Source organism: Lagenorhynchus albirostris, chromosome 7 (assembly GCF_949774975.1).
Source record: "Lagenorhynchus albirostris chromosome 7, mLagAlb1.1, whole genome shotgun sequence".
NCBI lineage: Eukaryota > Metazoa > Chordata > Mammalia > Artiodactyla > Delphinidae > Lagenorhynchus > Lagenorhynchus albirostris.
This window is the reverse complement of record NC_083101.1, coordinates 95,748,159-95,820,247: the sequence shown is the minus strand read 5'-3', so window position 1 is coordinate 95,820,247 and position 72,089 is coordinate 95,748,159. Positions and strand designations below refer to the sequence as shown.

Sequence of the window (72,089 nt, the reverse complement as noted above, 5' to 3'; positions counted from 1 at the left end):
ATCTTACCTGAGATGCTTTTTCCAGCCCCTTCAGTCAGAGTAAGTGACCACGTCTTCCAGGGGCCCTCAGGACTCTATGGAGAGCTCAGCTTGAGTCCTCAGCACACCATCTGTTCCTGATACCCCGGTTTACTTTGTTATCACCTCTCATCTCCACAGCAAATAACATGGGTTAGGCATATGGGAGACACTCATTAAATGCACTAAATGAATCAATGAAAGAAGAGATGAACACAAATGATATCATGGATCACTCCTAAAATCATACAGTATTTGTAGTCTATCAAAATATCTCATTCACATCTCTTCTATCACAGTGAAATAAGGTAGATTCCCTGCTCAGCACATCTGTGATCTTGCTTTTAATCTGCATCAAAGGCCCTGAGGATTGCTTTAAATCCTCCATTCAGAATAGTCATGTCTTTGTCATTCAGTAATAACTCTTTGATGGTCCTGAAAACTTACCTTTTCTTTTTTTTTTTTTTTAAGTTTACCTTTAAAGCACAACCTGAGCTGGAAATTTGCAAGAACATTGTAAAACTAAATTTTTTAAAGTGAGATAAACCTTAAAATAGGTTTGATTTTTCCTTTTAGAAGAATGTGGTATGCACAACAGAATCACTTTACATCATCCAGCATGAGCAAATCAAGAGGCAGGGAACTAAAGGCATGAAAAACTGGAGAAGCCATTTCAACCCAAAATGTCCAAAATGAAATGATATTGTGATGTGAAATATTATTTCACTATGTTTGAATATGCCTGAACTTTCTGAAGAAATAATGGTCTTTTGCAGTTTTAGGGAGAATGAACTACACCAAATACGATTGTGCAGTGCCTTAGTTCTGGTTTTGTTCTGTGAATAATGAACATAATATACCCCAAAATCATAACAAGTTAGAGAAAAAAATCCAGTTAACATGATTACTGTGTTTTACTTTTTAAAAATATATATGTATGAATTTGCTTTCATCAGATAAAAGAAAAGCAAAAGCACAAACTGCCTAAATACTATATGAGATAATATACAAGATGCATAAATAGCCCATGTTTGGGAATTGACAATTCACTCAAACGGCATTAATTCACTTAGGAATTGAATAAATATCATAGGTCTACTGTATTCATTTTCTATTGCCAAATACCACAAACTTAGTGGCTAAAACAACATTTATTTGTTCTCTCAGTTTTGTATGTCAGAGTTTCAGGAGGGCTTGACTGAACTCTACCTCCTAGGTCATGAACTGAAATCAAGGTTTTGATGGGTGGGCACTTCCAGGGAGATTCTGGGGAAGCAGTAGTCTTCCAGGCTTATTCAGATTGTTGCAGTTGTAGGTCCGAGTTCCCCAATACCTTGCTGGTTGTCACATGGAAATCATAATCTGCTCCTAGAGTCACTAACATTCCTTCTCATGGGGCTTCCTTCATGTGCAAGGCCAGAGATCGTGCGTCAAATCCTTCTAGAGCTTTGAATCGCTGACTTTTCCTTTTGTCTCTGTTTTCGGCAACCAGTTAGAGGAAGTTCTCTGCTTTTAAGGGCTCATGTGATTAGATTAGGACCACCCTGATAACCTCTCTATTTTAAGGATAACTGTACCACACAACGGCATGGTCATAGGGCTGCTATCCCATCATGCTCACAGTTTCCAGGGGTTAACATGGAATCTGGGAGTTTTCTCAGACTTCTGCCTACATGTGTAAGTCTTGGAATTAGACCAACAGCAGATCACAGAATGCCAGAACTGAAGGAAAACTTGGAAAATAGTAGCTTCACTTTTCAACTAAAGCATAAATCCTGCACGTGGAGCAAAGAGGTTTCATTTAAATACATCTAATGATAGGGAATTTCCTGGGTGTTCAGTGGTTAGGACTCTGTGCTTTCACTGCCGAGGGCCCAGGTTCAATCCCTGGTTGGGGAACTAAGATCCCACAAGCCACACGGTGTGTCAAAAAATAAATAAATAAACAAAATAAATACATCTAATGATATAAAACACATTTTCTCATTTTTTTGACCAATTTGATGATTGAAAAGCAAGAAATTCTGTGATGATATTTGCTCCCAATATTTTTTTGGAATTTATTTTTTTATTGAAGTATAGATGATTTAATAATTTTTAATTTTAAAAATTGAATTCAATTTTCTTTCTGACATATAGCAGGCTTTTTATTTGTTTCAATACTCCTGTGACTTTGTTTCAGCCTAGAAATACTCAATATCTCATAAAATGTAGGCTGACAAGGAATACAACCCTATATATATGGCCTCATTCTATATAACGTATAGACATTGCCTCATTCTATATAATGTATAGACATCTATCCACGTGGTTTTCTCTGCTACTATTCTTCCTTTTAAAATCGTGCTTACTTCAATTTCAGACTCGTGTTCTTATGAGAAACTTACTTTTATGAATAAGCTTCTAGAAATTTGGAAAGTCCACTAATAATAAAACAAAAAAAAGTATAATTTCTTTTAAAATGGCTGCCTGTGACTGAGTACCACCTTATTATATCATTATTTGAAGAATCATCAAATATTCCAAAAAGCATTCAAAGTCCCACAAGAGGCCCCTACATTTCAGCCTCCTTTGACACCCTTAAAAGGAAACATATATAAGTAAGCAAGTGAAAAGAAAAATGCCGCTTCAGAGAACCCTGTGAGTCCACACGTGCATTTATGGTTTAACCATCTGCTTATCCAAACATCCAGGAGGCCCTTTGTGAGCTCAATAACCCTGGTCCTGAGTGGATGATCCCATGGTGAGCAAAGTCGATTTCTGTGGGCTTGCTGATTTCCAAAACAAGAGAAAATAATCAAAAGAAAAGGACTGACTACCACTGAAGAACTAATAATTCAGAAAGCTTAAAAATTTTGAGCAGGGATTCCCTGGTGGCGCAGTGGTTGGGGGTCCGCCTGCACGCGGGTTCGTGCCCCGGTCCGGGGGGTTCCCGCATGCCGCGGAGCGGCTGGGCTTGTGAGCCATGGCTGCTGGGCCTGCACGTCCGGAGCCTGTGCTCTGCAACGGGAGAGGCCATGGCAGTGGGGGGCCCGCGTACCACAAAAAAAAAAAAAAAAAAAAAAATTTGAGCACGTTTTACCTTTTTTCCTTTGTTCATTCCAGTCCTGAGAAAATCTTAAAGTTCATTGGAAATATTTTTGATAGTTAAATTATGAGTTGAAATGTCACAGGTCAAAAGCAGCTTTCTGCTGAAGCCATGTTCCCCAGCCTGGCAGCCTGCTGGTCTGTGCTTGTTTTTGTTTTGGCTATTCAATCAAGTAATAGGTTAGAGTCGTTTTCATAAAAGTTTACTTTTTGTAAAATAATGATGATATAGCATTATCATCCGGGATATTATGACAAATAATTAGTGCCCTATGAACTTGAGTAACACAGTATGATCTTTCTTTTGGTGAAATCTGTGTAACACTTAAATAATATTCACCTGAAATGTCCAAACCTGTTTCTGAAATAAATAGATTTTTCTCTTCATCTAGAAGGAATTTCTGTGATGGAACTGGACAGGAAGTCCCTGCTTCCCCCAAGAATGTACTATGTTATATTATGTGAATATGATAAATATATTGTAATCTATAGTATTTCTAATTCTGAGTTTATTGGGTTATCAAGAAACCTATGTGGGAGACAAGCAGGTATAATTTACTGTCATGTTGGTGAACTTCCCAGAAATTATAAAAGTTTATGACTCTGGTGATTGGGTATTACACCCTCTCCAAAGTCACATTGCTCCCAGTTCTGTTATTTTAACCAAATGTCAGCTGATAGGTCATTGATTTTCAACATGGAAACTTGGAATGAATTAAAAATAATGGAGGGTCCTTGCCATAACAAAGCCCTCCTGCCTCCTCCGAGTTCTTTATGTGAGTCAGAATTCACCACACTTAAAGTAATTAGATTGAGAAATATGAAAAAAGTCAATCCTGAACCCTGTCTTATTCCAGCAGTGAGTGGTATTTATTTACAGGTACATTAACTAACTGAAAAATAAGCTCCAGCCCTTCCATCTTATCACGAGGTGCATTTTCAGTGAGTTTTGCTTTTGTTTCATGCTTTGCCTTGTATGCTTCACTACTGGATTAGTGGAGCTTGACATAAGTTTTTAAATAAAAACCTCTCAACCTGCAAGGAAGAGAGACAGACTGTACTTTAGGACAAGTTCCCCAAGGATTGAGCCCTGGGCTCCCTTCCCTACCAAAACTGCTGCACAGATACCAGGGAGAAGAAAGAAAAGATCACTATTAACATGACCACAAAGTACCACACTTTACATTCTAGTAGAGAGGCATCATTCACTCATCTTGGAAAGGGAATGTTTAATTGGGGTAGTAGGTTTACTCTGATGGCTTCTCTGCTAACCTCGTTAATGGGAGACTGGCTGTTAGTAAAGGACCACCACTCGCCTGAAGCAAGGTATGAAAACTTGGGGCAAAATATCTAAGTGGACACAAAAATATCTGCTGTCCTGAGCAGCTATAAGAAAATATCATAGACTGGTGGCTTTAATAACAAACTGTTTTTTGTCACATTTCTAGAGGCTGGGAAGTCCCAGATAAAGGCAGATCTGGTGTTTGGTGAAAGAGTCCACTTCCTTGTTCATAGACAGTCACTTTCTCATGGAGTCCTCACAAAGAGGGGAGAGAGACAAATACCATACGAAATCACTTACATGTGGAATCTAAACTATGACACAAATGAACCTATGTATGAAACAGAAACAGACTTCCAGACATAGAGAGCAGACTTGTGGCTGCCAAGGGAGAGAGGTTAGGGAAGGGATGGAGTGGGAGGTTGGGTTAGCAGATGTAATCTATTATATATAGAATGGATAAACAACAAGGTCCTACTGTATAGCACAGGGAACTATATTCAATATGTGATGATAAACCATAAAGGAAAAGAATAGAATAAAAAGAATGTGTATATATACGTATAACTGAAACACTTGGCTGTATAGCAGAAATTAACACAACATTATAAATCAACTATACTTAAAAAAAAGTGGGGGGAGAGAGAACTCCTGTCTATTTCCCTTTTTTTAGGGCACTAATCACTTCATGAGGGTCCCACCCTGATGACTTAATCTAACACTAACTACCTCCTAAAGAATATCATTGCATTGGGAGTTTAGGGCTTCAACATACAAATTTGGGGAGAGAGAGAAGCAAGTATTCAGTCCATAGCTCCTGCCAATATAAACCATAGAGAGATAAGCGTCGCAATCTCTGAGTTTCTGCAGCAGTGTCTCTTGGGGAAAGTGGAGCACATCCTTTCATCTTGGATGGCCCCTAGGTAGCTCCATGCTCTTTCCTTCCTCAAAGTCAGTCTGGGCTACAAGCTGATGAAGAATTTTTCTCCCGTAGGTTCCACATTCACAACTGAACACCCAAACATTTCAGCCACGTCGGGTTCTATGGATATTCTCCACACATGCCAATTTCCCACACTGATTCTTTCTTTGTAGCATGGAGGCTTAACAAGAACATGTGTTCTCCCTTCTGTGTTTACCAATTTTGTTATTTTCACAATGCAATTCACCCTCAGGCCTGTGGGATCCCTTTGCTAAACTCTGGGTCACTGGAGATGTGGAATGAGGGGGGATTAGTCTTTACTGCTTAAGGTGAAGAAGAGAATAAATATAGATGAAAATTACTTTTTAAAAATCTCTTAGGAAGTAAATCAGACTAATGCATGCAAGACACAAATACACTGTGGTCAGTTTGAGAAACAGGGAGAGTGGTGGAGAATTTCATCCACACTTTTTTCAATGTATCTACCAGGAGAGGACACCCTTCAAGTGCCAGCTGCTCGTGAGCTAGCACTCTGCCTTCCAGACAGCGTGGAGTCGTGTTTATTGTCAAGGTGTGCACAGTCCGTGAGCATTTAGCACACACACTAATCACAGCTTCGTGTCTCCAGTATTGCAAAACACTTCCAAGTCAACGTGGTTTCCAACTGAAAACAACTTACTGTGTCATTTGTTTCATTACTCCCTGTTGTCAGAGGGTCCTTTCCTAAACTCCAAAAAAGAGGCACTGGTGCTAGATAGAAATACCAAGATGAGAGAAGAGGAGAAAACTGAGGAAATGCAACTTTTAGGGAAAATGGGTTTATTTTAAGGTAGGATAAAGTCAGACAAAGGAAAGCAGCATTTCTAAGGTAAATTTCTACTACTTCCTTCCATGAGTGTTACAAATACACCAGGAATTACAACATGGCACGTACTCAAGCACAGGTTGTTTCTGATTCTCTCCAAATAATGTGTGAACAATTTTGATCAGTAGGTTTAATTCAAGCAGCCAAACCAGTCACGAATATGGACAGAGCATCACACACAGGCACCGATCATCATCGCTGGCTTGAGAGAGATCAGTTTCAGGTGTGTTGGAGCTGGTAGGGAAGAAGTGTAAATGTGACTTAAGAAGACTCACTCCTTCATTCATTCATTTGATAAATACTGCTGTTTTTTTTTCACCCACCCATAGGCTCTACCAATGTGTGCCAAGTAGTAGCAGACAGACCAGGTTGGCACATAGGTGGTGCTCAGAAAACACTTGCTCCTGTTGACAAATTGAAATTATAAGGGAGTAGACATAGCCCAGGCATACTAAAGTGGAGTCAGGCAGCCATGGAGGATCTGGTCTCAGATACTTCCCTGCACTGTGTGAACTTAAATTTTCTCTGAAATGTATCAAAATGTATTAAACTCTATCAAACAAATACCAGGCATATTTGGAACAACATCTGCCAGCTGCAACTTTATGGTTTGAGGTTGTTCCCCTTGTAACTCTGCAACCGTTTGAGATCCCAACGAATCCTTTCTTAACAGACCCCCCTGCTTCTTGCCAGCTCCAAGTACAATTATCGACAAACAACTTATGGAACTATCTGTGATCTTGCAGTTTTTGCCTTCAGAAGCTTCCTCAATTTTGTAGTCCAGCTACAAAATGTTCTTGAATCCAAGTTTTCTGAGCTGAAGTCCTAACAAACCCCAAACCAACACCTCTTTATTTCCATCTAGTGTCTATTTCTGAAATCTGGGTGAACACTCCACATGAATGTAATATAGGTGCCCAATCCTGGGCTTGACTGTGCTGAGCAATGGGCATTTGTACTTTGAGTGCAAATCTTCTCACGTAAAGGGAGAAGACAGAGCCTCACTGGCCGGCAGGAGAAAGGCTGCTCTCAGAATCCGGAGACCCATGGTCCCCACAGTGAAGGAGACAAGGGCTGCCCAAGAGCAAGCATGTCTAACTGAGCTGTTAGAAGACCCCATCTCTGGCTTAGCTCCAGCCTGCAGGGCATCAGCCTCTTTGAGCCTTTAGTTAGAAGCTGCATCAGCAACCCTCAAAAAAGCTAGTGCAACACTTTCCAACAAAGGAACAAGAATCAACATACACTTGGGCTTTTTCTGAAAGTAGAGAAAAATTTAAAAGCCAAATTCAAGTAAGTTAAGACCTAAAACCCACTTTTCAAAGTAAGAGAATTCTTGGCATTAAAACAAAAGAAAGACATCACAGGGAAAAAAGATTGATCTATTTGGTTACATGAAATTTAATAAATTCTCTAAGTTAGGAAACAACTAAGTTTGGAAATTTAACACAAAGTTAAATTATAACATATGGGGGGAATATCTGTAATAGCTGAGAAAGGGGTGTATAAAAAGAGCATTCCAATCAATTAAAAATTATAATGATCCTAATATATAAATGAGCAAAAAAAAGACAAATCACAAAATCTGAACTAGAAAGGGCAAATGTATATAAAAAATATTGTCTCAAAAGAGTAAATATAATTAAAACTATAAAGCAAGTGTGTTTTTTCTTTCACCAATAAGAGTGAAAAGACACAAGACACCCACAGGATTCATACCAGCGATGAATGCTCGTGAACACTGTAGTAAAAAGGAGTAAACTGAACAGTTTATTTATATTCATTGAAAATAAAAGAAAAAATATTTATCCTGGTTAAAAAAAAAAGGGGAATAAACTGAAAAGTATAACTCCACTAAAAAGGAATTTGATAATGTACTTCAAGAGTTCTAAGAAGGTTTAGATACTTTGACCCTGTAGTTCTAATTCTAGGAGTGTGTAATAAAGGAATAGTGTGAACTTTGAATAATGCATAAGAGTTATTTATGCTAAAAAACTGGAAACAAACTTGTGTAAAATAGGAAAATATTAAGTAAATTATGAAACACTAATAAGATGGAATATTTAAGATGTTTAATGTTTGTGTGGAGTATTTTGATGACATGAGAAATTATTATGGCAGAGTGTTAAAAAGAAAGAATAAAATTGCAAATAGAGTAAATGTCAACTTTGAAAATAAAAAGGAAATAAAGCTTGAAGTAAATATTTTTAAATGGTATAATACACTGATGTTAATTTCCTAGTTATAACAAGTGTAACAGAGTTATGTAAGTTGTTAACGTCAGGGGAAACTGGGTGAAGGGTACACAGGAACTTTCAGTACCATCTTTGCTACATTTCTGTAAGTCTAAAATTATTCTAAAATAAAAAGTTCATTTAAAAAATGTTACAATGTATGGATGGCACTTGGGAAAGGAAAATTGCAGTGAATTATTTTCTTTATTTCATATTCCCATCCTTTTGAAATTTTAATGTATGACTAAGTATTCATAATAAGAAAAAAAAAAAGAATCTCTTTTTTAAAGCCTCAGATTTAAAATCCCCAAGGCATCATTTATTGGTGGTGGAGAGACAGAAAAGTGTATTGACTTACATACACTCTCACAAAATGCAAAAATGGAGTGAGGATGAGGAAATTCAGAATCCATAATGACAGGACACCTGAATGCCTCCTGTCCATGAGACTCTGAGGGAACACAGTGGTGATTTAGTTGTATCATTTCCCCAACATGGGGCAGAGATCACCAAGGCTTTATAAACACATGATAAGGGTGAACCCCACCATTACCTTGGGGGCTCATTGGGGAGAGGCCTCTGACCAGCCTCGCCTGCGGGAACATAATGTGAATGGATGGAGAGTCTGAATCCAGAAATGTCTCCAAAGAAATGGTTTATTTCAGATACTCACTGAGCAAACAAACTTCCCCAGGAAGTGCACTCTTTAAAAATAATTAAGAATGGGCCAGAATTAACATATCTATATGTGCTAAGTGCTTCTAAAGGGCAAAAATATTTGAATTCTAGTTCAATACACTATTTCTGTTGTGATATTGATTACACAGTTAATTTCCTTCACCATGTTCCTTGATGCAAAGTGTCACAGTTTCCAAGGAGTCAAGGTCAGAATTAATGAATGTTTATGGGCGACTACGGTGCTCCAACTTTACTTGTGAGGAGTGTTTGAGATCCTCCAAGATAGTCAGCTGTACACTCAATGACATTTTTCACTCATATTTTTACTAGTGCATTTTTGCCTCTCTAGGTTGTGCCTGTGGAATAGAATCATCAGCCATCATGACTTATTCCCACCCCACCCCCTTTTTTAGGTCTTTTTTTTTCTACCAGCTTTACTGAGATATAATTGACATACAGCAGTATATAAGTTTAAGGTGTACAGCATAATGATTTGACTTACATACATCACGAAGTGATTACCACACAGTAAGTTTAGTGAACACCTGTCCTCTCATATAGACACATAATTAAAGAAATAGAAAAAATTTTTCTTCCTTGTGATGAGAACTCTTAGGATTTACTCTCCTAACAACTTTTATGTATCACATAGAGCAGTGTTAATTATATTTGTCACGTGTACGTTACACATGCGGTGCTTATTTATCTTATAAATGGAAGTTTGTACCTTCTGACCGCCCTCATCGATTTTCCCCTCCCCCGACCCCCTCCTCTGGTAATCACAAATCTGATCTCTTTCTCTTTGAATTTGTTTTTGAAGGATAACTGACCTACAACACTACGTTAGTTCCTGTTGCACAGCATAAGGATTAGATATTTCTATACATTCCAAACTAATCACCACAATAAGTCAAGTTACGATATGTCACCAGTTATTGACTATATTCCCCACACTGCGCATTTCATACCCAAGACTTATTTGTTTTGCAACTGGAAAGTTGTAACTCTTCATTTCCTTCACTTACTTCTTTCCTTTTTAATTCCAAGTTGTAATACTTGCTTGTTTTATGATCAAAACTCATGGTGGTCCCCAACTCATCTTGAGATGGACATGTCTTCACTGGAGAGCATGTCAGGCACCATGGGTTTATGTTTCTGGGACTGTCCTGGTCTTGGCAAGGAAAACCCTACATCCCTCCCTGGGATATGAAAGTGCTGGGTTTTGGTGATGGGTGGTTGTAGAGCTTGGGAGGAAAGCTCAAAAAAGAAGGGTTGAAAGTAACACTGTGTTTGGTGTCAAATGGTTGTGGCAAAGATTATCCCCCGACCACCGGCCGATGTCGCCACCGTGATTTGCAGTTCAGGACGGTGGATGATGTATTCCTGATCTGACCTAAGTGTGCAGCCTGAGTGTTGTAATCCTGAGAGTTACAGTTCCTCTACTTTGCATGTGGGTTCATTACTGTGCTTTGATAGTGCTAGTTTAATTTTTAACCTTATGAATAGTGTAAATACGTTTGCTACTTCTATTGAAGGTCCCCTACTAGATGTTTATATTTTATTATTTATCATACAATGACTCTCCTCTCAACCTCTAATTGAATCCAGCCACTCTTGACCCTCAGTCCCAACCAAAAGAGCCCAAAAGTGGATTAAAGCTACAAATGAGTAAATAAGGGCATAATAGCTATACCAATAAGATAAAACATAAAATGAAAATGGCACAAATATTCTCTTGTTTAAGAATAAACCCTCCTTACCTCCTGAGAAGGAATATGAAGAGTCTCATGGGACTTAGCCCTTAACCTATGGGAGCTGACACTATCTCTGGGTTAACAGTGTCTGAATTGAATTGAATTGAATTAATTGAAGGACACCCAACTGGTGTCAATGAATTGCTTGGTGGTATGGAAAACACACACACACACACACACACACACACACACACATTGAGAGGCTGAGCTATAGGTGGAATTATTGACTTGAATACTCAACCCTCTTTATGGCCATGCCCTTTCCCATTTAATTTTCCAATTCCACTCATAAAATATGGAGTGCGTTTCCCCATTCATCAATGGTGGGTTCAGCCAGGTGACTGACTTGCTTTGGTTCCTTCTAGGTACGGACTCAAGTGGTCCCCCATTTTCCACTTGCCCTCCTGTGTCTCTGCAATTGCCAGGTGAAGAGCATGCCCAGATTAGCCCTTACTCTGAAGATGTCAGATTCTTGGAGGAGATCTTGATGCAACTTACAAGTTGTCAAGCAGAGCTAAGCCTGACCTAAATGTGCAGACCTCTGGCCAGTCTGCTGGCGTAGAGGACATGCACGCTTCTTAACTGCCTTGAGAGTTGATCCTCCAAAAGAATGATCTTCTGCATTATTTTGTCAGCAACAAACTGATGTAGGGTGGACTGTGCCAGTCTTCACCCAGATTTGCCCTCAGATTATTCCTCATCTTTCCTCTGCTCTTCCTCTGTATTGCAGGGGGCTGGCTCCTACAGGCTGCCTTTCCCAGGCACCCAGGTTTAGCTTCTAGATGGTTCTGACAGTAAAGGCACCGGTGGGATATTGAGAAGCATGAGGAAAGGAGAAGCTGGGGCCCTGTGGCTGCTCCTTCACTGCTCCAGGTCCTAGTGAAGAAGCCCACCTGTGGTGCCAGGTCCCAGCAGTGATCCTTGTCATCAGGAGCCCTCCCTCCTGCCTGGGCCCTGCGATCTGGGGCAGTAATCCTCAGTTACACATCTCTGGGTGGCCTCAAGTTTCCATCTGGTTTGTCACTTCCATGTGTACCCTATCCCTGCAATGACTCCTCCCTCTTTTCCTTGGCATGTTTACAAAATTTATTTTATTGGTGTCATGCTATATGTTGGGTTTTTGCTTTGTTTTTGTTTTTGTTCTGCTATTATATACAATACTGCTGTCTTCCCCATACAACTTAAAGTTCCCCTGTTTTAAAGCTGAGTTGGTTTCTGTTTCCCAGTTAGGCCCTCGTTAGGCAGGGTGTGGTGATCCCTGGAGAGAAAGAAAAAATAGGGTGCATTATGACAAGCCCAGGTAATTTAGAAAGATAACCTCACAATAGGAAAGGAATTGAATTGAGACACTGTCATCTCAGCCTGATACCCAGAATAGGAATTCCCTTGCAGCCTCTAAGAGGGCCATCAAATGTGACCTGGGTCTTCATGGGGACAGAACACTCAGTGCTTGTGGAAGCAGCGCATTTTCTGGTTTTGCTCTCTCAGCCCCTGGTGAGGTCTTCCTTATAACAGCCAAACCCTTCCCCCTCCTCGCTGCTCTTCACAGATTTACAGCAGGTAGTTTTGCACTTTCCCTTCTCCTCCCTGCCCCACTATCTTTTTTTCTTCCCCAACTTTTTATGCAAAGCTTACAGACCTCCAGCATCATGGTGCAAGGAGAATCTGGGAGCATTGCTTAAATGGTTCTTAAGGCCATCTTCCCCTGCTGATGGACTGGTGCAGATTTCAGGGGCCAAGACTTACCTTGACTGGAATACCTTCACTGGCCGGAGTCTGAGGTTGCATTAACCTTTGATGCAGCCACATTGGCCCACTGGTTTATATGTAAGTATTCAGTCCAGTAAAACACCTGGCAGCTTTGGGAAGCCATGAGAGCTTGTCACACGGAACACTCAGTGAAAAGTCTCCAGATTGTTGACTTGAAACAAATAGACTGCCAGATACTTCTCCAGCAAAGATGGGTTTATTTGGGATCCACAGAAAACCACAATTCAGGTTCTGTAACCATGGTAAACCATGTACAAGTCCCCATGCAGCAAAGGAAGGATAACAATTTTATAGAGAGGAAAAGGAATATAAGCAAAGAGTTCATGGCTTTTCATTGGCTGAGTCCTGCCAGGAAGGAAGAGGAGTCTTTCTTCTTCCTGTTAAGTTCTATTAGCCTCACTGGGCATGAGGACTTCCTCTTCTGGTCTCCCAATTCTGTTGTGCTTTTTTTGCGGTATGCGGGCCTCTCACTGCTGTGGCCTCTCCCGTTGCGGAGCACAGGCTCTGGACGCGCAGGCTCAGCGGCCATGGCTCACGGGCCCAGCCGCTCCACGGCATGTGGGATCTTCCCGGACAGGGGCACGAACCCGTGTCCCCTGCATCGGCAGGCGGACTCTCAACCACTGCGCCACCAGGGAAGCCCCGGAAATTCTATTTTTAGTGCTCTAGTTTCCCTATCTTTTATACAGATGATGATGATGATAATAATAATGTAGAGCTCTTATTTCCAAAACCACTTGGAGAAAATGATATTTGCAATTTTTAAGAAATATTATAGAGTTATAAATTATTTGGTTGCAACACAAAAATATGCAATGTCACCTCAAAAATCAATATTTTACTCAGTTTATGCAAAAAAAAAAACCCCAAAATTCTAATGCATTTCTATAATGCTCCCAGTTGAAAACAAAATCATTTTTAAAAGGACTGCCAATTCATTCATACCTAAAAACTTGACTCATCTTAGCACGTGATTTGGTTTCTCCCAGTTAGTTTTTGAGAAAGATTAGATGACAGGTGTTCAACCAGGACTTTCTGTACTACTTTTTGGATGATTAATGGGACTTGGCACAAGAATGGGGATTTAGAAAAGAAGTAGGAGATGCTTTGTTGAACAGACATGGAACTTCATTGTACCAGAATATAGGTATCATTTCAGAGAGGAATCTCTCCCTGAGAAAACATTTCCATGAAAAATAAAACCATTCAGGGCTTCCATGGTGGTGCAGTGGTTGAGAGTCCGCCTGCCGATGCAGGGGACACGGGTTCGTGCTCTGGTCCAGGAAGATCCCACATGCCGCGGAGCGGCTGGGCCCGTGAGCCATGGCCGCTGAGCCTGCACGTCCGGAGCCTGTGCTCTGCAGCGGGAGAGGCCACAACAGTGAGAGGCCCGCGTACAGCAAAAAAATAATAATAATAAAATAAAACCATTCAGGAAAACAAACTCCGAAGGCAGTAAAAGAAAGGGAAGTTGGCATACCTACCCGTGAAATCTTAGTTAAAATAATGTCAGCTGTAAAGCCAGGGTGAAGTGGGCTGACTGGAGATTGCTGAGACCAAATGGCAAAACAAAAGCTTAAACTGAAAAGACTCTAGTCAATATAAGAATGAATTAACCATTTTCTACATGCTAAAATTGTGCAGAAAGTCTTTTAAGCTTTTAGAAGATAATTTGTTCTGACCCTATTAGAGGCCATGGCAGTCCTGCCCAGACTAAGATTGAGTCATAGAGAATTCAGAGCAAAGAAAGATTAATATAAGCTCATTAGACTGTCAACCTAAATAAAGAGGTAAACTGAGGCAAGCTCATATGACCAGAAATTGAGTTTTTTCTACACTAGCAGAAGAATTACAATTCAGGAAATGCATGCATTAGTGCTACAGGCGACTCCATTGAGGGCTTGGGGTCAGCTGTATTTGTGGGCAAGAAGTGCAAAGAGGGGAAAGTCCCGTCAGAGTCCAAGCAGTAAGTGCATTGGCTTGAGGATGGGGAGAGATTCTTGACGAATGTTCAGTGGTCAAGAGATAAGTCTAGGTTTTCTGTAAATCAGGCCTTTATAGGAAATCAGTCTCTCCATTCTTAAGGTTCATTCTTCTGACAGTGTGTGCATGTGATTCTCCATTTCACATTCTCCAGTTCCATTTCAGATTGAAATCCTTTTCCATATCTAAAGGAGAGGTCTAACGTCTTGGACCCCTGGTTTTTCTACAGCTTTTGTTTGGGGGAATCAAGTCCATCCATCCTCTCAAATTCACTTGGCTCATGTCCCAACACCTGACCAGTCAGCCCCCCTTCCTGTGCCTTTAACAGAAGCTACCACTTCAGGGAACACTGACCCTACCACCCACTTTCCAGCAGTCTTTCCACTGCCTCGAGATCCTATTCCTTACAGGATGACCCGGGTCCCAGTTGACACTAGACTCATGGAGAAGCACCTGGACCAGGAAGTGTCACAGGCCAGTAGGACAGCACTCAACCCCTTCTTCAGAGGAGGTCCTGCCATCCAGTGCCCCAGGCACAGCTCAGGTGAATGAGGTGAGAGCAGGTCCACCTTGGCTCAGAAGCTCCAGCCCCACAGGAGCCCAGCTCTCTCCTACCATCCCCACAGACCTGGCTGCCTTGCTTCCTACCAGGGACAGTCCCAGTCACCTTAGTCAGGGAACCACAGCTTCCCACCAGACATGCCCATGCAGTCATGCAACCCCAAAGCCAGATGCAATTTACCAGTCAGGGTTATTTCACCATAATTGGTGCTGCCTGGTGGCACAGGTGGTAACCCCCTTTCTCAGGGTTCAGGGAAGCAAAACTAGAAAGTCAGCCTGAGGTCCAATGTGCCCTCCAAGGAGAGGATTTTGCCAACCCTCCACCCACAGGGTTACCTGGTATTTTGATCACAGTGGTCCTTCAGAAGAGGGTGGTTTCTATTATTGGTTGGTTTGGTTTTGGAGAATAAAATAATGGAGATGAGCCCCATGTTTCCCTGAACTGAGATGCACTGTTTTCTTCTCTTCCACATCAGCGGTTTTAATTCAGCACTCTTTTAATTCATAGCTCCTTTGCACCTCTCCACATCCCACGACCAAACCCTCATAATCGAAGAAGTAAACCTGAAAAGACGATACTGGGCCAGGGAAGCACACAGACATCTCCGGGCGAGTTGGCACAGGTTGTGTATTCCAAACAAAAGGGGAGTGTGAGCAATTCAAATAAAGAATATAAATATGTAATGTCTGGAGTTCTGTTGAACAAACTGACACTAGTATTTATGTATATGGGAAGGTAAGAAGATCTTTAGCTTTCAATACTACTAATTGCTGTTTTGAATTTTCAACATGTATCTTTCTTTCACAATTCTGGAAGAAAAAAAAAAGCAGGTATTCATAATTTATGTTACCCTGCTGAGCCCAAGCAAGGATCTTTACATGGGGAGGAGGTGGGATCCAGGTCTCCCAGGTCCTCCGTGATTGGTTTACAGGGAGGCAGATGGAGCCCAGCTGAGTGCCCAGTATGGAAGCAGCAGACACTCCTCGGAACTAGAGAGGTCCCACCGCTTGATTCCTTGGGGGGCCTGCTGCCTCTGGTCCCCTGGAAACAGCTCAGGGCTCCTGGCACATTTGAAAGTCTTTGGCTCCCTCTTCTGGACAATCTCTGCACAGCAACCATTTCCCTCGGTAAAAGCTGAACAGATCTCTGTTAACACAGAGACGGAAATCAAACACTGAATAATTCATGGCAATTCCAGCTCTGATATCCTTGGAAATGATTGCTTACTTCTCAAAGGACCAAACTCCAAGAAACAAGGAGTCCGAGTGCCTGGAGTGAGGACCGTTTCCTTTGGCTGCATCCCCCTCTCCATCGAGGTTCAGAAAATTTTCAACGCTATCCCAATAAGAGATTAAAAAACATTTTAAAACTAGTATTTCTAATTAGTATCATGCTCTTAAGCTTCAGCCCAAACTTTGGAGCCCCATACCCGTGTTTTGTCTTTGTCTACATGGAAACCAAGGAGAGACAAAAAGTACCGGTCCTCACACGTGTTCACACAGCCCGGACTGCCGGCTCTGCTTGGGGCAGTGACATTGGGGTGATGCCCATATCAGGTCACAGTGAGATCCATCAGAGCACTAAGCCTTGGGAACGTGGAAAGTTGAATAATGACTCTAAGGTTTCCTAATCCCTGGGACGTGTGACTATGTTATCTTGGGTGGCAGGTGTGATTAAGTTAAGGGTCTTGCGGGGAGTTGATCCTGCAGTACCTGGATTGGCTCCATGTAGGCATCAGGGTCCTTATAAGAGGAGCCAGAAGAGGATTGCACTACAGGCAGAGGGAGCTCCGTGACAGAAGCAGAGCGACAGAGAGAAAGAGATTTGAAGTTGCTGAGCTGCTGACCTTGAAAGGGGAAGGGGGGCCGTGAGCAAAGGATGTGGGCAGGCTCCGGCAGCTAGGAAGCAGATTGTCCCCTGCAGCCTCCAGAGGGAGCACAGCCTTGCCAACCTATTTTAGACTCTGACCTCCACACTATAAGAGGATAAATCTGTATGGTTTTAAGCTACTGGATTTGTGGTCATTCATTACAGCAGCAATCAGAAACTAATATAGGCATGAAAGGGTTAAATGATGGACTCTGTTTAATGAAGGGAAGGAGCAGTTGCCTCCCCTTCTCCCCTCTCAGGTGTCTCCTTGAAAGCATAACAGGCCCAGTAAGAGACCAACATCTCAAATTTATAGTTCAAGGTCAAAGAGCTGTAAAACCCTTGGAACTGTAAACACACACACCTCCAAAATTAACTCAGTGGTCACTCACGAGGTATGCCAGCGATGTCACAAAGGCAACCACTTGTCTCTCAAGGAGATGGGAGAAGTTTTCACTTTTTTTCTTCTGCTTTCCTGTACACATCTGCATGAGATTCTTGGCAGACTTTGTAATCTATTCATGCTTGCTTAATAATAAACCCTCTCCCTCCATCTGTCTCTCTCTCTCTCTCTCCCGCCCACCCCTATACTGTACAGGGGATGCATCCTTTGTCATTGTCTTTCCCCAGCAAGGCCCTACAGCCAGACCATGTCCATCATTCCTGAAGTCACACGTGGGCTGCCCGAGGCCCAAGCACCAGGTGACATCACTTTTGGATGCCCAGGTGACAAGATGGTGAGTGCCCTGGACGTTTCTGCTAGAATTCTGACCAGAGGATCAGGGGACCTCAGTGCCCTTCCAGGCTCTGCCAACCAAAGGAGCAGAACCTTGGGGAATCCACTCCTTTGCGGGATCCCAGATTCCTAAACTGAGAGAGTTGGTCATGAGCTGGCCTCCAGGCTCCTGCAGTTTTCAGATCCTAACAGCAGAGGGTAGAGATGGAGCAAACACCTCTCTCTTTCCGGATGCTAGACTGTGACAGTTGTCACATGGCTCCACTGACTGGACACATCTGTGCCAACAACCCACAGACCAAGCCCAGAGCAGGGGCTGAAAGCCGAGGGGGCTGGTTCTCACACACGTGCACTGGTTCCGAAACCCTGGCTTGAAGTGTAGGGGGAAGGATGGAAGGCCCAGTGACAAGGCTGAGAAGAATCAGTACAGCTCACAGGCTTTCCTGATTTAGACAGGTGTGCAGTTGGAACTGTTGTCCTGCCCACAGGGCATCTTCATTCAAGAGCTCATCACAGGAAGTTCACTGTTCTCGCCAATGTTATTCACTGTCAGGTCAGTGAGTCTAATAACAGAGTTAATTTGGAGAAAACACTGTCATTTCAGCCTGTTGGAATCCTGAAAGTGCAGGAATAAAATAGAAAGTTAGTTCTATTGTTTGTTTGAGATAACAGCTTGGGAGGCAACTCACAAGAGAATGAACTGCAAAGTGTTTCTCGCTGGTGCTCATTTTCCTAACGAACATCCCCAAATTGCTACTGAAACACAGCTCAAACACCTCGATTCTAAGATAGTCTGAATATATATGTATGTATAACTGAATCCCTTTACTGTACACCTGAAACTAACACAACATTGTAGATCAACTAGGCTCCAATAAAATTAAAATATTAAAAAACGAGCCCAGGTACAAATTGCCACGTCTCTCTGCCACCATGACTGTGGACGCATCTGCCAAGAGGGAGCCTCCATCTCACCCACGTTGGACATAGAGTGTCAGCAGAAATAAACTGTGTTGTGTTGAGGCAGAAGAAAATAAATTCTAAGATAGTCTATATTTACCTCACTCAACTTAAGGGAAAGAGCAGACCCAGTTGTGGTAATGCATCCCAGCCTGAGGTATATTTATCTCTTTATTGTGCCTTTTCAGTGCACACATCCTTGACCATAAACCCAAGACTTGCACAAAGAAGATAAGCGAAGAGGTTTTTTGAGAGAAAGAAGTCGGATTCTCAGAGACAGTTCTCCCATCATACAAAGTGGAAGGAAATCCGTAGAATAATGAAAATTAAATACTATATCACTTTTAGTGCCATCTCATCCTACCCAAATCATCAGTTAAATGTAAATATTACTCCAAACTAATTTTTGGATAGCATCCTATCCTATTTTATCCCACATCCCATCCTATCCCCCATCACTTCCTTCCTGTCATCATTTCTGTACACACAAATCTGTCTTTTTTTTTTTTTTGTGGTACGCGGACCTCTCACTGTTGTGGCCTCTCGCGTTGCAGAGCACAGGCTCCGGATGCGCAGGCTCAACGGCCACGGCTCACAGGCCCAGCCGCTCCGCGGCATGTGGGATCTTCCCGGACCGGGGCACGAACCCGTGTCCCCTGCATCGGCAGACGGACTCTCAACCACTGCGCCACCAGGGAAACCTGAAAAAAAATATTTTTTAAAGAAAATAATCTGTTCAGAGCAAAGGCTTTTTGAGTTCTGTATGACAACAGAACAATATTAACATGACAGAACTTTCAAAAGCCATTTTGACATGTAATTTTACCTTTCCTGATAGTCCACGTTATTCATTTTGTAATCAGCAACTGTCTAGACAAAGTAAATAAGTACATAAACTTCATTGCTACATTTTTGGTAGCTGAGGAAAAGAGAGCAATATATGTGGAAAAATCAAATGCTGCTTTAGGACAAAAAAGGTCATTGTTTCCTGCTGTAACTACAACAGTAAGATTTATATATTTCTGTTATATACATATATATAAACAGAAATTTGATTTTAGATAGTACAGAATTCTTTTAATATAATTTTCATATACTGTTCATATACTTTAAATGTAATTTGAAACAACAAATATTAAGCATTAAAAAAGAACAATGAATAACTCCTACTGGCATAACTGATTTTTAATTTTTTATCTTGTGTGTTTTGGTCGTATTTACTGCTCTAGAGCTTTAACATGGACATATTCAAAGGAGCCTGTTGTTAGAGTCCCATCAGAACCTAGACCAGGTCTGCGCTGTGTAACACCGCCACCTTGTGGCCAAATAGCTCATTACACAGCAACCCCAAATTAAATTCATATTAAAGATACGATCTCTCCAAAAAATCATAAACAACAATTGAAGCAACCAGATATATACAACACATAAGCAAAGACACAGGGACTAGGATATTTACATGTTTTTCACACATCAAATACATTTTAATATTTTGTGATGTGTGACTCTTTACATTCCTAAACATTCCATTTCCTGAAGTTAAATTCTGACAGGTTTTTAAAAGAACATTAACTAAGACACACAGAAAAATATCAGATACCTCTTAACCTCCCGACCAACTTTGCTTTCCCAGGACTCATGGAACTCTATGTGTGTGGTGTGTTTTAATCACTGTTTTTCTGTTTATAAAACTATACATGTTCATTTCAGAAAATTTAGAAATTACAGAATTTTCTTGATACTAAAACCAGGCAAGGATGTCACAAAGAAAGAAAACTACAGGCCAATATCACTCATGAACATAGATGCAAAATTCCTCAACAAAATACTAGCAAACAGAATCCAACAGCACATTAAAAGGATCATACACCATGATCAAGTGGGGTTTATTCCAGGAATGCAAGGATTCTTCAATATATGCAAATCAATCAATGTGATAAACCATATTAACAAATTGAAGGAGAAAAACCATATGATCATCTCAATAGATGCAGAGAAAGCTTTTGACAAAAGTCAACACCCATTTATGATAAAAACCCTGCAGAAAGTAGGCATAGAGGGAACTTTCTTCAACATAATAAAGGCCATATATGACAAACTCACAGCCAACATCATCCTCAATGGTGAAAAACTGAAAGCATTTCCACTAAGATCAGGAACAAGACAAGGTTGCCCACTCTCACTGCTCTTATTCAACATAGTTTTGAAAGTTTTGGCCAGAGCAATCAGAGAAGAAAAAGAAATAAAAGGAATCCAAACTGGAAAAGAGGAAGTAAAGCTGTCACTGTTTGCAGATGACATGATACTATACATAGAGAATCCTAAAGATGCTATGAGAAAACTACTAGAGCTAATCAATGAATTTGGTAAAGTTGCAGGATACAAAATTAATGCACAGAAATGTCTGGCATTCCTATACACTAATGATGAAAAATCTGAAAGTGAAATCAAGAAAACACTCCCATTTACCACTGCAATAAAAAGAATAAAATATCTAGGAATAAACCTACCTAAGGAGACAAAAGACCTGTATGCAGAAAATTATAAGACACTGATGAAAAAAATTAAAGATGATACAAATAGATGGAGAGATATACCATGTTCTTGGATTGGAAGAATCAACATTGTGAAAATGACTCTACCACCCAAAGCAATCTACAGATTCAATGCAATCCCTATCAAACTACCACTGGCATTTTTCACAGAACTAGAACAAAAAATTTCACAATTTGTATGGAAACACAAAAGACCCCGAATAGCCAAAGCAATCTTGAGAACGAAAAACGGAGCTGGAGGAATCAGGCTCCCTGACTTCAGACTATACTACAAAGCTACAGTAATCAAGACAGTATGGTATTGGCACAAAAACAGAAAGATAGATCAATGGAACAGGATAGAAAGCACAGAGATAAACCCATGCACATATGGTCACCTTATCTTTGATGAAGGGGGCAGGAATGTACAGTGGAGGAAGGACAGCCTCTTCAATAAGTGGTGCTGGGAAAACTGGACAGGTACATGTAAAAGTATGAGATTAGATCACTCCCTAACACCATACACAAAAATAAGCTCAAAATGGATTAAAGACCTAAATGTAAGGCCAGAAACTATCAAACTCTTAGAGGAAAACATAGGCAGGACACACTATGACATAAATCACAGCAAGATCCTTTTTGACCCACCTCCTAGAGAAATGGAAATAAAAACAAAAATAAACAAATGGGACCTAATGAAACTTCAAAGCTTTTGCACAGCAAAGGAAACCATAAACAAGACCAAAAGACAACCCTCAGAATGGGAGAAAATATTTGCCAATGAAGCAACTGACAAAGGATTAATTTCCAAAATTTACAAGCAGCTCATGCAGCTCAATAACAAACAACCCAATCCAAAAATGGGCAGAAGACCTAAATAGACATTTCTCCAAAGAAGATATACAGACTGCCAACAAACACATGAAAGAATGCTCAACATCATTAATCATTAGAGAAATGCAAATCAAAACTACAATGAGATATCATCTCACACCAATCAGAATGGCCATCATCAAAAAATCTAGAAACAATAAATGCTGGAGAGGGTGTGGAGAAAAGGGAAAACTCTTGCACTGTTGGTGGGAACGTAAATTAATACAGCCACTGTGGAGAACAGTATGGAGGTTCCTTAAAGAACTACAAATAGAACTACCATATGACCCAGCAATCCCACTACTGGGCATATACCCTGAGAAAACCATAATTCAAAAAGAGTCGTGTACCAAAATGTTCATTGCAGCTCTATTTACAATAGCCTGGAGATGGAAACAACCTAAGTGCCCATCATTGGATGAATGGATAAAGAAGATGTGGCACATATATACAATGGAATATTACTCAGCCATAAAAAGAAACGAAATTGAGCTATTTGTAATGAGGTGGCTAGACCTAGAGTCTGTCATACAGAGTGAAGTAAGTCAGAAAGAGAAAGACAAATATCGTATGCTAACACATATATATATGGAATTTAAGAAAAAAAATGTCATGAAGAACCTAGGGGTAAGACAGGAATAAAGACACAGACCTAGTAGAGAATGGACTTGAGGATATGGGGAGGGGGAAGGGTGAGCTGTGACAAAGCGAGAGAGAGGCATGGACATATATACACTACCAAACGTAAGGTAGATAGCTAGTGGGAAGCAGCCACATAGCACAGGGAGATCAGCTCGGTGCTTTGTGACCGCCTGGAGGGGTGGGATAGGGAGGATGGGAGGGAGGGAGACGCAAGAGGGAAGAGATATGGGAACATATGTATATGTATAACTGATTCACTTTGTTATAAAGCAGAAACTAACACACCATTGTAAAGCAATTATACTCCAATAAAGTTGTTAAAAAAAAAAAAGAAAGAAATTACAGAATTTTATTCCTCTGGTTCCAAATCCATTGGGAACATTTCCTGTATTGGCGATGGTGGGAAAGGATGATATCAGGATGCCCTGGACACTGGCTTTCCTCCTGCATGTATGGGTCTCAGGCTTCGGCTGGGCAGAGGGGACTGGATATGCTCCCCCCACTTGGGCCCACCACAGCCTCCACACTACCCTCTGCCTTACCTCCTGCACCTGAGCCTGGACTGGGCTCCTAATAAATGAGGAGTGAGGGTGACTTCCATAGCTCAGTGGAGAGGCTGATCCAAATTTAGTCATTGGCCCCAGACTCAGACACCTGGGTCTACGCAGTACTCGGAGAGAAAAGGCACAGACCACTAGCTGGCAAGAAGCTGAAATGGGATTCATTCACTCATTCAACAAATATTTGCTGAGCTCCAACCAAACTGTGTCTAAGATACAGATGGATAAGATGGTTTGGGGCCTAGAGTTGTAATCACTAACGTGGTTCGATGATAATTAACCACAAGCCATCAGAGATAAAGTGAACACTAACATATGACAAAGCAAAAAGAAGAAGAAATATAAACACTGATTTATCTGTAAAAATAATGTTACTCAGTGATTTGTGACCTTACCATTTGAGTGTCTAATTGCCATGAAACATAGGAATTACTATGCACACCTACACTATTACCCATTCCAAATTTAATTTTGCTAAAAACACTGCACAATGAATATTTCATTCATGCTTACTCAGGCTTTACTGTGTCGAATTCAAGGGGCGTCGTTGTCTTCCCCAAATTAAAAGAGAACTAGAGCTGCCACCCGTGTTATTCCTATGAGCACAGGAAATAAAAACAAATGAGTAGCAGTCAAGAAAATAATATCTAATAGTAGATCTTAAGAGTTAAAATATTGTTTATGTCAAAGATGATGTTACTAGACCTACAAAGGTCATAGCCCCATGTGCCTTGGTAAACAGGCTGCCAACACTCTTTACACTGCTTAGGATTTCAAAAGCCATGTTTACAATCATTGCCTAGGCAACCTAAGATCTCGCTGAGACCAGCTCTTGAAGATGATGCAGCGGGGTCCCCAGCAAGTTCACACTGGCAGTAGAAATGATTTCCAGGTTTGGGGATTTCTGGGTCCAGCCACATGCAGACTATGCAAACACATTCCCATGCTGAATAGCACCTAGATAACCACCTTTTAAACACACAGCTGAGCTAGAAAGAGAGCAATGAGCCACCCAGGCCAGGTGGCAAAGGGAGGTTAGAATGTGACCACTCACTCTAATGACCACACAACACTTCGCTGAGCACAAAATTCCTTCCAGTGGGGAGACAGAAAAGCAAATGAATAAGTAAAGCACATAGATGTTGATGGTAAGTTCTACGAAGAAAACAAGGCAAGGGGGGCTGGATATGAAGTGAGGATTTGGAGTCAAAATAGAATGCTTGGCAAAAGTGTCTGAAAACTGACATTTGAGCCAAAACACAAAGGGAGTGAGGAAAGGGCGCAGTGGTGGCCTGCAGAGTGTGCGTGGAAGGTCTCAGAGGGGATAAACGCTCAGGAGGGCTCCCAGGAGCAGGAAGGAGCCTGAGGCTTTGACGGCTGATGAGGGCGAAAGGCAGGGCACTGAGCTGGGGAGGCCAGGGGGCCAGGCCATGCTCTGCCTTGAAGATGCCCACAAGGACACAGGCTGTTCCCTAGTGAGGGTAGAGGCCCTGGAGGGCTCTCAGCAGACCGTGTGACTTGGTTTATCAGGCTCACTGTGGCTGCCGTGAGAAGGGATGAAATCACCTTCTGATCACCCCATTGATAAGGGAGGGATTCCTGCCCTGGACATGTGACACCCAGTACTGGACAGATGGGATGGTCAACAGGTCACATTGAAACCAATCAGGACCCTGCAGGGGCCTCCCGGGTACAAAAGCCTTTCCCTGTCCCCGTTTCTTTTTTGTAGGAAGAAGGCTTCAGCCTCCTAGACCTTCTCTGAGTTCCAAAGGGCAGATCCAAACAGTTACTAATTAGGGGAGGGAGGGAAGAAACGAAGGAGGAGCTGTCGAGAAACAACAGTGCAGTGATAAAGCAGGGTCCTGGTTCTTCCTCAAGGGGTATAGGTAACAATATATCTTTGAGTTCTTCTGCAGGGACTAAGGCTCCCACCCAGGTGGAGGATGGTAACTTCAGGCTGAGCACAAAATTCTTGGAATATCACCCTATTACCTCACCACCAACCAAAGTCACACATCCTGCATCCCTCATCCCAAATTTTTCCTATAAAGACTCTTCCCCCAAAACCATCAGGGAGTTAGGGTCTTTTGAACGTGAGCAGACTGTTCTCCTTGCTTGGCCCAGCAATAAACCTTTCTCTTCTCCAAACTCCAATGTTTCTGTTTTTTTGGTCTCACTTTGCACCGGGCACATGAACTTGCATTTGACAACAACATGTACTCACAGCCCAGGAGAGGAGGACCCACAAGGTCACACAGGTGATGTGTTGGGACCAGAGGGGACCAGCAGGGACCCTGAGAGGTGAACTTTCTAGTAGCGAAGAAGTGCCCACAGGAAGGTGGAAGGGCTTGTTGGAATAATGCTGTTGGCGGGCGGGGAACGGAAACTCACCTCTTGGGCATAAGCAGGTACCGTGCCTGTTCCCTGAGATGAGGATGGTTGTTTGACTATGGGACCTCATTTGTAGGAACACAATGGGGAGGGAAAGTGATGATTAGGCTGTTTGGGTCCCCCACCCCAATTCCAGATGTCAAGGCAGCATCTAATATTGAACCTTGATAAAGGATCATCAAAAACATGAACTTTAGAGATGGTCCCCTTTGTAGGCAATTGAATGATATATGAAAACATGTGGCATTGGTATTGGGCGTGTGTGGGCCCAGGGGTTGTGAATGTAGACTAATTAATGCCTGAGGCAACAGCGACGCCCACCTGGGAGTCCATTCACCACCTTGTATAATAACTTAAACAGGAGTCTTTGAGGAGCCATTATGCCTCACAGTTAAACCAGCTGCTGGGGCCTCTGGGGGAGTGGAAGCTCCATAGAATAACCTTTGTCAAGAGCCAGCAATGATGCATCTTGAGAAACAAAAAGAGGACCTTGGTCCTATCAGAGTTCCCAAGGGGATAAGAACTGTGCTGGTGAGGCCATGAACTGTGGCCTTAGTCCATGTAGAGACATCTGTGACCTTGATTTATATCTGGGGCATCTGTGAGGCAACAGATTCCTGAGTTCTTTACCCCACAGGGACCAGTATTGCATGATGTCCCAAGAGTTTGTAAAAATGTGCAGATGGGACCAGTGGTTGGCCAGGGCATCCAGAGCTAAGATGACGCCTGAGGTTTGGCAAACTGTGTTGACCCTTGGGTCCTATGCTTTACTGGGGACATCCTGGCTGAGGGATGGGAAGCAGTAACCTTCCACCGCGGCACAGGTCCTGCCCTGATTGGTTTTCTCCCCTTCCTACCCGATCTACATGCATATCTTTCTTACAGCCTTGTTTGTACAGGAATATTTCTGCAAGTTTCCAGTTAGTTTTCAGTGAGAAGTATTCGACAAGTAGATATAGTTTTAATGTGCTCATGTGAGGGAGGTGAGTTCCACATCCTCGTACTCTGCTATCTTGATCAATCTCGACCTCTTTGGATTTTGTTCTGCCTTTTGAAAGTGTAGGTTTGTGTCTTTAGGAAAATTTGGGACATTTTTGGCCATTGTTTCTTTGAATACTCTTCCAGTCTCACTCATTCTCTCACCTCCCCTTCTGAGACTCTGGTAATACGTATGTTAAGGTTTTTTTATAGTCTCAGAGGTCCCTGAGACTCTTTATTTTTTACCCCACTCTATTTTCTCTTTGTTGTCCAGATTGGATAAATTCTGTTGCTTTGTCCTAAAATTCACCGATTTTATCCTCTGTCTCCTTCACACTGCTACTGAGACCCCCCAGAGACTTGTTGTTTTGTTTTTATTGCATTTTTATGTTCTGTAATTTCCATTTGATTCTTTATTGCAACTTCTGTTTCTTTATGGATATTTTATATTTATAAATTAGCTTCAAGAGAATCCACAATTGCTTACTGAAGTGTTTTTGTGATGTCTGCTTTAAAATCTTTCTCAGATAATTCCAACATCTGATCCCTCTCCATGTGCATGTATATTGATTGACTTTTTTCATTCAAGTTGTGAATTTCATGGTTCTTAGTGTGACTAGTGACTTTCAGTTGTATCTTGGACACTTTGGGTGTTATATTATGACACTGGATCCTATTTAATATCCTATTTTAGCAGGCAGACCCTTTACTGAGGTGTAGCATGAGAGCCAGGCAGGTGTGTGATCAGCTTCTTGCAAGGACTTACTGACATCACGCTTGCAAAACTGGTGTGCTGACTCCCATTGTCTCGTTGCTGAAGGGTGGGCTAGAGTCCAGCTCCCTTCTGGTTCTACTGAAAAATTCCCAGTCAAGGAGGGGCACTGTCTCACACTACCTTGTTGCCTGCAATTTGGAGTATAAGCTCAGCTCCATACCAGGTCCTACTGAAACCAAGGTGGGTTATGCAGTCTGTTGACCAGTCTTCTTTTCACTACATGTCCCAACTTGTGGGTGCCTGGTGGGGGCAGATGCTCAGCTCCCCATTGAGCCCCACTGACACCAGATGGGGAAGGAGGACAGTGGAGCGCTGACTAGCCCTGCGATGGTCAGTCTCATTGCAGTCATTGGGTCTGGGGCTTCAGTTCTCCCCTGCACTTTGTCCATATTGGGGTTGGGGGAAGGTGAAATTCTGACCAGCCTCAACTCACACCTTTCATGAAGTCCTCTGGTTTCTCAGGGTGGATGGAAGCCCTCAGCTCTCTGGCTTTATGAAGGCTGGGGAATTAGAGCACTTCCTGCTTCTGCCAAGCTGGAGATGGAAGATGAGATGGCTATTTGGCCCCTGACACCATGGGTGGGGGAATCTAAGCACTGCCATCAGCTTCTGCAGAGCAGGAGTAAGGAGACTGAAAGGGCAGCTCATTGCCAAGCCCCACCAAAGACACATGGCAGTGGGAGAGGGTGTTTTTCCTGTTGATTTTTAAAGTGAATAGATCATGTATTGTCAAAAAGGTTTTCTGTTCTAGTAGGCACAATTTTCCTAGTCCTTTGGCTAGAAGAAACAGGCTTTCCTTGGAAGTTATTTTTCCTATGCCTATTAGTGGTTCTGGGTAAGAGGCTTCTGCAGCAGCCTCTCTGGGGTACTGGGTACTGGGTACACACTGCCATGTCATTCCTCAAGGACCAAGATCCCTTTCTTCTTCCCACCTTTCAGAGCATTCCCATATGTGCTTGTTGTCTTATGGTCATGATTTTTTCAGTTTAAGAGGGAGGATCTGGGAGGAATGGGTAGTTCATTATTTTTTTATTAATTTTAAAAATTTTGAGAAATTTTTTAAAGTTACAAACAATCATGTAATAAGCATATGCCCATATTCTCAAATGAATCAATTATAAACATTTTTCATATTTGTCCCATATTTTTGCTCTCTACTTTTTCATTTCCTTTTACTTCTTTTAATAGAGATATGGCTTAAATAGCACTAAAGGGCATGTATTTGAATATACAGCTGGATGAACTTTTCCATACGTACACTCCTGAAATGGAGCAGGACCCTATGGTCCTTCCCCCACCTCGCCACATCCTCAGCCTGCTTTTGTCTGTGGAAAAACTTTACCCAAGGAATAAGTTTAATCAGAGAAGTGGGAAAATGCAGAAACAAAGGAAAACTGTCAAAGGAGACAAAATAATAATAGTTTAGTCATGAAGCATAGTCAAGGACATTCAGTTCCTCCTTAAGGTCTCAGGTAATATTCTGAGCCATGTCCTGTGAGCTGTCTTATGGATACTGAAACCCCCACCAGGTAGAAGTTAACTACATAATGACCAGGCTGTAGCCATGACATAAGCTGCCACAATTCTGAGAACTGGCCTCAAAGAAATGGAAACAAATCAACCCTGGAACTGAAGATTAACTGTACCTAAAACAATCAAGATGACGCTGGTCAGACCACCAATGACCAATTTCAAGATGACTGTCAGAGATGACTGTGCTGTTTCTACATGTAGCCCCGTCCCTCTGTCTATAAAAGCTGTTTCCCACTGACTGTCAGTGACAGGGATTCAGCCTTTGGACAGGTGTCCACCCCCAGTTGCTGGCATCCAAAATAAAGCAAACTTTCCTTTCCACCAACCTTGCCTGTTTATTGGCTTTTGAGCAGCGAGAAGCTGGACCCCACTTTCGGTTACACTCTTATGTAATTTGCCACCCAGAGTGGAATGTGGAACACTTCCTTCCCCAGGAATTTCTTTCATTCCCCTTTGCCATTAATAACTACCCCTCCCCTCCGCAGTGGGAAGCACTCCTCTGACCTCCATCACCATATACTAGGTGTGCCTGCTTTTGGACGTCATATTAATGGAATCATGTCTCATAGTTTTTCATTTTGTTTGGTTTTTGTGTTTCTGGCTCCTCTGTTTCAACATAATGTTTTTGAGATTCATCCACAGCGTTGTGGATCAGTAGTTCCTTTGATTGCTTAGTAGTACCTATTATTTGAATATTTTATGGCTTGTTTATTCATGCTCCTGTTAATGAAAATAATCTTCTGGAGGAGACAATTAGAAGGCTTCTATCTAAAAAGATCTCCAAAGATCTTTTGGAGTCTTTATTTCCTATTTGGTCAGTTACTAAGCTTAGCTGTATACCACATCACTTTTCTTTCAAGAATTCTTATTTGTAACATGAGTGGTATAAAATACTACTCATATATTCTTATTTATTAAGTCATAATTATGCATATATACCAAGATTGTCCTGTTTACTATTCCTTTCTCTCTTGTTTCCTCCTGAAATCTGATTTGATTTATATGTTATTTATTTTTGTGAGAACACAGATTGCTGCCCCTCTCCCATTTCTTAATTGTATTTCTAACATGTGCCCAGGTGAGGCTGACACAGCTGGTCAGAGGACCATTCTTTGAGAACCACTGCCCTAGATACGGACTGTTACCCAGGTGATGCTAAGACCACATGCCAAAGGCCTACTTCACCAAGGAGAGAGCAGTGAAACCAGCTGGGAGAAGTATGCAGGGAACTCGGAGAGCAGGAGCTCCAGAGAAGATGGATTTCCTAGTGCCCTCCCTCTCTCATCACACCCCTCACCATCTCACTTCCTTCTTTTTTTATTTTAATTTTTATTGGAGTATAGTTGATTTACAATGTTGTATTAGTTTTAGGTGTACAGCAAAGTAAATCAGTTATAAATATACATATATCCACTCTTCTTTTTTAGATTCTTTTCCCATTTAGGCCATTACAGAGTATTCAGTAGAGTTCCCTGTGCTCTACAACAGGTTCTTATTAGTTATCTATTTTATATATAGTAGAGTGTATGTGTCAATCCCAATCTCCCCGTTTATCCCTTCCCCCCTTACCGCTGGTAACCATAAGTTTGTTTTCTACATCTGTGACTCCTGTTTTGCAGATAAGTTCACTTGTACCCTGTTTTTTAGATTGCACATATAAGCTATATCATATGATATTTGTCTTTCTCACTTCCTTCTTTGATGTGAAGAGTCAAAGAAGCTTCTCCCCTTCCTTGCCTGTCCAGAGAAACCTCTGAAAATCCTCCAACCCAGAAATATAGGCATTGCAGAGCAGTCAGAAAATCCTAACACCAGCATTATCAAATACACATAGGAAGTCTCAAGGGTATACAGATAGTGAGAAAAAAAGAAAAAAGAAAAACCGCTTAAACTGGTGGAAGATATCATGTAAATGCTTCTTAATTTCCTTGCCTCAAAGGAATGAGATTCAAATATAAGGAATTTTATTATTATTTCACTTATTATTATTTTTACTTTAAGACATGATTATGAATTTACTATTAAAATAAAACCCCAATTGGCTGTTCCTGTCACAGAAATCTCTCAAAATAAAATACTTTCCAACAGATAAGACATTAAACAGATTTGAATTATTAATGTTAATATTTTTAGTAAAGATGAAACCAGGAATTTTTCATAGAAAAAAAATCAGAAGCAACCAGACTAGTTATTGCATACATAAAAATACCTCGCCATAAAATACTTGTCTGGAAACTAGTGCATTTTTCAGTCCTCGGGCATGAGAACAGGCCAGTCTCCAGCACCACTTCTTCTCTAATGGTGAAAAAGGGAAAGAACAGAAGACAGTCATTGGAGAAATGTCTATTTAGGCTTCCACCCATTTTTGGATTGGTTTTGTTCATTATTGAGCTTCATGAGCTGCTTATATAATTTTGGAGATTAATCCTTTGTCAGTTGCTTTGTTTGCAAATATTTTCTCCTGTTCTGAGCATTGTCTTTTTGTCTTGTTTATGGCTTCCTTTGTTGTGCAAAAGCTTTTAAGTTTCATTAGGTCCCATTTGTTTGTTTTTATTTCCATTACTCTGGGAGGGGGGTCAAAAAGGATCTTGCTGTGATTTATGTCATAGAGTGTTCTGCCTAAGTTTTCCTCTAAGAGTTTTATAGTGTCTAGCCTTTCATTTAGGTCTTTAATCCATTTTGAGTTTATTTTTGTGTATGGTGCTAGTGAGTGTTCTAATTTCATTCTTTTACATATAGCTGTCCAGTTTTCCCAGCACCACTTATTGAAGAGGCTGTCTTTTCTCCATTGTATATTCTTGCCTCCTTTGTCAAAGATAAGGTGACTATATGTATGTGAGTTTATCTCTGGTCTTCTCATCCTGTTCCATTGATCTATATTTCTGTTTTTGTGTCAGTACCATACTGTCTTGATTACTGTAGCTTTGTAGTATAGTCTGAATTCAGGGAGCCTGATTCCTCCAGCTCTGTCTTTCTTTCTAAAAAAAAACATACAGATTGCAAACAAACACATGAAAAGATGCTCAGCATCACTAATCATTAGAGAAATGCAAATCAAGACCACAATGAGGTATCACTTCACACCAGTCAGAATGACCATCAAAAAAATCTACAAACAGTAAGTGCTGGAGAGGGTGTGGAGAAAAGGGAACCCTCCTGCACTGTTGGTGGGAATGTAAATTAATACAGCCACTATGGAGAACAGGATGGAGGTTCCTTAAAAAACTAAAAATAGAACTACCATATGACCCAGCAATCCCACTACTGGCCATACACCCTGAGAAAACCATAACTCAAAAAGAGTCATGTAAAAAAAAAAAAAAAAAGAGTCATGTACCACAGTGTTCATTGCAGCACTCCTTACAATAGCCAGGATATGGAAGCAACCTAAGTGTCCATCAACAGATGAATGGATAAAGAAGATGTGGCACATATATACAATGGAATATTACTCAGCCATAAAAAGAAACGAAATTGAGTTATTTGTAATGAGGTAGACAGACTTTAGATCTGTCATACAGAGTGAAGTAAGTCAGAAAGAGAAAAATAAATACTGTATGCTAACACACATATATGGAATCTAAAAAAACATTTCTGAAGAACCTAGGGGAAGGACAGGAATAAAGAGATAGATTTAGAGAACAGACTTGAGGACACAGTGGGGGAAGGGGAAGCTGGGACGAAGTGAGAGAGTAGCATTGACATATATACAGTACCAAATATAAAATGGATGGCTAGTGGGAAGCTGTTGCATAGCACAGGGAGATCTGCTCGATGTTTTGTGGTGACCTAGAGGGGTGGGATAGGGAGGGTGGGAGGGAGAAGCAAGAGAGAAGGGATATGGGGATATATGTGTACATATAGCTGATTCACTTTGTTGTGCAGCAGAAACTAACACAACATTGTAAAGTAATTAAACTCCAATAAAGATGAAAAAACAAATTTTTAAAAAGGAAACAGTCAATTTAGATGAATGCCTCATGAATTCTCATGTTTGAAATCAGAAGATCTTCAGCCTCATTTTCAAAAGTACTACTTTATTAAAAATTATTACTTTAGGTATTAATCAACAGAGATGCTACTGCAATCAACTTTAAAAGACAAAATTGTACTGGTGACTTTTTCAAGGGCAACTGATAGGTATATCCAGTTACAAATTTGGTGAATGGAGAGAATATTCAGTTATTCTGTGCTTCCCATACTTTTAAAAAATTAAGTATCTTAAAGTTTTTGGTACACATCACATGGCATTTAATAGCCACAGACATCAAAGAGGCTCTGCCCTATTATATATTTTTCATATAATTATGACTCCTTTAAAAGAAACAGCACTGCTCTAGAGAAGTTTTTATTTGTAATCCAAAGAAGATCAGCTTATTTTTCCACTTAGTTATAGAAATTACCACCAAGTAATAGGCAATAAGAGAATGAAAGTTCTTTTAAAAAGTCAAAGGAAAGTCATCTCCAGAGTCAGAGAGTAATCAATCCACATGCAGCTCAGTACTATTTATTCCTTTGCAAAATGCTTCAGTGACATACATTATGGTGTGTATACACTTGTTCTATATTTGCATTATGTGGAGGCTTAAGTACTGAATTTCAATTATTCCACATTCACAGAGAAATATATCCACGTATTACACTTCCATTCATACTCACTACATAAATGTTTCCTTTAAAGTTGCACAGAAAAATAAACATAACACTGCTGCAAACAGATGTCTCCACCTGAGTTTCACAGATTTATTTCTTTTTCTTCCAAATTACATCAAATATCACATGGTCCTCAAGTGGTCCCTCTGGACCACACGTGAGAGGGTGGTCATCATAGCCCCTTCAGTAGCATCCCTTTCCCTCTGGGAACCCGGAAGGAATAATGATGCTTGCTGCTGTGGTGTCGGACCATTTTCTTCTGTTGATTATCTGATGTTTTGGGAAATACCAGCTCATCTCCATCTATATGTATTTTAAAACAAAAAAAACCAATGTCATTCTTTAAACTGTTAAGAGGCCTCCCATCCAGTTTCTCATGTTAATTTCACAACTGTTAATTAACTGCACAAATATCATACTGCTCTGATTTTTTTTTTTTTTTGCGGTATGCGGTCCTCTCACTGTTGTGGCCTCTCCCGTTGCGGAGCATAGGCTCCAGGTGCGCAGGCTCAGCGGCCATGGCTCACGGGCCCAGCCGCTCCGCGGCATGTGGGATCTTTCCGGACTGGGGCACGAACCCGTGTCCCCTGCATCGGCAGGCGGACTCTCAACCACTGCGCCACCAGGGAAGCCCCCTGCTCTGATTTTTTTAAAGTTAAAAATGGATGAATATGGCAAATTTCTCAAGAATTAAAACAGAGTATTAATGAACAGAATTTAATGTTCAATGTAAGCAACACTTAAAAATGAATTTATTGCGACTCTTATCTATAAAATGACATCATTTCACTGGAAGGAGAGGGCAATCATGTTGGTGTCTTTCCACTTTGATTTGCCCTCACATCTCTATGCTATGTTTTTCTCCTATCAGATTTTTGTGGCTAAAGGGTATCAAAACTGTCTGTTATGCTTCAGGGGCAAGCATAAAGGGCCAGTCATTCTGTAAATGAAAACAATTACAATAATTGTAACTGAGCAAAGCACTTCTGAGGTCCACTGCTGGAGGAAGAGGTGCTGAGGTAAGAGTCATTCTCTTCTTCTTCTCTCCTGGAGGTAAGAGTCATTCTCTACTTGCTGCCTCTTCTGATCTTGGGGAAAGATGCACCTTCTTTAGACTCAAGACTTACTCTGTTTAAGTTCTTAATATCTAGAAGTCAACGAAATGTCACCCAGAAACACTCAAAACTGTATTAGACTACAAAAAGAAAATAAGATAGCTTCTTATAGGTTAAATTGTGTCCCCCCAAAATATGTCATACTAACCCCCCCAGAGCATGTGAATGTGAACTTATTTGGAATTAAGATCTTCGCAGATGATCAAGTTAAGATGAAATCATTGGGGTGGGGGGCTAATCTGATTGTGTCCTTATAAAAAGAGGAAATTCATACACAGACATGCACAGTGAATATGCCACATGAAGATGAAAGCCGACATCAGGGGTGATGTTATGTAAAAGCCAAGGAACACACAGATTGCCAGCAAGTCACCAGAAGTTAGGAGAGAGTCTGGGAAAAGGATTTCTCTCACAGCCCTCCAAAGGAACCAACCCTGCTGACATCCTGATCTCGGACTTCTGGCCTCTAGGACTGTGAGACAATACATTTCTGTGGTTTAAGCTGTCCAGCCCTGTGGCACTTTTTAGCAGCCCTAGCAAACTAATTTTCTGCTACATTAAGTATTCCATGCTATGAATAAAATAAGAAAGAAAGATAAATGAATCCCTGTGGCTTTTCTCACATTCCAAATCTGCTAGAGTCTAAAATGTAAGCGGGAGAAGTTGGAGCAGGGCGGTGGGGTGGGCCGCATCTGCTTCCCCCGTGTGCGCTGCAGCTTGGAGCACATCTGGACGCACAGCCTGCTGGGAAGTGAATGAATTTTCACAGTGAGCATTCAAATGGTAGATTAGTGTTTCCAGGTGCTTATGTCCAACCATCAGTCCTGCTTAAAAATAGCTGGAGTGTGCCACAAGTAAATGCTTTTATCTCTACTGCTATGCGAGGATGAAGGAGAACCACTTTGCCAGGAGAACATCCCAGGACTGTGTTTAAAGGGCACAGGTGTCCATGTCAGACCCTCACTAGCTCTGTGACCTTGGACAGTCAGTTAGAGACATGATCTCTTAGAAGTACTTCTACTAAGAAGAAGTCATTTCTTACTTGTCTTCTTATTTTTGAAATATATTAATCTAATTGTCTCCAAAAGCAAAATATTTAGGAATCCTTCACTATTCAAGCATTGACCCTAAAATAATAAAAAAAAACAAGATTACCATTTCAATGAATACTTTTTTAAAATTAAGTTATAAGACTATTTTCTTACATATAAAGAAGAATAAATATATTCTACTTAAACTCCCCCCCCTCAGAATAATGTAGTCTCAAAAAAAGACCCCAAAAACATCAATTAAAGAAAATAAATGGTGTTACAAACTCATATTGATAAAATTTCAGAAAATATCATAGATTAAAGAAATCTGAACACTAACTTAAATAGCAATATATTTCATTTTTATATTAACTTTTAAAACGTTATTAGTAACTAAAAAATTATCCTGAGAAGATTCATCTGCCTTGTGAATTCATTTTATCAAACAGTAAATGTGACTTGTTCACGTTTAGAACACTGGAAACGTGTATTTTAATATTTTATGTAGTGGGACCGTCCTTACAAAAGCTTTTCCCATTGCTTATATTGTTTAAAGTGAGGCAAAATCTCACATATAATTGTAACTACTTCCTTCATCCTTTCCTGTATAAACTCCTTTTTGATGGCTCCTGCTATGTATACGCCACATATGCCAGAATTTAATCATTCTTAAATCTTCCGTGGTCTTTTAACAAAATGGAGGTTTTTACTTATAAATTTTATGTAAATTTTAGATTATTTGTAGTAGAGATACAAAATTTTTATTTTATTATGAATCTGTGAGAATCTAATTGAGAATCCCAAAACACAGCTTTGGCTATATACTTTTCCTTTTTTTTTTTTTTTTTTTGCCAGTAAAATTTTCCTTCACAGTGTGCAAAATTATACTAAGTGAAAATTAGTAATAAACACAAGTAACTAAACTGAATGTGGGAAGTAACATCTATAATGTATGCTATAAATATTCATATTATATTATCTATATAAATAAATAGTACATTTATTTATTTCATGACAATCCTACCTTATATAGTGCAACTAAATATCACAAAATAGCTCTTGTACTAGTAAAAAAAATTAACCAATTTGGGTTTTGGTGGTTATTTTCACTCTTAGCTAAGCCTTCAAATCACCAAGTGTACATTAGTAAGTACAGCAAAGGCACAATTGAGTTTCCATTTTCAGTCAGTAATTCATCAGTCACATGATCTCAATGTCAAATCACCTTCTTGAGGGGGATGGTTTGGATCCATTCCATGGAGTTCACATCAATGATATCCACTGCATTTTCACTGTACACTGAGAGATATGGGGCATTGTAACCTGGGACAAGTGGAGCAGGTGACAGCAAGCATGGACTTCATGATTCATTTTTTAATTGGAATTTTTATTAGGATAATTATAGATTCACATGCAGTTGTAAGACTAACACAGAAAGATCTCTTGCATGCTCTGCTCAGTTTTCCCCAATGTAACATTTTGCAAATCTAGCATACTGACATTGATAGAGATGACCTATCCATCTCAAGCAGATTTCCCCAGTTTTACTAGCACTCATGTGTGTGGATGTCTGTGTATGTCTGTTTGTGTGTGTGAAGGTATATACAATTATATCATCTGTGTAGGTTCAGGTGTCTACAGCCAAAGTCAAGATACAAAATAACTCCAAGGATCCCTCATTGTGCCTTTTTATAATCTCACTCACCTTCATTCCATCCTCCCCTCCTTCCTTAATCCCTGGGAATCAGTATATTCTGTACTCCATTTCAAAAATTTTGTCATTTCAAAAATGCTACATGAAAGGAATCAATTTCCTCTAAGATCAGGAACAAAACAAGGTTGTCCACTCTCACCACGATTATTCAACATAATTTGGAAGTTTTAGTCACAGCAATCAGAGAAGAAAAAGAAATAAAAGGAATTCAAATTAGAAAAGAAGAAGTAAAACTGTCCCTGTTTGCAGATGTCATGATACTATACATAGAGAATCTTAAAGATGCTACCAGAAAACTACTAGAGCTAATCAATGAATTTGGTAAAGTAGCAGGATGCAAAATTAATGCACAGAAATCTCTTGCATTCCTATACACTAATGATGAAAAATCTGAAAAAGAAATTAATGAAACACTCCCATTTACCACTGCAACAAAAAGAACAAAATACCTAGGAATAAACCTACCTAAGGAGACAAAAGACCTGTATGCAGAAAATTATAAGACACTGATGAAAGAAATTAAAGATGATACAAACAGATGGAGAGAATTACCATGCTCTTGGATTGGAAGAATCAACATTGTGAAAATAACAATACTACCCAAAGCAATCTACAGACTCAATGCAATCCCTACCAAACTACCAATGGCATTTTTCACAGAACTAGAACAAAAAATTTCACACTTTGTATGGAAACACAAAAGACACCGAATAGCCAAAGCAATCTTGAGAACGAAAAACAGAGCTGGAGGAATCAGGCTCCCTGACTTCAGACCATACTACAAGCCTACAGTAATCAGGACAGTATTGTACCGGCACAAAATCAGAAAGATAGATCAATGGAACAGGATAGAAAGCCCAGAGATAAACCCATGCACATATGGGCACCTTATTTTTTTTTGTGGGGGTGGGGGTTACGCGGGCCTCTCACTGCTGTGGTCTCTCCCGTTGCAGAACACAGGCTCTGGACACGCAGGCTCAGCAGCCATGGTTCACAGGCCAGCCACTCTGCAGCATGTGGGATCCTCCCGGACTGGGGCATGAACCCATGTCCCCTGCATTGGCAGGCGGACCCACAACAACTGTGCCACCAGGGAAGCTCTGGTCACCTTTTTTTTTTTTTTGGTCTCCTTATTTTTGATAAAGGAGGCAAGAATATACAGTGGAGAAAAGATGGCCTCTTCAATAAGTGGTGATGGGAAAACTGGACAGCTACATGTAAAAGAATGAAATTAGAACACTCCCTAACATCATACACAAAAATAAACTCAAAATGGATTAAAGGACCTAAATGTAAGGCTATAAAACTCTTAGAGGAAAACATAGGCAGAACACTTTATGACATAAATCACAGCAAGATCCTTTTTTACCCACCTACTCGAGACATGGAAATAAAGACAAAAATAAACAAATGGGACTAATGAAACTTAAAAGCTTTTGCACAGCAAAGGAAAACATAAACAAGACTAAAAGACAACACTCAGAACGGGAGAAAATATTTACAAATGAAGCAACTTACAAAAGATTAATCTCCAAAATTTATAAGCAGCCCATGCAGCTCAATATCAAAAAAAAAAAAAAAAAAAAAACAGGCCAATCCCAAAATGGGCAGAAGCCCTAAATAGGCATTTCTCCAAAGAATATATACACATTGCCAACAAACACATGAAAGAATACTCAACATCACTAATCATTAGAGAAATGCAAATCAAAACCTCAGTGAGGTATCCACCTCACACCAGTCAGAATGGCCAGCATCAATAAATCTACAAACAATAAATGCTAGAGAGGGTGTGGAGAAAAGGGAGCCCTGTTGCACTGTTCATGGAAATGTAAATTGATACAGCCACTATGGAGAACAGTATGGAGTTTCCTTAAGAAACTAAAACTAGAACTACCTTATGGCCCAGCAATCCCACTACTGGGCATATACCCCGAGAAAACCATAATTCAAAAAGTCATGTACCACAATGTTCATTGCAGCTCTATTTACAATGGCCAGGACATGGAAGCAACCCAAGTGTCCATCGACAGATGAATGGATAAAGAAGATGTGTCACATATATACAATGGAATATTACTCAGCCATAAAAAGAAACGACATTGAGTTATTTGTATTGAGGTGGATAGACTTAGATCTGTCATATGGAATCTAAAAAAGTAAAAAAAACTGTTCTGAAGGACCTAGGGGCAGGACAGGAATAAAGACGCAGAGGTAGAGACTGGAATTGAGGACACAGGGAGGGGGAAGGATAAGCTGGGACGAAGTGAGAGGGGCCTGGAAATATATATACTACCAAATATAAAATGGATAGCTAGTGGGAAGCAGCCACATAGCACAGGGAGATCAGCTCAGTGCTTTGTGACCTCCTAAAGGGGTGGGATAGGGAGGGTGGAAGGGAGACGCAAGAGAGAGGATATATGGGGATATATGTAAAGTTGATTCACTTTGTTATAAAGCAGAAACTAACACATCATTGTAAAGCAATTTTACTCCAATAAAGATGTTAAATAAATAAATGGAATCATATGGTATTCATGATTAATTATATCTGCTAAGCCCAAATACATTATAAAAAATACCTTCAGAGTGGAATCCAAAGAAAATCCCATAATAATATTATATTATCACTTAATATCTGCCTCAAAATCTTTTTTTGATACACAGGGTTAACATAAATTAATATGGCACATAAATGATGCGCATGGGTCAAATTATATAGTACAACACGTATGTAAAGTCTGACAACAATCTTTCTAACACCTACATCTAACAGCAGCTTTATTAAGAAATTTCATAACATTTCAAAATCTGTGGTTCCTAAACCAGGTCAACTCCCAAAAAGAATATAGTGTAAGATTAGAAAAGTATATCTGGGGAGTGAAATTAATGAGCAAAGCAGAAAGAACTTCCAGCCAGTAACATTTTTGGAACTTTCCACTTTATTAATAACAACATCTTATGGCTCCTGAATACTCACCTCAACATGAATATGTCTCCCCATTAAAGCAACAGCAATATAATTAACAACACTTCCTACACTCATGTTGTGCCATCTCTTCCCTTTTTCCTGTGGTCAACTCTTGAAAGTGTCATTTACATTTCACATCCTCCACTTCCCAGCCCTACTGACACCCAGTCCATGGCAATCTGACTTGTGTCTTAACCCATCCATTAAAACTGCTCTCACTACAAGCCATTAACCGTCCATTATTCCTAAAACCAACAGACACGTTTCAGTCTTTGTCTTACTTGAAAGCTCAGCAATACTTGCCTCCTACAATTCTCCCTCTCAGTTTCCTTTGTGGGCTTCTTGCTCTCTGACCATCTCTCTAATATTTATGTTTCTTGGTCCTCTGGCCTATGTCCTATTCTCTCTCACTCTGTTTACTCTCGCACTGGAAGTACAAACTCAGCGTGTCCAAGGAACCAGGCTGATAATGCCAGAAACTAGTCATTGATTTTAGCTTTACCACAAATGGGATGGCCAGACATTGTGTGCTCTGATGCGTTCAGTGTGACATACAAAACTAGTAAGAAATTACTCTTATTAGAAGCCATTAATGCTCATTTTCAGTTGTAGGAAATTCAGGATGTAGAGGAAGAAGTTAGAAAGCACCACGAGGAAACAGACAGATCCAGATTGTAGAACATCCTACAGTAGAGCAAATCAATGGTGTGGAAAACCACTCAGGATTAAAAGATATTTAAGAGATAACCATAACATGCCATGTGTGGACCATTTTTGGATTCTGATTCCAAGAAATACACTGTCAAAAGAGATGTCTTTATGATAATCAGCAATATTTGAATATGGACTACTGGATGGTAAAAAAGAATCATTGGTAATTTCTTCAGAGGTGATAATAGCGATGTGGTTTTATGAGAAAATGACCATATTTTTAGAGATGTATGTTAAAGTGTGTAGAAGTGGAATGAAAATAATGTTTGGGATTTTATTTCAAATACTTCAACAACTCAACAAAAAAGAAAAAATATTAAGTTATCATATCCCTTCCTCCTCTGTCCATCCGAATCTGTCCCACCTTGTGTTTTATTATCTCAGTAATATCAGTGGCATCACTCATTTTCTCAACTAGGAAATCCTGATTCTCTGGTCCCTGAGCTTCCACTTCTAATCAAAGCTTTGTAAAGCAAAGTTTTTTCAATTATATCTCCTCAATATCCCTCAACTTGTCTCCTCTCCATCCCAACTGTCTCTACCATACATAATTTTAATCCACAGTTTCTACAATGACCTCCTAGTTGGTCTCTTGGGCTCCAGTCTCACCTCTCATTTATCATTTACCTCACCACTAGAACCTAGGGATTTTTCTGAAGTGCAACTCTAGCCATGTCAGTGCGTCTGTGATCTGGCTCATGAGAACTTCTCCAGTCCCATCTCTTGAACTCTTATCTTGAACTCCATGCCTGAAACAGTGAACTTATTATAGTTCCTCACAAAATGCTGTATCAATGACCTTTTCCAGTTATGACAGAGTCATCTGCCATTAGAATTACCCTCCCATCATCAATACTTATAAAAATGGACAAGTCATATGAAATAACTGTTTTTAGGCATTAGTTAGTAGGAAGCACAGGACTGCCATTCATAAAAGAAGATAAATATATAAGGTGGGTCCCACATTCCCCTGTTTCTCTGCCTAAGGGAAATTTCCAAAACCGCTGTGCAGGAAAATGGAACCCAAGCAGAGAGTTGAAGTTTTGCCAGACAGAGGAAACAGATTCTAATGTGTCTGGAATTTGCGAGACAGAGTACACAGAGGAAAGAGCCACAAAGAAAGGTGTCCCAGAAATCTGCACAGCTGTTCCCTTGAACTTCCTGGCCAAATCCAAAACTGCACACAGACAGAGCAAGATTTCACAAGACTCACACAGAGCATTGAGAGTGAACAGAAATTGCATAGGTGGTACAGTGCTGGAAAGACATTAGATTTCTGAACCAGAGTAGAGAGACATTGGTGAAAACCCTAGGCATTCACTTGAGACCCAGAAAGGCCATTCTTTGGGCATGAGGACTAGAAGAAAAGACAAAATAGGCCCACCCTATCAAAGTCTAATTCCAAGCCTTAGCAAAACTAAAGTAATTCATCAGTAGGTTAATTGTTTGTCAGAACAAAACACACAACACCCTCTAGAGAAATACCTAATATAACCCAGAGTCCCTGTATCATAGCATTCATAATGTTCAGCAAAGATAAAAAAAAATAATAAGACCTGTAAAAAAGCAGGAAAATAACAGCTTTAATAAAAAAAAATCAGTAGAAGCAGACCTATAGAGGCCATATGTTGGAATAATTATAAATAATTGTATAAATAGTTTAAGACTTTGTGAAAAAATATAAACAAATTGGCAGAGAGGAGAAATCTAGCAAAGAAATGGAAATTTCAAAAAAAATACTTGAAATTATAGAACAGAGGAATATAATACCTGAAATGCTTAAAAATCCCTGGACAAACCAGGCGTAAAAGATCAGTGAAACTGAAGATATAATCAATATAAATTATCTAAACTGAAGTAGAGAAGGAAAAAAAGATTTTTAAAAAATAGAGCCTCAACAACTTGTAGAACAAAGTCAAGAGGTCTAATATACATGTAATTGGATCTCCAGAAAAGATAAAATAGGTTAAAAAAATTTTAGAAAATATAATGCCTAAACATTTTCCAAAATTAATGAAAGATATCAATCTTCAGATCCAAAAAGTCCTGAAAATCCTCAGCAGAATATATACAAAGAAACTCACATGTAAACACATCGCAGTCAAATTGCTGAAAACCAAAGATAATGAGAAAATCTTGAAGTCTGCCAAATAGAAAAGATGGCGGGAACAACAATAAAAATGGTTGATTTCTCACTGGAAACAATGGATACCAGAAGAAAATAGAATGACATTTTTTAAGTGCTGAAAGAAAAAAACGCTTCTCGTTTTTTTAGCTGGCCTTTCCAGACTCACCAGTTTGGATTGTGTCCCTCCTACATGCTCCTGTAGAATACTGTATTCCCCTATCACAGCACTTGCTTAGTTTAATTATTGATCTCATATCATGATTATAATCTCAATAAAGATACAGACTATTTCACCATGTTTAATATTGTGCCCTTAACTTTTAGCATAGTAAGTTCATATTAAGTGCTCAATTACTATTCTCTAAGTGAATAAAAAATGCTGTATTAAATTTATAAAATGATGGCCTGCATCAATGAAATATCAAATAGGCTAAAATTATTTAGGAACATTCTATGTAGACTTTACATAAGCTAAGTCTAAAAGACAAAATGTAATCTACTTAGTAAATATTTCTTATGGTTAATTAATGCTTATGTGATTTTCAGTGACCATGAAGATATCTACTTAGGACCTTACAAAAAGCAACAACCTGGATTAAGAATATATTCAAGGTAAATTATCCTATGAATATAGTATAAATTAAAGGCTAAGTTATTTCACATGTATGACTTAGATATAACTTCTTTAGAGCTATTCTACTTAAAAAGACATAGACAACTTAGGAAAATTCTTCAGTGATGTAGTTTTCAAAAATAAAACTGTCATTAACAGTATTTAGTCATATGATATAGAATTGTAATAACAAGGTTGGAAAGGTACAGAGAGACAAGGAAATAAATTGTAAGATAGCCTTACGGCAATAACTTGGATTTGCTGGCCACATCAGTTCAACTGGCCTAGATCTGAGGCCCCTGTTGTCAGTGTAAATGCCAACGCTCTTAAAACATAACAGATACTCAGTACTAGAGATCTCAGTTGCACAGAGAGCATCCACTGGTTGATGTGCAATAAATGACAGTGTAGGGTCATGGGAGTGCAGCATCCTGTATGGAATTCCTTCTCTCCTCAAGGGGTATCTCAGGAATCCTGATTGGAATCCTACACAGAGCTATTTGCTGAAGATGCCCATCCACTGGACATTGGTTGGGATTTGGAGCTCTTTAAATTTTCTGTGAGAAATTTTCTTGCTCTGAAACAGCTCGTAACAGAAGATTTGGCTTTTCCTAGCCACACAGAGGCATGTATGGGCGCCTTGGCACACTGTTCCAGAAATCATGGTCTCGCACCCTTTGGTTTCTGCCAGGTTGTGAATATCAGTCTTTCGTCCATCCAAAGCTGACATGGGAAACAGCTGCACATGGTGACTTTGTCCTGAGATCACTGCAACCATCTGGCCATGGGGGATAAGCTCAATCTGGTGAATCTTCTTCATGTAGCCAATGCGAATAATTTCTACACAAGTAAGCATATTTGTAAGTCATATTAAAATTCTAAATAACTTCTGTTTATTTATTTCAACTGTTCTCCAAATTTTACTCATAAGCAATTAAGACATTTTTCCCAATAAAAGTGATCTGATAAATCTTCTTAGTGTCATTAACTTGAGTAATTTCTCTACAAATAAAACAGCAAGTCACCTTCAAATAGCAATGTTTTCTTATTTTTTTATTTTCTTTATTGAGGTATATTTGACATATAACATATTAGTTTCAGGTGTACAACATAATGACTCAATATTTGTGTGTATTGAGAAATGGTCACCACAATAAATCTAGTTAACATCCAACATTGTAGATAATTACAATTTTTTCTTGTAATAAAAATTTTTAAGATCTACTCTCTTAGAAACTTTCAAATACACAATAGAGTATTATTAACTATGATCATGTTGCTGTACATGACATACCAAGGACTTATTTATTTTATGATTGGAAGTTTATACCTTTAAAACCCCTTCACCCATTTTGCCCATTACCACCACCTCTGGCAACCACAGATTGTTTTCTGCATCTATGAACGTGTTTGTTTAGATTCCACATACAAGTGAGATCATATGGTATTTGTCTTTCTCTGACTCCTTTCACTTAGAGTAACAACCTCGAGGCCCATTCATGTTGTCGTAAATGGGAAGATTTCTTTCTTTTTTATGGCTGAATATGATATTCAGCCATGATATATATATATATATATATATATATATATATATATTTCCACATTTCCAGATGTGGAAAATTTCTTTTACAGAAAAGAAGAGAACAACCTGATATTATTATTATTAGAGTTTAAAGTTATTCCAGAACAGTAAACACTCTCCTTACCATCTAAGGTAACATGCACAACAAATAACCCTTCTTCACTTCCCAGAGCAATTCTTTTGTGATCTATATTTGACACATAAATTAAAATATCAAGTATTTTGGGGGGCAAACATTAAGTGAAGCTAATAATATAAACTGGACAAGTTTATCAATGTTGAAAAAGTTTCGAAGTCAAATTAAATATATATTTAGCAATACTACAGTGAAAAGAAACATAAGAATAAATAATTGACACTATGATTTTTCTTTCACATTACAGAAATAAGCATAATAAAACATTACTTTTCTCAATAGAAAGATCATTTTGCAAAGTAATCTTTATGAATACTTGGAGAAAGTATAATATTCAAGTAATGATAAACTGTCAAATTTTCTATAAGTGATGTTTCATGAATGAAAAAATTTTATAAAATAATTTCGTGACCTTGGCCTGAGCTAAAACAGCATGGGGAGGTATGTCACAACATAGTGAGAAACTAAAAAAGTGCAAAGATAGCACATTAAGTGAAGGCTTTGAATACAAAGCACAGACTTTACATATATAAGCTCATTTAATCCTCTCCATAACTGAAAAACTGGAATTATCTGCATTTAACACATGAAGTTTAGTAGCTAGTTCCGTGACCCCCAGGAGGAAATAGCTAAGTGGCTCTATCGTCACCAGCATCTAATGCAGAAGAAATGCTGTTTAAGAAATGCAAGTATTCTTGTCTATTTATAAAGCTTTCAGTATTGATCTTAGCAATTCATTCATTGATTCACTTGATTTTCACTTATTTATTGAGTATTGGGCATTGGGATTTGAAAGACAGTCTCTGCCCTTAAGGTAGGTAGTTCACAGTTACACACAGGGTCACACCCCTTATGTGTTTGGGGCCAGTTGTGTTTGGGAACTCATAATTTTTCAGACTTGAAAAGGTAGATTGAAAAGACTTGAAAGGTAGATTAAAGAAACACCCTTTCAGGCAGGGCCTGGGGAGCCATCGTATAATCAAATATATTTTTGCAGAGAATCTGATGAGTAGCTGTGGGATAGAAGTGGAAAGACAACCCTCCACCCCCAGGTAAGCCTCATTCACTCAGGTTTTGCTGACAAATGAATTGTGGATAAAGTTAAGGTTTTCAGATTTCAACATTGGGGCTGTGGTGAAGTGTAGGAACCTAGAGGGATAAATGTTGTAAATCCATACCTATGATTGCAGCGTCTGGGTGGTTTTGATCAGGGGTAGCTTGCTGTCATAAGCCTCTTTCAGAACATAGACTGAGTGGTCTCTGGAATTACTTTTTCTCAATATTTTGTGCAATTCACTCAGCACACCCACCCACTCACTCTTCTCATTCTCGCTATCTGCTAAGATTGGGATTGAATATCTATTACTAGGTGCTGAGAGCTGGGAAGCTGTGACCTACGATGATTTAAGGAATATCTAGGTTATAAGAAAGCAAACATTCTTTATGCCAGCCTGTCTAGCGTTTTTCATAAAACTCACCATTGTTAAACGACACTTGTAATACAGTTACCCTCTTCCTAGTAGTAAAATAGATGACATGAGTATCAGAAGCAGGCCAAAAGCAAAGTGTCAGAATCACGTCTATTTTGATCTTCATAAAACCACGGGTGTTCTCTGATTACCTAAAATCTTGTACTTCATCAAATGAAAATAGCTACCATTTATTGAATGCTGACTCTGTACCAGAAACTGCTCTAAGAAATTGACATGTGTTAATTGATTAAATCCTCACAGAAACCTCAGTGGGTAGTTACTGCTATTCTCTCCATTTTATCAGTGAGAGGACAGGAGCACAGCAGGGTAGAATGCAGGCAGTCTGATGCCAGGACCTCCACTCTGAGACTTTCTATTTCTTTAATTCTAACACACAGCTTTGCATCTTTAGATTATCTCTGAAACGGCAATATGTTCTGCAATGGCAATCATCATAATCAATTGTGATATTACAGAATGTTAAGGAGTTTTTTGTTGTTAAGTTAGAAATATTCAAAAACACTTGTTTTCCTGGTTGCTACAGGCCTATAACTTACATTATACTAGTAAATGGCAAATCAGATTTAAATTTTAAGATATATGATTAAGCTAGCAGAACTCTAAATTTATATATAAAACTTTCTTCTGTGAGTATGAAGTTAGCAGCAATGACTTTATAAATTCCCACTGTAAGTCAGTTCCAAATGGCCAGGTCTTTGTAGTCTCTTGGTGGTTGGGTACAGTCTAAATAGATGTCTATCTCTGCACTAAGGAACTAAGAATACTCCTGCCTGGCCTTTGTTAAACCAAGATTCCTAGGTTGACTGTAACCACATGGGTCTCGAGGGGATAACAGTCCTTTGCTTTCTCTGTCACTTTATTTAATCCATTCCAGAATCACTTTTATTTTTTACATGAATTTTAAACAGCAGAGTGTCTACATTTTAGAGTTTGCAAAACAACATCTTTCCCCAGTTTTTCCATTTTGTACTCTTGGTTTGAATCTGAATTGTGACTTCAAAATGTTGCCTCAGAGGAGACTTATTTTACAAAGTACCTCTAGTTTTAGAAGTTGCATATTCATGCTACTGCAGGTCCATGAATCGACGACCTTCCTCTATGTCTGATCCGGAAGTATATGGTCTCTCTTCCTCTGTTACTGTTTTTTCCTTCTTCTTTCACACCCCCCACCCCAGTACCATTCTGCTTTGTAAGCTTCCCCTGTTTTCAGCTATGAATTATATCTGTCCTGTTACCTTAGTGTGGAATGAATGGACACCCTCAGGAACATTTGTATTTTAAGTCTCAGATTTAACTGTAGAATGAAAGATGTGACACCTGCAAAAAGCTATTTATAGTATTTTTGAATAAGAATAAAGGGCTAGATTTCTTGTGGCAAGTGGGAGAGGGAGAGAAACTATCTCACAGCACTTCTAAAATCTCAACCTCCAGGTACCTTCAGTAACTCAAGGAGCCCTGACCCTTAGGAACAGTCAAAAAAGGGATGAAACAAAACATACAAGGGGTCCAATGGCAGTATGCACACTTACCTTAAACATACGAGGCATTTCCTTTCTCCTTGCAGGAATAAAGTCAGAGGGCCAGACTGAACTAACAGAAGGTGCTCCATCCCTGAAGGAAAAGCAAGACACTGGGAGTGAGCAGAATCACCTGAAAGTGAGTAAAACAATAAATAAGCATAAACCTCAATTTTAATTTCCCTGACTTTTAACATTCTTCTTTTCAGTAACTGACAGTGGTCAAAATATTGTATCAGCAGTACACTGCCTGTCGCATATCATCAGAAAACGCAAGTTAACTCTGGGCTGTCCCTGACTCACCGTTCACAGGGAACTAGGAAGGAGCACCTGTCTGACTCCAAAGCCATGGTCCCTAGAATATGGGCCATGTGCCCTCAGATCAGCTCATCTGTATATTTTTTAAATGTTACCAAGATAGACTTGACATATAATAAACTGCACGTTTTTAAAGTGAACAATTAGGTAAGTTTTGATTTATGTATACACCTGTGAAACCATCACCACACTGTAGATAATGAACATGTCCATCACCCCCAAAAGTTTCTTTGTACAGCTTGCAACCCCTACCCCCCATCCTTAGCACTCCTCCCTCCTCCCCCACTGATCTGCTTCCTACCACTCTAGATTAATTTACATTTTCTAACATTTTATAGAAATGAAATATACAATATGTGGTCTTTTTGTCTGGCTTTTTCTCAGCATAACAATTTTGTGATGCATTCATGTTGCCACATGGATGAATACTTCATTTCTATTTATTGTTGAGTAATATTTCATTGTATGGATATGCCACAACATATCTGTTCACCCATTAATGGGCATTCGGTTTGTTTCCAGTTTGGGGCTATTTTAAATAAAGCTGCTATGAATGTTCATGCTATGCTTTCTCTTGTAGAAATATCTAGGAGGAGAATGACTAGATCATATATTAGGTGTGTGTTTAGCTTTTTATTATATGATTTACAAAGCAATATATGAGAGATCTAGGTCCTCCACATCCTCCCAATACTTGAAATGATCTTTTTAATTTTAATCTTTCTTATGATGTGAAGTGGTACCTCATGGCTATTTTATTTGAATTTACCTAATAATTAATGGTGTTGAGCATGTAAGTATCTGTTATGTGCTTATTTGACATATGTATCTTCTCTATTGAAGTATCTTTTTAAATCCCTTGCCCATTTTTTAAAATTTTTTTTAAAATTGGGCTATTTTCTTATTATTGGGGTGGCCAAAAAGTGCCTTCAGTTTTTAAATAAAAATAAAAGACACATTTTTCATTTTCACCAAGAACTTTATTGTACAATGTATTCACCCTTTCTTTCCACTACCTTCTGCCATTTTTCAGGCAACTCCATAATTCCATCTTCCCCAAACATTTTATCTTTTTGAGCAAAGAACTGTTCCAGGTGCCTTTTACAGTCTTCCAGGGAATTGAATTTTTTTCCATTAAGAGAATTTTGTAAAGACCAAAATAAATGGAAATCCGAAGGTGCAATGTGTAATGAATACGGAGGATGAATCAGAACTTCCCAGCCAAACTGTAACAGTTTTTGCCTGCTCATCAAAGAAACATGCCATCTTGCGTTATCCTGATAGAAGATTATGCGTTTTCTGTTGACTTATTCTGGACGCTTTTCATTGAGTGCTGCTTTCAGTTGGTCTAATTGGGAGCAGCACTTGGAATTAATCGTTTGTTTTTCCGAAGGAGCTCATAATAGAGGACTCCCTTCCAATCCCACCATATACACAACATTACCTTCTTTGGATGAAGACCAGCCTTTGGTGTGGTTTGGTGGTGGTTCATTTCGCTTGCCCCACGATCTCTTCCATTGACATTGTTTTACAGTATCCACTTTTCATTGCCCATCACAATTTGTTGTAAAAATGGAACTTTTTCATTACGTTTAAGTAGAGAATTGCACACGGAAATATGGTCAAGAAGGTTTTTTTCACTTAACTTATGTGGATCCCAAACATCAAAGTCATTAACATAAACAAGCTTGTGCAAATGATTTTCAACACTTGATTTAGATATTTTGAGTATGTCGGCTATCTCCCACATAATTATAACGTTGATTGTTCTCAATTAATATCTCTATTTGATTGCTATCAACTTCAACTGGTCTACCGGACCGTGGAGCATCATTCAGCAAGAAATCTCCAGCACGAAACTTCGCAAACCACTTTTGACGTGTTTGATTAGTCGCAGAACCAGCTCCATACACTGCACAAATCTTTTTTTGCATTTCAGTTGTGTTTTTACCTTTCTTGAAATAATAAAGCATAATAGGCAGAAAATGTTGCTTTTTTCCTTCCATCTTCAATATTAAAATGGCTACACAAAAATTCACCAATTTTGATGTTTTTTTTAATGCACGCCGATATGACAGCTGTCACATACAATCTAACAAAATTGTTTCAAATGAAGTCAAAGACATCTTAGTGCTACTAGAGCCATCTTAGAGAAAAAAACAAATGAACCTTTTGCCCAACCCAATACTGTTTTAAGAATTTTTATATATTCTAGATATAAGTCCTTTGTCAGATATTTGATTTGCCCCCAGTCTGCAGCTTTTATTACTTCTCTTGACAATGTATTTCAAGGAACAGAAGTTTTAAATTTTGATGAAGTCCAATTTATCAATTTTTAAATTTTACCTGTTGTGCTTTGTGTTATGTCTAAGAACTATTTGCCTTATCCAAGATCAGCAAAGTTTTCTCCCATGTTTACTTCTAGGTGCTTTATAGTTTTAGGTTTTACATTTAGTTCTATGGTCTATTTTGAGTTAAATTTTGTATATAGTATAAAGCATAAATCAAAGTTGATTTTTTTACACATAGATATCTAAAATTCCAATTTCATTTGTTGCTAGATTTTGCAACTTGTTGAAAATATTGTATATATTAAAGTAACAGAAAATTCAGAAATATAGTTACAAATGTTTTATATATGAAAGTATATTTTATGTGCATGTTAAAAATACATATGTAAATATATTTTATATGTATATTAGAAATGTTATATATATTTCTAGGTTTGTTTTTTTTTTCAAAGTTGTTTTGGCTCTTCTAACTCTTTTGCATTTTCCTATGACTTTTAGGATCAGCTTGTCAATTTCTACAAAAAGAATTAAGAAGCCTACTGAGATTTTGATTAAGACTATGTTAAAACTATCTATCAATTTTGAGAACAATCACATTTTTTAAATACTGAGTTCTGCAATGCATGACCACAGTCTCTCTCTCTATTTATTTAGATCTTTGTTAATTCTTTCATCAATATTTTATAGTTTTCAGTGTACAAGTCTTGCACATCTTTTGTCAGATTTATTTCTAAGTATTTTTTAATATTTATTTATTTTCCTTATTTATTTTTAAATTATTTTTGGCTGCGTCAGGTCTTAGTTGCAGCACATGTGATAGTCCTTGAGGCATGTGGGATCTTTTTGTTACAGCACACGGTGTCTTTGTTGTGGTGCTTGGACTTCTCTAGTTGCGGTGTGCGGGCTTCTCTCATGTTGTGGCGCAAGGGCTCCAGAGCACATAGGCTCTGTAGTTTGCAGCACTCAGGCTCTTTCACTGAGGTGCACAAGCTCAATAGTTGGGGCTCGCAGGTTTAGTTGCCCCAGGGCATGTGGGATCTTAGTTCCCCGACCAGAGATCGAACCCGTGTCCTCTGCATTGGAAGGCGGATTCTTTACCACTGGACCACCAGGGGAGTCCCTACATTTTGATGCTATGGCAAATGGCATTACTTATTTAATTTTGATTTCTGATTATTTGTTGCTAGTATAAAGAAACGCAATTTATTTTATATATTGATCAAGCATCCTGCAAACTTGCTAAATTCATTTATTAGTTCTAATAGCTTCTTTGTAGATTACATTGAATTTTCTCCATAGATATTCATTTTGTCTATGAATAATTTTGCTTCCTTCTTTCCAACATGGATGTATTTTATTTCTTTTTCTTCCCTGGCCTGGATTTCCAATACAGTGTTAAATAAGTGTGTTGAGACCGAACATCTTTGTCTTGTTCCTGATCTTAGGGAGAAAGCATTGAGTCTTTTGCCGCTAATTATGATGTCAGCTGTGGGCTTTTCATAGATGCCCTTTATCAGGATGAAGAAGCTCCCTTCTAAGTGTTCATCAAGAATATATGATTTTGTCAAATGTGTTTGCTGTATCTACTGACATGATCTTTTCCATTTGTTGATATGGTAAAATACATTGATTTTTCAATATAAACCAACTTTCCTAAGATACACTACACTTGCTCAAGATGCAATATAATTTTTACATAATATTGGATTCGATTTGCTAACATTTTGTAGTTTTCCTCACATGCATGTGCTGATCAGTAATCTGCTGAATCCTCAAGCTAGATCCTCTGTAGATTCATGCAGAGCTAGTGCATGCTCTCAATCTCTCCCTCCCTCCCTCCCTCTCTCTCTCTCTCCCTCACTCTCTCCTCTCTAGCTCTGTACTTTGTCCTGTGTACTCTGGCTACTGGGTCTCTCTGGACTCTCAGCTTCATCTCTTCAGTTCAGGGAGTTCACCTGGGTCTGCCTGGGATTCCACTTTCTGTGTTATATACTGGAAACTCTCACAAGGCAGTAACCTGGGGCAAGTATAGAGCTGACCTCAGTTATTTCCCTTCATTATCTGATATCCAGAACCTCAAATCAGTTCTCTTGTTATTTCACGGGGAAGGTTAAATATAAATATGGCCCCTGTTACTCCATCTTGGTTGAAAGTAGAAGTCTGTTTGATTCAGCTCACTTGATAATTTTTGGCTTCTCCAACACTTAGAACAAACTCATTTCTTTCCCCCAATGCTATCATTCTCCACTATATCCCTACAGCTGTCAATGTGACCCTCAGTTTTTCAGTCCTGATGACTTAAAACCTCAGTACCATCTGGTATTGCTACTCTTTTCTTCATCTTCCTTTTTCTGCCACTCACCACGTCCCATGAGGTCACTTTAGTAATATTTCCTGCACCTGTCTCTTCTTCTGTAATTCCTGCAGCCACCACTTTAAGGCAGGCACTCATTTGATCTGAAGGATGGACAATTGTAAGCTGGACTTCTTGGCTCCAGCACCACTTTAATTTTCCCTGTCCCCAAAATGAAACACACACACACACACACACACACACACACACACACACACACACACACACACACATACACACACATACACTCCCAAACCAACTTATTGAAAATCTACATCAAGAATAACTTTCTGGGCTTCCCTGGTGGCGCAGTGGTTGGGAGTCCGCCTGCCGATGCAGGGGACACGGGTTCGTGCCCCGGTCCGGGAAGATCCCACATGCCGCGGAGCAGCTGAGCCCATGAGCCATGGCCGCTGAGCCTGCGCGTCCGGAGCCTGTGCTCCATAATGGGAGAGGCCACAACAGTGAGAGCCCTGTGTACCACAAAAAAAAAAAAAAAAAAAAAGAGTAACTTTCTAAAGTCACCTTCAAGATTATCTAGTTTCCTGTATCAGTTATTCAAGGTAATACCAAAGTTCTGACAAAGATGACATTAGCTGAGGTGAAGAATATAAAACAAAGTTTGTGAGTAAGGAATCAACATAAGACAAGATGAATGTAGAGACCCACAGAATCTGTGATAAGGAGAAAGTTCAAGCTGAGCAAGCACACAGCCATCACAGTGCAGGTTACACCTGGAAAAGAAGTATAAGGGAATACTATGAATAAATGTCTCACTACCTGGAGCCACAGGAAGTGAAGGGACCACCCAAGGAAGAAAAGAAGGCCAAGGACAGATGCTCAGAGACACTAAGAGAAAAGTGTAGAGGAGCCGAAAAGGTACAGAAGAATCAGAGGGAGCAGAGAACATATTGCATTTCCCCGAAGGATACACTTCCTATAAGTTCATCGATTCAATTTTATTAAACACTTAAAGAGTGTCTGGAGTGACATTTGCAACAATGGCAGAGTAAGGATCTCTGAAGATTCTCTCCTTCATAAAAGAAATGAGATAACTAGCAAAATTCATCAGAAACAACTTTTTTAGAACTCTATAAATTAACCAAGGTTTGTGGCAATCTGAGGAGGATTTATTTAAAATAATTTAAAAAAAAAAGCTGAATCTTGGTAAGGAGTATGAGCTTTGTGGTAGTTTAACTCGCCCTAGGCCCATGCTCCATTTCCAGCTCCTCAGTAGCCTTGAAAAATGGCAGCCTGCATTCACAGTGCATCCTAGAAGCCACTGGACACCTGAGGGAGCTGGAGAGTAGAAGGAGGAAGGAGAAAGGAGCTGGAGTATTAGGCTTGATTCAGAGGTCTCCCAGGGAAAAGTCTATGCCCCAAGGGGAACTTATAAAAAACTATTTCATGCAAGCATTTTAACTGCATAGCTGCCTATGCAGTGCTTAACAGCTGGACAAAATAATAGATTAACCAAAACTCTTAAAAGGAGAAGTTAGAAAATGAGATATCCATAGGGGTTTTGAAAAGGTCTGACATATTGCTAAGAATCTAGAGCATCATGCACATGCATTGAACTGTGAACATGCTTAGGGCTATGCATATGCTCAGGAAAGACCAGAGGAGGACATAAGTTCTCACCTCTGGCTGACATTGGATGCATAGATAAATGTTTTTCATCAAATTTGGGAGGTTTTCTGACATTATTTCTTCCAATATTCTTGAGGCTTTGCACAAGTATAACGTGTTGTCAACGGCCTGACTGAGTGTTGAAGAAGTGACCCCACTTGCACACAGAGCTCTTTAGCAAAGTGTGGGAGATTCACTGGTTCCAGATGTTTAAAGAAATCTCTGCAAAATCATTAGCTAACTACTAAGCTAATAAAGTAGAGACGTCAAATAACTACACATGACTAAGAATAAAGACTTTATGGATTAGTTTGAAAAATTCACTGAACAAACAAACAACTACAACAAACAACAATAACAAATCCTGGAGAAGAAGTAGAATTTGATAACTAGAGCTGACAATAGTATTACTTGAAATGTCCAGTTTAAAGAAAAGTGATACTGTATGACATGCAAGGAAGCGTAAAAGTATGACCAATACACAGGAAAAAAGCAATCAATAAAAACTATCTCTGAGGAAACCCAGACGTTGGATTTACCAGACAAAGATTTAAATCAGCTATTTTAAATATGTTTGAAGACCTAAAGGAAATCATGCCTAAAGAACTAAATGAAACTATGAGAATGATGTCTCACCAAGCAGGAAATATAAATAAGGAAATAGAAAATACAAAAAAGAACCAAACAGAAATTCAGAGGTTGATGAGTACAATAACTGAAATGAAGAATTCACCAGAAGGGGTCAACAACAGAACTGAGCAGGCAGAAAGCAGAATCACTGAACTTGAAGATAGGTCAATTAACATTATCCAATCTGAAGAAAAGAAAGAAAAAAGAATGAAGAAAAATTAGTAGAACCTCAGAGTCCCTTGGGACACCATGAAGAATACTAAAATATATATAACAGGAGTCCCAAAAGGAGAGGAGAGAGAAAAGGGGTCAGAAAGGATAATTGAATGAAAATCTCAAATCAATATATAACCTAACTTTCCATCTTGAGAAACTAGGAAAAGAAGAGCAAACTAAACTCAGAACAAGGAGAAGGAAGGAAATAATAAAGTTTAGAGTGGAATTAATAAAACAAGAGAAAATCAAGAAAACCAAAAGTTAGTTTTTTGAAAAGATCACCTAAAATTGATAAACTTTTAGCTAAACTGACCAAGAAAAAAATGAAAGAAACCTCAAATTACTAAAGTCAGAGGTAAAGTGGGAACATTACTTCTGACCTTTCAGAAAATAAAAGAAGTGTAAGGGAATACTATCAACAAGTGTATGCCCCCAAAGTTAGATAATCTAAAGAAAATGGAAACATTCCTAGAAAAACACAAGGTACTAAAGCTGACTCAAGAAGATGTAAAAAATCTCAATAGACTTATAACAAGTAAAGAGATTGAACTAGCAATCAAAACATATCCCATAAAGAAAACCTCAGGACCAGATGACTTCACTAGTGAATTCTACCAAACATATTTAATACCAATCCTTCACAAACTCTTTCAAAAATAAAAGAGAAGAGAGTACTTTCCAACTTAATCTGAGGTCAGTATTATCCTAATACCAAAACCAGGCAAAAATATCACAAGGCAACAAAACTATAGACCAATATCCTGTTAATATAGATGCAAATATCTTCAAAAATTCTATTGAACCCAATCCAACATATTATAAAAAAGATTAGATACCATGACCAAGTGGGATTTATCCCAGGAATGTATGATTGGTTCTATATACAAGAATCAATTAATGTAATACATCATGAGAATTAAGGGGAAAACAATCATGTGATCTTCTCAATAGACACACAAGAAAACATTTGTGGAAATCCAACACCCCTTACAGATAAAAACACTCAAAAAACCAGGAAGAGAAGGCCGTTTTCTCAACCTGATAAAGGGCATCAGCCATGACAAATAATGAAGTACTGATACATGCTACATGGGTGAGTCTTGAAACATTATGCTTAGTGAGAGAAGCCAGTTACAAAACTCCACATGTTGTATGATTCCATTTATATAAAAATTCAGAATAGACAAATCCATAGAGACAGAAACAGATTAATGGTTGCTGGGGCTGGGGGCAGGGGTAAATACAGAGTGATTATTAATTAATAAAGGTTTCCTTTTCGTGTGATGAAAATGTTCTAAAATTAGATTGTGATGATAGTTTTACAACCTTGTGAATACACTAAAAACCTCTGGGTTGCCCATTTTTAAATGGTGAATTTTATAATATATGAATTATATCTCAATATAAAGAGCATCTGGTTTTAAGGTTGTATTTCCTTTTCTGCTACACACACACATACACACACACAATAAGAATATAAACTTCTGACTAAAAATAAATAAATAAATAAACTCTTACAAATATTACACAATTATAATCCATAACTAAGAGGTAATGATGCAAACCTTAGGCAGAAATCTTCTATTTTAAAGTTCACATGGCAATGGAGAAAGTTAGAAACTTAACATAAGTTAAATGACAACACTATTTTTAAAAATTTCAGAAACCACTTTTATTCCCAGATTTTTTGATAAAAAATAATCTCCCTTTCGAAGCTTGCCTCATGTCAATCACTTGACTAACTACAACATTGGGTTTTGAGTCTTCTTCATCCATATCATACAGGAAGAGTTTGAAGTCACACACTAGAGCCAATGCCCTCTGCCATCCTTTTTTCATCCCTGCTTTCTTTGGAATCTTTAGTTTTTATTTTTCAAAAAACAAATAAAAGCAATCTAAGCTGAAGCATCAAATACTACCCATTTATTACATATAAAATTAAAATAATAAAAATGAAAAAACTGTGTTACAAATCTACCACTTGTTAAAGATTGGAACAGAACTACATAACATAATTCCTTTGAGGACTAAATACTTGGGTTGTGAAAATATGATCAATACAATTTCCATTAACACTAGTCACAGCGTTGCCTCTACATAAGATTAAATTCAATTTTGGTAGCCTCAAGTTCAACTCAGATTTTAAATATTTCTGAAGAAGAGTCTTTCACTTTTAGCTTCATAATTTATTATTACTGACCGGAAGTCAAAGTTACATCATTAGAAGGGATTTTAGCATTTGTTCATTGCAAAGTAAGATCTAAACAGAAAACTTTGGGAAATTTGAAAATATCCTATCACGGACACCTAAACTTTATTCTGAAATCATATTCTTCAGATGATTTTCAGTTGCATATAATTAATATCGTATAACATATCATAAATATTTCTGAAAAATATTGTGCACACATTGTGAAAAGTGATTAATAAACTCTTTAAGACTTCATCTGAAACAAAAATATTGACACTTACCCAGACATGGACTTCATAGGCTGTTCCCATGCCTTTCTGTGGGTCTAGACAGAAGGCACCTTTCTTCTGATGAAAAGGCCTGGGACACGTTTTTGGAGCTTTTTCCTCACAGGTTGTGTGACATGAGAACCCACATGCTTTTTGAGGGAAATAAAGAGATAAGATTGTAGGGGATATGATGGTTTGACTCCCTCAACCCCCATTGCAATTCTGTCTACTACTGTAAAGGTGAAACGCTAAAAACTACATTTCCCAGACTCCCTTGGAACTAAGTTTTGGACCTGATGTAAGCTCCACTAATAAGATAGCTCTCTATGAGACTTTGAGTTGAGTCAAGCTGGGGGAGATGCCTGATGTAGCACATCCATTTTACTGGCTTGGATCTTGACAGAGGGAGTGTGAGGTCACAGCTGCAGTGGTGGTTTCTGAATTTGATGGAAGCTCTCTTAACTCTGCAGCAACAGGGTCTTTCTGACTCTGGCAGAAGTTGCAGGTTCTGAGGGCTGCAGCAGTGGTGGCAGCTTCCAGATTCACCGTCTTCTTGGGACAATGGTGGAGCTGTCCCAGGCTCAACAGAGACTGAGTAATGCTGGCAGCAGGAGATGCTCCTGGGAGCTCAGCTCAGAGCCTGACTCTGCTGCCCTAGGAGAATTGTATGGGCACATAATTCCCCATTTAAAATCCTATTTTCTTTAATATGCTAGGACACATTTATGGTTAAGGCATCTGTGACTGTCACAATGCTGAGGGCAGGAAAGTTGTCCTGCTCAGCGCTGTGAGTCCCTGAGTGGACACTCGACAGGACTGGCTGGGGAAACCAATGAGTACAGAGTCTGTTCCCTAGGATGACGTATGAGGTGCCTGTGTAGCACTGTGATCCACTGTTTGATATTTCCAAACATATATTTCTTTCTTTCAACGATATCTACTGTAATAAATTCATTGAGTAAAATAAAAGGATTACAACTCAAGGATAGTGTTCCATTTTCCTGTCACATAAGCTGGTGAATGTCATCCTCATACTCTACTAGTGCTACAGAGAACAAAATTTCATTAAACACATTTTCCTAATAAGTGTGGCCCTGCCTGCAGGCTACACAGCATGCCTCCCTGGGGTGCTGTTCACACAGGTATGAGGGCATGAGGCTCTTTGGAGCTGCACAATGCAGAGGTCCCCCACAAATGCTCCCAATGACCACCCGTTCATATGAAACAGATTCAGAGGAATTTTTAGTAAAGTAATCAGTTCACCGTCATGCTTCTACAATTCAGAAAGAACGAAATTTCTTCTTACCAACTAAATGCAGTGGACTGAATCTTTGTGTTCCTTCGAAATTGACATGTTGAAATCCTAATCCCCATGTGAGGGTATTCGGAGGTGGAGACTTTGTTAGGTCATGGGGGTGGAGCCCTCATGAATGGGATTAATGCCCTTAAAAAAAGAGACCCCACAGAGTTCCCTGGCCCCTCCCACCACATGAGGACACAGCAAGAAGTCAGCAGTCTGCAACCTGGAAGAGAGTCCTCACCAGAACTGGACCATACTGGTGCCCTGATCTCAGACTTCCATCCAGTGAGGAATATATGACTGTGTTTAGAAGCCACCTAGTCTCTGTGCTTTGTTATGGCAGCTGACTAAACCACCGAGTTGACTAAAAAACTTAGGTACAAGTATTATGGCTCTGACTCCATGTGTCCCTTCCTTGGGTGCAGCCTTGTCTTATCAAGCCCACCATCAGAGATGTGCACTGGTGACACTTGGTGGGAGCGGTAAAGGACGTGAGGAAAAACCTGTGGGTTTTATGCTACAAAATGAAGAGAACAAACACACATCGATGGTTAAATAACTATGAAAAGGTGATTCTGGTGATTCCTTCAACCCATCCTGCCCAAAATATCATTTTATATGCCAAGATAAGCAGCTCCCCCTTTTCTTACCAGCATTTACGATTCTTGCCCCTAATTACTTCATAGTTGGAAAATACTGATTAAAGGATCCAAAAATTACCAAGAAGAGAAGGGAGGAGGAGGAGAAGAAGAAGGAGAATTATTTAAGTGGTGATCAAATGTTCATTACTACTATTTGGAACCAAATTAATAAAGCCTGGCCTTTATTTGAGCTGATATATCCTGAACATTTAAAAATTCTAGATTGATAAATTCTTCAAATGATTCCTTAACTATTAATGGAGTCAGAATTGCCTATGTATACATATTTTTACTGGGGAGGGGTAACAAAAAATAATATGGTTTTTATACCTTCTTTGGAAAAAAAGAATAATTTAAAATTTTATCTTTATAGAAAATTATGTGTTTCCTTTTCTATTATCAATAAAAAAATAATGTGCTCCAGGAATTGGAACACTCTGATTAAGCAAGCCATATTACACTTTCTAGGTGGAAGGCACACTGAAATTTCTAGCTGAAAGCCCAACAAATAAAACTCCAGAGGTCTTCACAAAATTATCAACCATTTGAAAATCCACTATGGATTGTCCATTTCTGTATCATGCCTCTTTGACCTGAAATTATTGTTATCATAAATTAGCAATATCTAAATTACAACAAAATCCGGTTTCTCCAAATACTAGTTGGGAAATTTTCTCACCTTCATTGTCTCTGTTTCCTGATTTGTGATGTGGACAGATTGCAGTCCCTGCCATGGGCCCTGACTGTGTACAGGGGCTACCTGCTTTTTCTCAGATCTTCAATTAATTCCCCTCTTTTCAGTACCACATGTCACCCCTGCCTCCTAAAGGACTTGGTGTCCCTAATCATTGAATCCTCCTAGGTTTCCAAAGTATTAATTATCTTGTGACTTTTTGGCAAGTCATTTCTAAGCACCTGACATTCATATTTCTCAGCTCTCCTAACCCCTCACTCAGGTTCTTCCATCTTTCAAAATTATGTTGACTTATTTGTCTACTCTCTCTCTTTAGTCTGTTTAACAAGTTTCCTTAGAAAGCAAAAGTGTAGGCATTTTTGAATCTGCTAAATTTAACCAGAAGTCTCCAAGAAAAAAGGAAGAAAAGAAAGAAGGGAGGAAAGGAGAAAGGGAGAGAGGGAAGGAGAGAGGGAGGGAGGGAGGGGTTAGAGACTAAAACTAACTTATTCTCATTTTTCAAGGACCTGTTAAGTTTATAACTAAATCAAGTATCTTAGTTAGAAGGAGGATTCTATTATGATATTCCTTTCTCTTTATCGTTGGTGTGTGAACTGGAAGGTGAGCAGAATCTGTGATCTGAATCAAAGAGACAAAAATAAATATAGGCAAGTTACCTATGTCACTAAAATTATAAGAATTAAATTATTTCTCAAGTAAGACAAAAGAATAATACTTGTTAGACAAAAACACAGTAAAACTAAAATTCTCACAAAGCTGAAAATATATTTTAAGTAATTTAAATCTATGCTTTCTATTTCTACAAACAAAATATATGTATACTTCATATACTTTATATCAATTTGGCTACTTTTAAATGTGTGTCATAGCATGTGCATGTAGACTACATTAAAAGGAGAATATTAATCATAAACGTATTTAAAAGATACTTTCATTTAGATATATGATCAGAATCATCAAAAGACTCTTTGAACTACTTGCCTTATAAATGTAGAAGTGATATATGGCCGTAAATATGTAGAAATACATTAAAATCAATTATAGAGGGTTCAGCAAGATTTTGTGAATACTAATAATCTAAAAATTGGTACAGGTAATTTAGATTACATTTCTTAAATTAGACTTCAAAAGCATATGAAATTTGGCGGTCTATATGATATAAAATTTTTCTTTCCAAGGAAATAGTAGAAAATACGTTTTGAAATGGAAAGAATTGGATGCTTACAGATGTTACTGGGGAATAAAGTTTGATTGTAAGTGAAGATGCTGCACAGCTGAGCAGAGCATATAAGTATATAGACTTGAATAATGACAAATACCATGGAGAAAAAAATACAAGAAATTCGTAGTAAATGTAGGAGATTCAGAACATTTGCCAAATTTTCAAAGTTATGAAGAAAAAAATGCCTCTTTACTATGCATCCCAATAAATAAACTTTTTCATATGGATTCATAGAATGAATATAGTAAAGAATCCCTCCTAGGAGGCAATTTATTGATGTCTTAGCTCCAATTTAGTTTAATTTTATTTAAAAAGAGACTATCTTCAGTCTGAAGGGGGGGAAAATTATCATATCAGTTGATGCAAAAAAAGTATTTGACAAAATTCAACATCCATTCATGATAACTCTCAACACGCTAGGAATAGAAGAGACTTCCTTATCCTGATGAAGGGCATTTACAAGAAATTAAGGCAAGCACTACCACTAATGATGAAAAACCAAATGTTTTCCCCTAAGAATGGAAACAAGGCAAAGATGTCCACTACCACTTTTCCTATTCAGGCAGAATAAGAAATAATAAGCAGTACCATACTGTCTTGATTACTGTAGCTTTGTAGTATAGTCTGAAGTCAAGGAGCCTGATTCCTCCAGCTCCATTTTCCTTTCTCAAGATTGCTTTGGCTATTCGAAGTCTTTCATGTTTCCATATAAATTGTGAATTTTTTTGTTCTAAGAAAAACATTTTAAAAATGTCATGAAAACCTAGGGGTAAGGTGGGAATAAAGACACAGACCTACTAGAGAATGGACTTGAGGATATGGGGAGGGGGAAAGGTAAGCTGTGACAAAGTGAGAGAGTGGCATGGACATATATACACTACCAAACGTAAAATAGATAGCTAGCTAGTGGGAAGCAGCCACATAGCACAGGGAGATCAGCTCGGTGGTTTGTGACCACCTAGAGGGGTGGGATAGGGAGGGTGGGAGGGAGGGAGATGCAAGAGGGAAGAGATATGGGAACATATGTATATGTATAACTGATTCACTTTGTTATAAAGCAGAAACTAACACACCATTTGTAAAGCAATTATACTTCAATAAAGATGTTAAAAAAAAAAAAAGAAAGAAAGAAAAGCAGAGCTCTGGGTCCACTTTCTCTCCCATTCTCTCTACCTGCCACATCATTGTGTGGCCACTGGGTATGCCATGTACCCTCCAGGGTCTGTGAGTGATCAATCCTGTTCCTCAAATTTCCCTGATAGTTTTTACTGAAACACATCCTGCTATCATAATAAGAACCACAAGTCTCAGTCCAGTCACAACAATGGCCCCTGTGGTGGTGGAAAGGAATGTCTGTGGGATTCACTACAAGTACTATGGCCCAGGTGAGCGCCCCGGGCATTCCTAGCCAAGAGCATCACTACCAATAGGCTGAGACTAACACAAAAAACATTGTTTAATTTTGCTCATAGTGTGTTCTTTATTGTGCCTGGCTTTTTTCACTCAACATTATGCTGAGAGATTCATTCATGGTGTTGTGTGCAGCTATAATTTATTCATTTTTATTACTATAGTATATTCCATTATATTAACATAACATAATTTCTTTATTCATTCTACACTTTGATGAACACTTGTGTTTTAGTTGTTATAAACATTCTTCTATGTATCTCCTTGCATAAAATGTGCAACCATTCCTGTAGGATGTATTTCTAGAAATGGAATTATAGTATATGCAGGTTCATATTTCTTCAAATACTCACCAACATTTGCTTTTATAGTCATTTTATTTTAACTAGTGGCATCTCATGAGGTTTAGAACTTTTATTACGTTTATTGTCTATTTGGATTTCCTCTTTTATGAATAGCCTGTTAAGTTTCTTGCTACTTTCCCACTGGGTTGACTGTCTTTTTCATATTGATTTATAAGGCTCCTCACATATTCTGGATATGTGCCTTTGTTAGTTGTATGTGTTACAAGTATCTATCTCCACTCTAAGCCTTGTGTTTTAATGGTCTTTTTCCCACTGTTATACACTACTAGCATTATAATAAATCAAGTATTCCCAATACATTTTTTCTGGGAACTGATGTGTTCCACTTGTCTACGTGTCTATGATTTTACAAATACCATACTGTTTTAATTACTGTAGTTTTATAATGTCTTGATATTTTTTAGTGCCTATTTGTTCTTCAAAAGCATTTTTACTTTCTTGGTTTTTTGTGTTTCTGTATAAATTACGAATTCCATAAAAAAAATAGGATTTTTATCAAGATTATATTGACCTTGATATATTATACTGAATCTTTAATCTTGATTGAACTGATATATTATCAGTTAAGGGAGAATTAATATCTTTATAATATTGAGTCTTTCGATCTAGGATTATAGTATAACTCTCTATTTAACTTAGGCCTTTTCAAGTGTCCCTCTTTAAATTTTATAATATTTCTTCCTAGAGGCCTTTTAGCTATTTTTAGATTTGTTCCTAAATACTTGATTTCTTATGCTATTGTAAATGGTGTGTGTTTAAAATGGTAATTATTTAATATTTCTTCTTCATCTATAGAAAGACCTTTGAGTATACTGACATTGTAGTCAATATATTCTGTACATACAATATACTCTGTATATTGATTTTTGTACATTGACATGGTAGTTAACCACCTTGCTAAACTCTTTTATTAATTCTAAAAATTTATTGAAAGACCCTCCATTTCATAATTAATAGAAATAGTCATAGCAGGCATCTTTGTCATGTCCCTAAATATAAAAAATGGAAAAGTTTCAGTATTTCACCATTAATTACACTGTTTGCTATGAATTCTGTTGCTGGTGCTGATACCTTCCATCAGATTAAGGAAGTTCTTTTCTATTTCTAATTGGGAAGAGAGGTTTTGCTTTTGTTTTTGTATCACAAAAGAATGTTGAATTTTATCAGGTGTTCCTATGCTTTTATTGATATATGATTTTTATTTTTAAACTGTTACTATGTTATGCTCATTCATTTTCTAAAGTCAAACTTTGTGTATCAGGGATAATACCAAATTAGTCATGCTGTGTTATTCTTTTTATATATAACTGAATTCTGTTTAGCAATGTTTTTTTTTGTTTGTTTTTTGTTTTTTGTTTTTTTTTTGTGGTATGTGGGCCTCTCACTGTTGTGGCCTCTTCCATTGCGGAGCACAGGCTCCAGACGCGCAGGCTCAGCGGCCACGGCTCACGGGCCCAGCCGCTCCGCGGCATGTGGGATCCTCCCGGACCGGGGCACGAACCCGTGTCCCCTGCATCGGCAGGCGGACTCTCAACCACTGCGCCACCAGGGAAGCCCAGCAATGTTTTTTAAAGAATTCATTATGTTCAGCATTTCATGGGAATTCTCACTGTAGAGCTAAGAGTGTACAAAAGATCAAATTTGGTATGTGTTTTATGAAGATGTTCTACCATTGAGCAATAATGATGAAATATACTGAAAAGAGTGTATATAATCTTTGAAGTGTTCCAAGGAATGCCATTGCCATCAGCACAGATAAAGCCATACATGTTCTTGTTAAAATTCAAACTACAGTTCAAAGAATGCTTCTGTATTTTCAGCCAAAATCCTGGATTGTGTACCTTTGTCTTTAACAGCCATACGAACATTGTTATCCTAGCCTTACCTTCAATAATCTTTTAAACCAGTGGCTAAAAATTAAAGCTCTGTTTTCAGTTAAGACAAAACCTGTATTTTTCACAACAGGTATAAAACCAACAAAATACTCATTAATGTCAGAAGAAGAATTCTGTATGTTCACAAGTAAGATTAGACTACAATCTTCCCTTCTAATATTGTCCTCATCAGGTTTTGGTATCAGGTTACAGGAGCCACATAAAATAATTTGGGGAGTGTCTTAGTCAAATATAGCTGCCAAAACAAAATACCATGGACTAGGTGACTAAACACAGGAATTTATTTCTCTTTGTTCTAGAGGCTGGAAGTTTCAGATCAGGGTGCCACCGTGGTTGGTTTCTGGTGAGAATTTTCTTTCTAGTTTGTAGACAGCTGGCTCCTCACTATGCCCTCACATGGAAGAGGCCACCAATACTATCAGACTAGGGTCTCACCCTTAAGACCTCATTTAACCTTAATTACCTCCTAAAAACACTATCTCCAAATACAGTCACACTGGGGATCAGGGCTTCAATATGAGAATTTAGCGGGGGACAAAATTCATTTCATAGTTTTCTGCCTCACAAAATTCATGTCCTTCTCATATGAAAAATACATTCATTCCAGCACAACAGTCCCAAAGTCTTAACTCATTTAGGCATCATCCCTAGTGTCTGAAGTCCAAAGTCTTATCTAAATATCTAAATCAAGTATGTTTGAGATTTGAGGTACAGTTCATCCTGAGGCAAACTTCCTCTCCAAACTGTGACTCTATGAAACCAAACATATTATGTGCTTCCAAAATACAATGTTGGGACAGGCATAGGATAGACTTTCCTACTTCATAAGGGAGAAATAGGAGAGAAGGAAGGGGTGGCAGGTCCCCAGGAAGTACAAAACATAACAAGACAGACTCCATTAGATCTTAAGGCTCCAGAATAATCCTCTTTGCCTCAATGTCCTACCTTCCTGGCCCATCGAGATGGCAGCATCACCCTCAACCCCCCCTCCTCTGTGGCGTGACCCTGCCCCTTCAGCTAAATGGGACCTGCCCACATGGTTTTCTACAGAAGCTCTGCCTCTGAAACAGAGGAGCAAATAGTTTTGACCCCTGGGCCTATGATGCGAGTGGCAGCCCTTATGATCTCTGAATTGCCTTTCAGGTCATTCTTCCCTTTCCTTTAAGAATAGTGCAAGTTCACAGCCACATAGCTCTAGGTCCTCTTCTGTAGAACCCAAGAAGTCTGACAGCTTTCCTTCATTCTCCCTGGCTTTCTCTGTCCCCTTTACTTCAAACTGGCAGTGTCTCTGCTGGTTTAATGCCATCTCTATTCCTGGCCTCGGCCGAGATGACTCATTAAATCCATGCATCACACCCGTGATCTTGTTATCAAGTGGCTGTTCAGCCACACCCTCAGTGTTCTCTTCAGAACAAGCTTTCTTTATTTGCAATATGAATAGGTTGAGAGTTTTCTAAAGTTCTAATTTCTGGTTCCTTTTTGCTTAATAATTCCTTCTTCAATTTATATCTCTGCTCTTGCATTTTACTGTAAGCAGTAAGGCGAACCCAAGCCGCACCTTCAATACTTTGCTTAGAAATCTCATTTGCTAAATATCCAATCTCATTGCTTGCAATTTCTACCTTCCACAAAACACTAGAACATACTTCAGCCAAGTTATTTGCCACTTTATAACAAGGATCGCCTTTCCTCCAATTTCCAATATGCTCTTCCTCATTTCCATTTGAATGGCCCTTAACAACTACACTCCACCAATATTCTGTTCATGAATATTTATATTTTTTTCTAAGTAGATGGAGGCTTTCTCTCCAGCTCTCCCTTTTTCTTTTTGAGCTGTCAGCAGAATCACCTTTAATGTCCATATTTCTACCAACAATCCCTTCATAGCAATCTGGGCTTTTCCTAACATGCACCTCAAAACTCTCCCATCCTCTCTCCTTTACCCAGTTCCAGAGCCGTCCACATTTGTAGGTATTTGTTACAGCAGCACTTCTCTTCTAAGCACCAAAATCTGTCTTAGTGTTCTCAAGAGGAACAGAAACACCAGGAATATATTTCAGTATCTGTATCTATATATCTATATCTCCTATTGGTTATGTTTCATAATCATGTGAGCCAATTCTTTTTAATATCTATATCTTTTTATGTATCCTTATGTATGTGTGTATATATATATGTTTTTATCTTATATAAATATATATTTATATGTATATTTTATACATATTTATTTATTGTAAGGAATTGGTTCACATGATTATGCAGACTTAGAAATCTCAAGACCTGAAGTCAACAAGCTGGAGCCCCAAGAGAGTCAATGATGTAGTTCCAGTCAAATCTAAAGGACTGGGAACCAGGAGAGCTGATGGTGTAAGTTCCAGTCCAAAAGCCAGCAGGCTTTCAGACCCAAGAAGAGCCAAATTTCCAGTTCAAATCCAGAGGCAGGAAAAGACTGATGTCCCAGCTCAGTAGTCAATCAGAAAAAGTGCTCTCTTATTCTCTGGAGGGTTAGTCTCTGTGATCTATTCATGTCTTCAACTGATTAGATGAGGCCCACTCACATTGGGGAGAGCAATCTTCTTTACTTAGTCTCTCAATTAACATGTTAATCTTATCCAAAAATACACTCACAAACACACTCAGAATAATGTTTGGCCAAATGTCTGAACACCCTGTGGCCTACTCAAGTTAACACATAAAATTAACCATCACAGGGATTTCCTTCTTTCCTTATTTTCTGGAAGATTTTGTGTAAATTAAAATTATTTCATTTTAAATGTTTGATAGAGCTATTTTGGTCTGGAGTTTTATGTGTGGGGAGATATTGAAAAACAGATTCAATTTATTTAATGATTATAGGAATATAAGCTTTTCTCCATCTTTTTTCTTGAGTTGATTACAATAAGTGATACTTTCTAACAATTTGTCCTTTTTTTCATATATTGACATGATTTTTTGCATATTTTGAAATGGTCTAAAGTTATTATATACTTTATTATCTTTAACTGTCTGCCCCAGATATAATGTCTGTTTTATCATTTTTCATATTGGTTTTATGTGCCTTTATGTTTGTTTGTTTCTTAATGAACCATGTCACACTTTTGTCACTTTTATTAGCTTTATCAAGGTTGAAATTATTGGCTTTACTGTTCCATTCTATTTTATGTTACTTTTTTACATCATTATTTTTTTTACTTTTGCCTTCCACCTTCTTTGGGTATAAATTGCTTTTCTTTTTGTAATTTCTTAAAATGGATGCTTAGCCCATTAACTTTCCAGGATTTCTTCTTGTCTAGTTTATGTATATAAGGCTATAAATATTTTCTAAATACTCTTTAGCTGCATTCCACAAGTGTTGATATGTAGTATTTTATTATTCACTTCAAACTATTTTCTAATATCCATTAGAATTTCTCCTTTGATTAATAGTTTACTTAAAAAGGTATTTCTTGATTTACATTAGGAGTTTAACACATATTTTAAAATATTGATTTATAACTTAGCTTTCTCATGGTCAGAGAGCATACTTTCCATGAGTCCAATCCATTTGCATTTGTTGTTGAGTCTTAGTTTGTGGTCCATCTGCTTATTTTTGTTAATGTTTTTGTGATTTTAAAGAGAAAATGCATTCAGCACGTGTTATGTGAACTGTTCTATATTTGTTCACTTGTCCATATTTGTCCACTTTTGTTAATCATTTTATTCAAATATTGTCTGTCAGTTACTGAGAAATGTGTGTTCAGATCTTCCACTATAGTTGTCAGTTTGTCTATTTCTTCTTGTAGTTCTGTCAATTTCCATATTAGTTATATTTAGACTACATTATATGGTCAGTATATATTTAAGATTAGTGTGACTTCCAGGTAAAATAACCTTTATTATATAATTGACTTTCTTTACCTACAATATTTTTTTTTGCTTTAGATTTTATTTTATCTGATATTTATGTAACTTGTTTTAGCTAATGTTTAGATATTAAAGCTTTCTGTATACTTATGTTTTAGATGTTTCCCTTATGGACAGTATATGTTAGATTTTATTTTTATCTAGTCTGACAATCTTTATTTTTTCACTGGAGTAATTTTCTTCACTTTTAATCATTTTAGTTACTGATTTACTGAGATTTATTTCTATCATCTTAGTTTGTGCTATTTGTCCCATCTATTCATTGTTTCTTTTCCTCTCCTTTCTTGTCTTGTTAGATTAGCTGAATATAGTTATAATTACTTTTTCACCTTTGAACTTGTTAATACTGTTCCTATCTTATTTGTAGTTTCCCTAGAAATTAAAGCATGTACAATTAACTCCACAAATCTGAATTTGATCAAATCCTTACCCTCCTTCTGAGCAATACATGGATCTTGGGATACTTTCAATTCATTTACCCCTCTTTTGAATTAAATGTTATTATCTCCATTTGAAAGTCCATCTTGGTTTGTTTTTTAATTCTGTAGAAATTATTATCACTGTTTTATTCAGTCAATGCTAATTTACATTTGCTTATATATCTACCACTTTCTTTGTTCTTTTTTCCTTTCCTATCTTAGACCTACCATTTGGGATCAGTTTCCTACTGCCTACACTACACTCTTTAGAATTTCCTTCAATGAGATTTTGTTGCTGACAGATCCTCTTCTCTTAGTTTTCATTTATCTGTAAATAAAAGAAATTCATCCTCATTTTTGATAGATAGGTTTGCTGTTATTTTCTTATAGTACATTCAATATATCCTTCCTCTTCCAGCTTCTGTTGAAATTTTTAAGAATTCAGCTGTCATTCCCTCTGCTATTATTTTTAGGGTAATCAATCTTTTTTCTCTGGATGACTTAAAGATTTTTTTCATCATTTTCTGCAGCTCTACAATGTATCTAGACATGAATATATTCTCCTTTATCATGCTTGGAATTTCTAAGCTTCTTGCAACTGTGGATCTAGTCTTGAGTCTGAAAAAGTCTCCACTATGACATTTTTAACTATTGCTCTTCTCTCTCTACTCACCTTTCAGGACTTGGGTCAACTGCTGGGAATTTCTCACTTAATTCCTACAGTTTTTATCCTCTCTGCTGTATTTTCTATTTTCTCTCTCCATCTTGTTCTGGTTTGTCTTTTAAATCACAAATTCTCCCTTCCACTGTCTTCATTTTGCTGCCAGTTATGTCCACTGATTCTTTTTTAAAATATGTCATGCCATATTTTATTATTGCTTCCCTGAAATTATCTCCAAGTTTATCATTGACCATATTTTACAAATTCTAAGATGCACATTTTTTTTATGTTTTAACATCTTTGAAATAGAGATATGTCTGAAAATCACTATTATTTTACAGTTATCATCAGCCAAAAAAGCAACCAAATCATTTTGTGCACAAAACCAAACTTACAAACTGGTATAAAAGGAACAAAAGCATTTGTAAGATTGGTAACTATGAACCAGGTATGAGAGCTTCTTAAAATTTTTCTCCCGTAAATATAAGAGATGCGGAATAGGAGCTGAAACTACAGCCACCATTTGATTAAGCTTCAATAAACTACTGCATTCTCCAATATCTATGTGCTTTTGCACAGGGCAAGAAGGTGATTAAAGGAGATTGAAAAAGACAACCAGCCCTGCATTTTTCAAATCTTTGCACTACCCTCTTCAACTGCCCCCAGGACATTGGTATTGCTTTTGCTTTACTATTTGCATTAGTTTTCTATTGCTGAGTAACCATTTACCACAAATGAGGCACCTTGAAACAATACCCATTTATTATCTAACAGTTATGCATGTCAAGAATCTGGGCTTGGCATGGCTGGGTAATCTGCTCAGCGTCTCACAAGGCTGAAATCAAAGTATCAGAAAGGCTGGTATCCCATTTGAGGTTTGGGGTCCTCTTTCCAGCTCATGTGGCTGTTAGCAGAACTCATTTCCTTGCAGCTATAAAACTCACGGAGGCTGCGTCTTCAAGGTCAGCGTAATAGCATCTCTCTGACACTCAACCTTCTTGTAAAGAGTTCACCT

The 72,089-nt window shown here is 38.5% G+C and overlaps 1 protein-coding gene across 1 annotated transcript; it reads right to left on the bottom strand.

Annotated features, from left to right (window-relative positions):
• Nucleotides 1-33,828: 33,828 nt before the first annotated feature.
• LOC132522679 (serine/threonine-protein kinase MRCK alpha-like) lies at nucleotides 33,829-67,063 on the bottom strand. Its single transcript, XM_060153229.1, is given in 12 exon segments — nucleotides 33,829-33,959; nucleotides 35,814-35,898; nucleotides 37,028-37,125; nucleotides 44,183-44,779; nucleotides 45,646-45,708; nucleotides 46,836-46,850; nucleotides 46,853-47,051; nucleotides 48,680-48,761; nucleotides 57,825-57,961; nucleotides 58,577-58,716; nucleotides 60,279-60,381; nucleotides 67,037-67,063. Coding segments are annotated over 12 exon segments (1,677 nt in total).
• Nucleotides 67,064-72,089: the final 5,026 nt, after the last annotated feature.